This window comes from Pygocentrus nattereri, chromosome 12, assembly GCF_015220715.1.
Source record: "Pygocentrus nattereri isolate fPygNat1 chromosome 12, fPygNat1.pri, whole genome shotgun sequence".
Taxonomy (NCBI): Eukaryota; Metazoa; Chordata; class Actinopteri; order Characiformes; family Serrasalmidae; genus Pygocentrus; species Pygocentrus nattereri.
The window spans coordinates 9,595,635-9,667,723 of NC_051222.1; the positions used below are offsets into that span (position 1 = coordinate 9,595,635).

Here is a 72,089-nt window from a genome sequence, read left to right on the forward strand (position 1 = left end):
CACACACACACACACACACACACACACACACACACACACACACACACACACACACACTATCATGTTTGTGTGTTGGTCCTGGTAGAAAAACCACCATATATCCAATAAACATTCACCCAGAGAGCACCAGGTTTTCTAGCACTTCCGGCACTGCAGCATTTGTGCATTTCTGTAGTGCTGCCGCCTACATTTTCTAGAAAATTGGCACTGCTACAAAACTGATCACTAGGCAAACAGCTGGAGTGCAGATTTGTCCAGTCCAAGTTACAATAAAGGTTTCTTCTGAAGAAATTAACAAAAAAACCCACTGATTTGTTTAGAAATTAAAGTGCAAATCATTGAACAGATCCATCTACACCCTGGTACAACTGAGGTTTAGCATCAAGTCAGTAAGTACTCATTTAGAGAAAAGGGATCAAAAAGGCAGAGTCAGTCACCGAGTTTTACATGTGCACATTTTATTGGGTTTACATGTCAGTGTAGAGAGACTCCTTGGCCCAGACGCCAATGAACGGTCCCCTTACCCACAAACCCCCCAGGAAATTCACCTGCAAAAGAACTTCACTCAAATGGGTAAAGCTTTTCCCTTCCTTTGCATAACAAACAGAACTGGACTGAGTTTAAGGCTGAAGTACAAAAACAAAACCAGACATTGTACTTAATTTACATAAGCAACACTAACAAGGTCATGTATTCCCACTGCGGCATGGGTGAAATGGATGCTGAATTAAAACATGACACTATTTGGAATGACAGAAGAAATGTACATTGAGTCCTCTTGGGGAAAGCTCCTCCCCCGTAAGACACCACCCCCCATTCCAGTTTGCTCGTCCCGAGGCAGCGCGCCATACGGAGCAGAAGCCTTGCCCATGTTGTCTTGTCTGAGAGGGGAAGGTTGGTCGTTCTTTAGGTCAGCTGGCCACATGGCTGGCTGAAGTGGTTACAGTCCTGTTTAGAAGCACTTCCTGTGGACAATGGAAGGGCCAGACTCATCATACTCCTGCTTGCTGATCCACATCTGCTGGAAGGTGGAGAGGGAAGCCAGGATGGAGCCACCGATCCATACGGAGTACTTGCGCTCAGGAGGAGCAATGATCTATGAAAAGGAGAAATGACCAAGTTACTCAAACCAAGTGATCAGTATCAAGATCAATCTTAACTTTCTGGTGCTGAAGTATTACCTTGATCTTCATGGTGGAGGGAGCAAGGGAGGTGATTTCCTTCTGCATACGGTCAGCAATGCCAGGGTACATGGTGGTACCACCAGACAGCACTGTGTTGGCATACAGGTCCTTACGGATATCAACGTCACACTTCATGATTGAGTTGAAGGTGGTCTCATGGATACCACAGGATTCCATTCCTGAGGAAAACAATTCCAGTTAAAGGACTGAACTGATAACATGAGTTAGTCAGTCGACACAAATCAACACAATCAGTTCAAACAACTCACCCAGGAAGGAAGGCTGGAAGAGGGACTCGGGGGCACGGAAACGCTCGTTGCCAATGGTGATGACCTGACCGTCAGGCAGCTCATAACTCTTCTCCAGAGAGGAGGAGGAGGCAGCAGTGCCCATCTCCTGCTCAAAGTCCAGAGCCACATAGCACAGTTTCTCCTTGATGTCACGCACAATTTCCCTCTCGGCTGTGGTGGTGAAGCTGTAGCCACGCTCTGTCAGGATCTTCATCAGGTAGTCAGTCAGGTCACGTCCGGCAAGATCCAGACGGAGGATGGCATGGGGGAGAGCGTAACCCTCGTAGATGGGTACAGTGTGGGTGACCCCATCACCAGAATCCATCACAATACCTGTGGTACGACCAGAAGCATACAGGGACAGTACGGCCTGGATGGCAACGTACATTGCAGGTGTGTTGAAGGTCTCAAACATGATCTGTAGAGAAAAAGCAATTCATTTAGCAATGTGAGCCACTAAACAGGTTATCACACTTGACCTCTGAAAATATGGGTAGGCAAGCTTGCATGGCTCCCAGATTTTGGCTTGTTCAAACACTCAACTCACACTTAGTTGATGCAAACATCATGCTTGGTTTAAGGCACAGAATGGCATGACAGTGAGGAAACCACACCCCCTCCAAATGAACAGGTACTGTGTTCACTGCTGAGGTGCAGAGAACTCTACAGAATCAAGCCACAAAAAGCACGAGGATCTGACAGCATACCAGCAGAATGCTCAGAGAATGCACTGAACAGCTGGCTGATGTTCACAGACATTCAACATCTGAGCACTGCAGTCATTCCAACTTGCTTCAAGTCCACCATCATGCCTGTGCTGAAGAAGTCTCCAGTGTCCTGCCTAATGACTACCATCCCGTTGCACTCACTCCCATCATGTGCTTCAAGAGGCTTGTCATGAGGCACATTAAAGACTAGCTTCCTCCTTCACTGGACCCACTGCAATTTGCATATTACCCCAACCGCTCAGACACCATCCCCACAACACTCCACCTGGGCAATAAAGACACCCATGTCAGAATGCTGTTCATAGACTTCAGTTCAGCATTCGACACCATCACCCCTCAGCAGCTTATTGGAATACAGCCTGCTGGGCCTGAACACTTCCCTCTAACTGGATCCTGGATTTACCTTTGAGAGACCCCAGTTAGTCCAGATAAATAAGATTTCCAGCACCACCATACTGAGCACAGTCACCCCTCAGGGCTGTGTGCTCAGTTCACTGCTGTTTACTTTGCCGACTCATGATTGTACTGCAAAGTACAGCTCAAACCACATCAAGTTCACTGCTCATACAACTGTGGTGGGTCTGATCAGCAAGAATGAGTCAGCATACAGAGTGTAGGTGCAGCGGCTAATGGACTGGTGCAGAGCCAACAAACTGTCTCTGAATGTAGACAAAACTAAGGAGATGGTTGCGGACTTCTGAAGAGTGAGGGGTGACCACCCCCCACTGAACATCAACTGGCTCTGCTGCACAAATCAGGAGCACCGGTGTCCACATCACAGAACCTCACCTGGTCCTTCAACACCAGCTACATAACCAAAAGAGCCCAGCAGCACCTCTAACTCCTGCAGAAACTGAAGGCTCATCTACCCCCTCCCATCCTCATGTTCTACAGGGGAACTACAGAAAGCAGCCTGAGCAGCTGCGCCATTGCTTGGTTTGGGAATTGCACTACCTCAGACTGCAAGACCCAAAAGCGTATAGTGAGGACAGTTGAGATCACTGGGGTCTCTCTCCCCTCCATCATGACAGCAGTGAAAGGCGTAGATGTCCATCTGACAGAAGGTACCCAAGCATCCATGCCACCACTGCCAGACTACGCAACACTGCTTGAGGAATAAATCAGGTTTTTAAACTCACAAGGACTGGTCTAATTACCCCCTGTTTCTAGTTTAATTTGTTTGCACACGATGTCTGCACGTTCACACTTTTGCTGCACCATTATGTTCCTCCAGGAACAACATTTCACTTCACTGTGTACTTGTCAAGAGGCTTGTCATTCCATCCATGTACATCATGCATCTACAGTTTTAAGGCAAAGCAGTGTTTAGTAAACACACATGCATTAATGATATTCAAACAAATGGGCAGAAGTGAACCTTTGACCTCCAATTTGGAGGAAAAAGATCAGGTCACAGGTTGGAAAGCCTGAGAAGGAAGATAAAGAAATGAAAATATGAAGATGAACACAAGAGGGGAAGCCTGCCAAAAAAAGTAAAAGTTACTGAAGTGCTAAACACACACCTGTGTCATCTTCTCCCTGTTGGCTTTGGGGTTGAGGGGAGCCTCTGTGAGAAGGACTGGGTGCTCCTCTGGGGCAACACGCAGCTCGTTGTAGAAGGTGTGGTGCCAGATCTTCTCCATGTCATCCCAGTTAGTGACGATACCATGTTCAATGGGGTACTTCAGGGTAAGTATACCCCTCTTGCTCTGAGCCTCGTCACCTACGTAGGAATCCTTCTGTCCCATGCCAACCATCACTCCCTAAAAGCGAGACATTCATTTTCACATTAACTGCTGCTTTCAAGAAAGTATTCCTAACTGTGGCAACAATTCTTGGTATTGATAATTCCATACCACAATTATTTTGACTTAAGTAAAAACACTCGTTAAAATAAACAAGACATACCTGATGCCTGGGTCGGCCGACAATAGAAGGGAAGACGGCACGAGGAGCATCATCTCCAGCGAAACCAGCCTTGCACATTCCAGAGCCATTGTCAACAACCAGAGCAGCGATTTCCTCATCCATGGCTGTGTATGAGAGAAAAAAAATTAGAAAGCTGGAAAAAAAAAAAAGGAACAGATAAGCACACTTCCAGCAAGTTAAACCTCTGCTCCAATTAGAGCCCACAGCAAGCTGAAATCCTCTATGAAGGGATGTTTCTGGTTGCCCACTAGATGGCACAAAGGCACAAGCCTGAAAACCATTGATTTGAGACAAAGGAAGCGGCTGGGCAGACACCACTATTGCCTTATAAGGCAATAAGTTCGACTGGCTCACCATGGCTGATTCAGCTTGCAGAACGAGACCAGCACAACCAGGACCACTCCCCATTTCAATGGTCTGACAGGGGCTTGAGCAAACTCATTACATAATTGCCAATATGCAATCTGCATCTCTTTGCCTCAGATTTAACACCCTACCAAAAGGATAACGGATGCTTCCCCATCCTCTCCATCACTTCAGGCACCTTTAGCTAAAGACTTGACATTGAGATTGCATAAAATGCATGTGAAGCACAAAGCTGCCCGACCAATTCAGCAACCCCACTGGTTTAAAAAAAAAAAAAAAAAAAAAAAGCACTAAAGTTTCTGCTGGTGTCCAAGCTGTTGTATGTGTCCATCCTGATATATCAGTGTAAAGGACTGCAGTGGTTTAACTGGTGCTCTGATGCTGATTCCAGACAGATCGTTTCCTCCTGGGATCCAGAAGGTGCCCTACAAGAAATCAGCGTTCTCTAAAGGCTAGCATTAAACCAAGTCCCATAAAACCACAAATCAGATTTTAACCTGAAAGGTTCTAGCTAATGGCCTTTTCAGCAGGGCAGGCACTCAAGCCCACGCCGGAATACAAATGACCATCTCTTCTGATCGAGAAACTGAGCTACCAGTTAACGTCACACAAACCAGCCTTTAAGCCCACTAATCGGTCAAAACGAAAATTCAAACATCTAAATGCCTTTTCAGCTTTAACCAAGCCAATTCCTTATACGACTGAACAAGAGCAGAAGATGCCGGCAGCGCATTGAGGTGGCCACACCCACCACTGAAACACACTGGGATCACTGAGGAATGCGGTAACCTAGCCAACCTACAGAGATAACGGTACTCTACGGATGCTGAACGCAAAGACCAACAACATTCAGCGTATAAACAGAAAAATAAAGTCTTTTTAATGCGGACACTGAACGACATGCTAACTGCTAGCATAGCGAATCTGCAGAGCAGTTGGCTAACGTTAGCTTCTGCCTAACCCGGCTAAGTTAACGTTAACGGTCAGCCAACTCGAGACCACCTGCCAGAATAAACAGAAAAAATAAACCCCATTTTATTGATTTAAAGACGCTACAATAGACGTTCGTCTCACAAAGTGACCGTGCTAACCGTTAATCCATTCAGAAGGTAGGTTAACCAGGTTAACTCAGCCCGCGTAGGCGTGCAAACACAGCGAAAGCACCCACGAATTACGACTTAAAATGGGCCAAATTAGCATCAGGTAAGCATAAATACGATGTGCGCCCGAATAAAACCAGCGCTCACCTGTAAGGTAAAGGTTTTGCAGGGAACCGCTGAGTGATAACCGTTCCTCTCCGGGTGCACCGAAAACTCTGAGTAGCCTCCGTACAGCGGGCTGACGTCTTTATACCCGGCGCGGCGGCCGGCTCCTTCCATATAAGGTAATGTTTCGGCATCGAGCGCTCTGATTGGCCAGCCGTCACCCAGTTGGCGTCTTTCATGCTTATTGCTTGAAATTCAAGTTTCGAGATGAAGTAGGTTAACGTTGTGAGAGGCAGAGCCGAATGGAAGGTTAAAAAACCATAAAGGCACCATTTATGACAAGTTATTCGTCTAATACCGATGCGTTTCAGCGATATGGTTCAAGTGCATCTCGCAATAACGTGTCTGAACGGGATAAACAGCAGCGTTAGCGCCGTGGACGGCCTGACAGCATCTTAACGTTCATTCGTCGTGCTAGCAGTGATGCTAGGCATAAGTTTAGCTCGAAAAATAGGACAGATTCTTATAGAACTGAGGTAAACTGCGCATCTTTTGGTCTGTTATTGTGGCCTACAGGACACTGGCTTTACCCAGCTGGAGAGAAGAAGGGCTCTTTGTCGTTTGACCGTGGCCTGAAATCCGTTTTGTAGTTGGTCATTTGAGGGAATTAGCAAGTCAAACGACTCATCCCGTTCAAAACGGTCGCCCAGCCCCGTCCGGCTAACATGCAGCGAACCTCTTTCGCGTTATTTTGAGCCAAGCAGTGCTTTTCCAGGTCAATACAGGGTGACAATGGCATTCATACACAGGCTTGCAGCATTGTCTGTGATATGGGTCAGTTTGGGATTTGAAATGCGTGGGCGTGGCTGCCCACACACGTTTTGACGAGGATAGGACTGGTCGCCTAATGCATGGCTAATACATGTTTAATACGTGGCTTGCTTGTCTTCATAACACTCTTTGGTCCACACTAATATGTCAGGATGAAGGGAGATTGCTTTGACCTAATTGGGCTGTTTTGAACCAGTTGGGAACTGATGGTCTTTTTCTGCCGTGTCACCTGATCCACTGGGATGATGGACAAACAAAAACAGCTCTGCACTGGTTTGCTGAAAAAGCAACTCCAGTTCTTTAACATACTTCAGATCAGATTTTAATATGCGCTTATTAGGATAGAAGCCCATTTCCACCACTTAAAAAAAACATTATTGTTTTTTCCATTATTAATATTAGTATGTGAATATTTTTGGGATACTATTTCATTCTTTTGTTATGGTTCGTTATTTTGAAATTCCAAGTGATGTCCTTTTTTGTCTATCTTCTAGAAAGTTTCTCAAAATGAGAATGTTTCTCAAAGTAATGAGAAAGGATCTCTAAATGATGGCAGCATCTCAAAAAATGACCTAGTACTTCAAAATAACGACTTGGCTTCTCAATGTAATGAGGTAGTATGTCAAAATAATGACTTAGCGGGTGAAAATAGTGACTTAGCATCTCGAACTAATGAGACCGTATGTCAAAATATTCACTTACTATCTCAGATTAATGCCTTAACATCTCAAAGTAATGAGACAGTATCTCAAAATAATGACTTAGCATCTCAAACTAATGAGAAAGTATCTCAGAATGACTTAGTATCTAAATATAATGATGTAATATCTCAAATTATTGACTAAGCATCTCAAAATAATGACTTACCATCTCAAAGTAATGAGACAGTATCTCAAAATAATGACTAAGCATCTCAAAAAATTACTTAGTACTTCAAAATGTATGTCAGTATGTCAAAATAATGACATAGAGGGTTAAAATAGTAACTTAGCATCTCAACCTAATGAGACAGCATGTCAAAATATTCACTTACTATCTCAAAGTAATGAGACCGTATCTCAAAATAATGACTTAGCATCTCTAACCAGATAGTAACTCAAAATGACTCTAAGCATAATTACTTGGTATGTCAAAAATAATGACTTAACATCTCAAAGTAATGAGACAGTATCTCAAAATAATGACATCTCCGAATGACTTAGTATCTAAATATAATGATGTAATATCTCAAATTATTGACTAAGCATCTCAAAATAATGACTTAGTATCTCAGAATAATGACTTTGCATCTCAAACTAATGGGATAGTATCTCAAAATAGCCTAGTGTCTAAATATAATGACTTAGTATTTCAAAATAGTGACTTAGTATCTCAAAACTCATGACTTCGTATCTCAAAGTAATGGTATAGTATCTCAAAGCAATGACTTGGTGAACCACTTAATACTGAAGAAAAAAATATTACGTGCTGGATTTTTTATTTTAAGTATTGAGAATGGGCTTCCATACAGGAGATCAGTTCTCCCTGTCATAGGAATGGGCTGCATCCGTCTGTTTGATCATGTATGTTTTATACGCATTAGACAATCTCTTCTGAAATCAAATGTTCCTTGCGCTGCTCTTCCAATCCATCAGAAGTGTTTCATTGTGGTCGTAGGCATTCAGAATGGCAGACATCTTTGATTTAGTGCTTTTACAGCCAAAAATAAAGCAGCGTCAATACAAACACAAATCTGAAGAGCCTCTGTCATTCTCACGGTTTCTCCTTTGAATTCTCTGCCATGTAGCTCAGCGGAACATGCTTATTAGTAAAGTTAAAAAGTGCCCAGAAGAGTGGGGTGCTGAACAACATCTAAAGGATGTGATTTCCATGTAAAGTGGTTCATCTTCAGACTTTACGGCTGTCTCGAGTGTCATGAAATTCTAAGAAAGTGGAAGTATGTGTATCAAATAATTCAGACCTCTTTGAGCATCAGGACACTGGCCAAAGTATCACTGTGGAATTAGGAGAGAGGATATCTTCCAGACTCCATTTATTCATCTCAGCAAACCTACCCACAGATCGTCTGTGGATCAGCTTTCGTAATACCTGCCGTCTGAGTTAGTTCACAGTGTTTTTCAAGAAATAGATGCTAGGCAAGAAAATCCATGCCTTTAGGCTGGGGTACATGACACCCATAAAGCCAAACAGGTCTGCAGCCTCATTTTGACCTACAGTTGTTTTCATAAAAGTTCTTAAAACTCACAGAAAGAGTACGAATGTCCCAAAGAGGTCTATGAAACAACAAAAAGTATTTTTTGACCATTAACAAGCTTATACATGGGCTTAGGGGGTGGGCATTTTATAAAAACCCCTTTAGCCCTGGATAAGACCGCACAAGGTCTGATGGTAGTGCTATGTGTGGAATGTTTGAATGCAACAAACTGAAAAAGAGCTTCTAAGCATAACAAATTGTATAGATAAGTGACCATGCGCCAACATGACCAAAGTAATGGCCAGTAATTGACTGCAAGTGCTCCATAAATATGTTACAAACAGAAAAGTTAATGCATCCTTCTGTATAATTCAGGAGATCCTAGACTTTTAAACCTTTCTAAACTTTTCTATCAGCTTTCTGGCATCATAAATATTCTTCCATGACTATATGAACTATGTTTGATTGAACCACATGTGTGAAGTAAATGAAATGTCTCCGAAGGTTACCTGTATTTATGAATTTGCCGGGTACAGAAAACACTTTACACTAACAAATCCGACATATAAGCGTGAAAACCAAACATCCCTCAAGCTGCTTCTCTGTGGTCTGGAGGCCGTCTTGTGACTGGTAATTAACGCATACACCTGGGATATACTAGAACATTTGGTGTTTGCTTATTTCACCAAAGCATGTGCCTGAGAATGAAAGAACCCCATGGAAATATATTCCAGACAGAACAATTTTGGAATAAGCACAACCTTTTGTCTTACCAAGTGGAATCCTTTCAGACAAGGACCAAACAGAGCCTGGAATTATTTAAAGAACCTGTTCTCAACTTTTTTGGAAAAGGTCAAGAATATTCTTGTTAAACTGGAGGCTTTTTATATTGTATGTTTACATTCGTCTGCCAAAGAAGACATTCCATGGCCTCGACCAAAACACAGCCTGCGTGGTATGGTGACTCATACGCTTGAAAAGAGCACTTGAGATTCATACCTGGGAATGGTATATCAGTAGTAAGGATTAGACACAGAGTTTACTGAGTAAGTGACTCAGTAAGCAATCATGGCCTTGCAATGAAAACGCTCAGGATGACGAAGAGCCTGACTGCATCCTCCAGAGTTGTGGATCAGCCCTAGTCAGCCCCCTAGTCCACAATCTGGTTTTCCATGACCGTTTCATGGCCTTCGCTGTTATGACATGGATGTATTCGTATGAATGTGTGTGTTGGTGGGAGATCACTGTATTGTCAGCACATCCCATATCTGTGTCTCAGACAAATAAACGAAGGCTAATAAAATTCTGCATCTCATGATATTTTCCAGGGATATCACAGCGATGTATACGTTTGCATTAGTAAAGTTAATAAATCCACGGTACGTGCTAAATGAATACCTTACAAACCTGACATACCTCATTTTTACTTGTACTGCTTTGTTGTTTCCTTCTCTTTAACATCACGCTGTACTGTAAAGCCAGGTTTCTACTAAGACTATTGATTGGTGGTCAGTAGTTCATGTATTTTTGACCTGTACAGTCTGAACCACCAAACAAATGGCAGTCTTTTTTGTTACATATCAGTACCAGCATCAGTGTTGTTGCCCAGCTAACAAAGGCCTTATAAGGATTTCTCAGGGAGAGCCAGAGAGGCAGATGAAAAGACGAGTCCTAGGGTCATCATACAATGAGGCAAATCTGAAATAGGAAGCTGCGTCTGGAAATGAAAGGGGAAGTTGCAGTTCCACCCCCCCCAACCACCCACTGAGTCTACGGTGAATAGACATCATTGTTTCAACAGCTGAACCATATTCAGTCCTTTATAGAGTTCATCACAGCAGTCTTTTTATTAGCATATTATATGCTACTTCTTATTTTTATTCTTTTACTTTTGACCATCAGAAAGTGAGTGGGATTCTCTCTCTCTCTCTCTCTCTCTCTCTCTCTCTCTCTCTCTCTCTCTCTGTCTCTCGCTCCCTCTCTTTGCCTTAACCAAAGCTTTTTTCCTTATTTTTTACATATGCATGGCTGCAATGTTGTAGACAGCTGCAATGAAATCACACACTACACATCAAACCCTTCTTCCTGTCCTTTCTCTTTCCATTATATCCCAAGAAATAGTGCTTAAGGCACAGACTCAGCCCTCTCTTCTAGTGCTGGGAAAGGGGATTCTCCCTGAAATAGTGAAATAGTTCTAATCTAGAACAAGTCCATTTAGCGTCTGTAAACACTGCACAAATAGCCTTATTTGGCAATGGCAGGAATATCAAGGAGATAAAAAGGACCTTATTCACCTACTTGATGTAAGCACAACATGACTGCTGAGCCCTATAAGGCAGGGTAAGGTTTGGGCAGGTTCCGACGTGGCTGATTAAAGGCATTATAGCACATGAGAGCACTGCCCCCCCCCCCCCCCCCCCCCGCAAACATTTACATATTGACAGGTAAACTCATCGCATTTACTAAAAAAGGAGAAGAGGGTGTCCTCTAAGTTATTCTTGCCATTTTAAGAATGCAAATGTGTCACAGCATGACTATGCAAGGGCACACCCACAGACAGAGCTCTCTAAAAGAAAGGAGATAAAGAGAGAGTGTGCAAGAAGTTGTGTGTGGAGTGAATTAGCCAGAAAAATCAAGCCTGCCCTAAAGTGGAGAGGTCAGTTATATTCCTGTTGGACAGCCCTCACATTCAGCTTTGTGACAAGTAGATGGATTATGTAAAAAAGATGGGTATTGATCTAAATATGTTGAAATTGAATGTAAATGCGTTTGAATTACTCACTAATCAGTGCTCACTGTAAAATAAAGGGTCTTTTCCTTGAGGGGCTGCCGTCCAGACAATTTTTGTCTCTTCAGGCTTCATAAAAATGACCCTATACTCCTCCACACTGGGTGAGAAACAGAGCCCCCCCCCCCCCCCCCCCCCCAACCCAACCCTATTAAATAATTGGTCCGAACGTCATGCTACCAAATGAGTCAAGAGGAAGGGGCGTGCCCTGTTACCACAGCAGCAGTGATGCATTCAAAACTCAGTTTGCCTTCACTTTTACCTTCGGTTTCAGATTAACAACGGAAAGAAGCTCAATATTAAGTCGCAATGGGAATCTACAAATAAACGGGATCTGGAGAGACCAGCATTTAATCAACCAATAAACAACCCTACACAGAAAAAAAGGAAAGCCTTTCTGTTGAGGTGAACGTTACAGTGATTTTAGGAACAAACACATTCCATTGTGCTCCGCTGCTGCAAGCGCTCACACTTCTCTTTGTCAAGGATGTATAAAATGATGCAAATAAATGAGAAGATGGTTCAAATCATGCAAACCAGCAAAACATTTACCAATATTTTAAGAAATGTTCTAATTCTGGGCTTATTCTTCACCAACACAGATTCTCTGAATAAATTAACAGAGCGCAAACTCTGCAAAGTCAGATTGTTTGAGCTATTGTATTGAGCTATTAGATCAGTTGAATATTTGTGCATACCTAGTTGGGATTGTCTATGAAGTATGGCATGTAAATATAGGCAGAATTTGTAAGAAGAACAGCTTCTTATCTAGTTCTTCAAATTTAATAAATACATACAAATCCATTCAATACTGATTTCAAACTTGTCATTGGTTGGCGATTACTTGATGACTACCAACAAATTTGGAGTCACAGTTTCACATACAGATGTATTTTGTATCAGTATTTACATTAACCTCTGTAATGTCAAAGCAAAAACACATTTTTAGGTGCTTTTGCAATGAATTTAAAAATTAAAAGTGCCATCTTATAAACACAAGTGTTCATATCATTTGCTATAATGCTCTAAATGAAGTTCATTTACGCCCAGTTCCTTTACTTTGAAGTCATATCTCAAAGGCTGGAGCTGAGGTAGGAGGAACTGTATGAGAGCTGGTATTTGAAGGTCTCACCTCAGGGCTCGGTTATCTACAGTCAACATGGCCTTGACCGTAAAGTGTACAGCTGACACACATTTCAGTCTTACGTTTAACTTGTTATGCTCCAGGGTATATTTTGGTTTGTCCATCTGAATTTATACGACCAAATCGTGAGGCAAATTATTCAGTAACTGTTATTTTGTAAAAGCTCCGTTCAAATGAACAGAACATGTGTTTTATGATCTACACATATCGATATATGCTTACAATTTACTGGTGAAAGCTAGTTAAAAGCTAGAAAAGATAGTTTATAGCCCAGATGTGTGGAAAAATGGGTCGACTTTCAGTAGAAAAAAAAACTCAGTTCAGCTTCTTTTATTATAAGGGTTTAAATGACATCACCGTCTATTTGACTGGAGAGAAGAAAGTTACAGCCTCTTACGGCACCCAGCATCTGAATGTAGCTTGAAATATGAAATAATTTCATGAAATATGAAACATTTACAGCATTTAGCAGACGCTCTTATCCAGAGCGACTTACAAGAAGTGCTTTGTCAATCTAGAGAAAGTATCTTTGCTAGTTACCAAGTCATGACGAATATTATGAAGAACTCTTATGCTCCTTGGAATAACCGGTATAAGAGGCTACAAACATACAATCTAAAGTGGAGAGTGGATGACGAAGGTCATTAAGGAAAGCCCTTCAGATTCTCAAAAAATTATGGGCACATTTCTCTCCCACATTCAAAGGGTACTACAAAATGGGACACACCAGCCTCGGCTTTGAGGCATGTCTTGAGCTGTCTCGAGAACTTGGCTGCAGTCCACATGTGGCAAATTGGACAAGGACTCACATCTTATGCCACAAATAAATTGCATTAAAGCATATTTATGGGGAAGGGTCTAAATCAGGGGTCAGCAGCGTGTGGCTCTGGAGCTGCATGCGACTCTTTTACTGCCCTGTTGCGGCTCCACAGCAAAATTAGGTTTGTAGATAAAAATAAAATAGTCCTCCTTTGCAATAAAATAAAGCTCTGCTGATTGTTCAACACAGTCTAACAATAAATGGTTTTAAATGCTGGAGTCACCCTGAAGGTTCGCACACAGACTGCTGGTCACCATAGCAATGCAGTCAACGATCTCGTCTAGCTAGTGGCTAACGAAATGGCAATGAGAATGATTTAAGACGAACATCGATAATTTGGAGACATACGTTCCTCATGCGTTTAATCTGCAGCAAGAAACCGTCAATCACTAAAAATCAGTTTCTCATTTGAATTTTGCAGTTACACCTTGGTATAATAGTTAGCTAGCTGCATAGTTAGCTACCTCCTGGCACCTCAGGCACCATTTAAGGTGGAACTGGAAAATTTGAACAAAAAGCAGGCGAACGAGAAGCTGACTCCATCCATCCATCCATCCATCCATCCATCCATCCATCCATACATTTTTTTAAGCTGCTTCTCCCTCAGGGTTGCGGGGGGGTGCTGGTGCCTATCCGGTCATCGGGTGGAAGGCAGGATACATCCTGGACAGGTCGCCAGTCCATCACAGGGCAAGAGAAGCTGATTTCAACTTCGTAAACAGTCAAACGTTACAAGACACTATTTTGCTTTTTCGTAAAAGTTTCCTGCTGGAGATACGAGAAAAGCACCTATAGCTTAACTAAAACTTAATGCAGAGCAAAGTATGTCTGCCTTTTTAATTTGCATTATATTTTTTAGCCTGTACTAGGGCATTAACACATGCCAAGACATATTTACAGCAATGGTGATGGTAAAACATCACTTCAATAAAAAGAACATAAAATGCTGGGTCTCTGCCAATGTGGTTAGTTTTTTGTTGAAATTTGACAAAAAGGCTCTTCTTAACATTTTGGTTGCCTCTGATCTAAAGGATCTAACCATCTTGCCTTATTTGGAAACTGGGCAAGAGGTTCCGTGGTTACAAAATTAACCCGATGGCCGTCCTAGCAGAGCTTCATAGATCCTGCACAATGATGGTAAAGCTATTACTGCAGCGCTGCATCAATCACATCTTTACAACAGAGTGGTTAGATGGAAACTCCTGAGTAATAGCACTTAAAGGATTCTGAGAGCATGATGAAAAACGGCTGATCTGATTCCACAAAAATGTAACCCTTTGACCTGAATGTCAAGTATGTCTGGCAAAAACCAGGTACTGCTCTTCACCTGGCTATAATGAAGTATGACGTTAGCCACATCATGCTAAGGGGTTGGTTCTCGGAAAGCAGGGATTAGGAGACTTCACGATTGGGTGAAGATTAATAGAGTTCAAAAAACAGACTTTTAAAAGAGCGCACAAGACGTTGGAGTGGGGCGATGATTCACCTTTCAGCATAACGATGAAATGAAGCACAAAGGCACTGCTAGAGAGACTTTAGGACAAGGCAAGGCAACGCCTGGAACTGGACCTTATTGGAAATCTGTGCAGAAGTATGAAGATCATAGTTCACTAACATCACCCAACCATTCTGAGTAAGTTGATGTAAGCTAATTATACTGCAAGCCTAGAACAGACTCACATATAGAAGGGGTCTATCTATATTCCAAGGCCAAATCCCATTTCTTCTTTTTACCCCCAGGCCCACAGATATACGAGCATAGACGCCGCGTAGGCCGCTGGATCATGCGTCAATGTCGTCTCCATATTGGTCCAGGCAACTGGTCATAACTCTCAGAAGACTTGACTGCAAAGAAACAGCTCATGTGCAGCTTGAGGCCGTACAAACCATCGCACAGTCCAAACCAGATCTCTGGGAATTACCTTTCACAGTTCAGACTGAAGAGTTGGTTGTATTTGGCCATGATAACATTATACTGAGAGCTAGCTAACATTAGCGACACTTGCTGGCTATGAAAGCTGAGACTTTATAAGAAATCATACTGTATAAGCTGAATTGTCCATAATCGAGATTCACATTTATTTACTGGCAGTTCTCCAAGCCAGTTTTTATGACGAGCTGAGCATGTTGGCTGAGCGGCTGACATATTATGAATCTCAGTGTAGTTAGCTAGCTGGCTAGCTAGCTCTTCTCAAGCTTTAAAGGTTTCCCAAAGAGAACGAGCTGAGAAGTAGCTTTAAGAAGGGATTTCTTTCCCCTCAGTGAGTTAATTATTAGTACTTAATCTTTTCAACTCCTTGAGACCACCGGTGGTTCCAAAACGCACTGCATCATATTCTTCATAACTTTCATATTTCATAAGATACTTTCAGAAGCTGGGCGTCGTATGAGGCTGTAACTGTCGCCTTTCCAGTCAAACAGACGGTGATGTGGTTTTAAACCCTTATAATAAAAGAAGCTGATCTCACAGTTTGTTTTTCTACTGAAAGTCGACCCATTTTTCCCCAAATCTGGGCTAGAAACTATAAACAGATGACATCTCTTCAGAGATAAACTCTAAGCATCTAAAATTGTTGGCTTTCAGCAGTAAATTGTAAGCATATAGCGATATGTGTGATCATGAAACACATTTTCTGTTAATTTGAGTGGAGCTTTTCCAAAAAAAAATGAATTCACATTTATTTCATGAAATTATTTCATTACTGAATAATTTGCCTTGCGATTTGGTCACATAAATTCAGATGGACAAACTGGTGAAAAAGATGCTTTATTTTTTAGTATTTTAATCTAATCGAATCTAATCTGAAGGCCACATGAAGTTTGGAGGTCTGTAGCAATAGACTCTGCAGAAAGTTGGTGACCTCTGTGCACTTTGTGTCTCAGCATCCGCTGACCCCAGTCTGTCATATTACATGAGTTGCTGTTGTTCCCAGCCGCTTCCACTTTGTTATAATCCCACTGACAGTTGACTGGAATACTTAGTACTGAGGAAATTTCACAACTGGACTTGTTGCACAGGTGGCGTCCGATCACGGCACCACGCTGGAATTCACTGAGCTCCTGAGAGCGACTCATTCTTTCACTAATGTCTGTAGAAGCAGTCTGCAGGCCTAGGGGCTCGGCTTTATACACCTGTGGCCATGGAAGTGACTGGAACACCTGAATTCAATGATTTGAATGGGTGAGTGAAAACTTTTGGAAATATAATGTACAATATCAGGGCAACTAACTCACAAATCTTCCACCCAGGTTTTCACTTTGCCAGGTGACGGCTTTAGCTTCAATAAGACTGTGAAACCAGTAAATACCAGTAAAGGGAATAGTTCTGTTTAGAGCCATTTCATGCTTCATTGGTTATTCAGATTGGTGGAGAATGTATTGTATATGATTCTATACAAATTCTTTCTGAACATGGTTCTATATAGCACTGCTATTGTTACAAGCTTGTGTTGTAATGACAGCAGCGCCCTTTATGGTGCTTTATAGAACGCTTTTCGAAAAGGTTCTATATAAAACCATCTACTGTAGATCCTCCACCAGTCTGAAAAACCATTTCACCATGCAAACAGCCCTTTAATCACGGACAGGGTTCATTGAGTATTCACTTTCTTTACTAAAGAACCCCTGGAGAATATGTGCATATGGTTCTATATAAAAACCTTTTTAAATATGGCTCTATATTGCACCAAAGAGAGTTCTGCTACTGTTATGACACAAGCTTGTAACAATAGCAGGACTCTTCATGGTGCTATATAGAACCCTTTTCAAAAAGGTTCCATACAGAACCATCTACAGTACAATCTCTACCAATCTGAAGATCACTTCCATTCTGCAAGGTAACCTTTAATTATGCAAAGGTTTCTCTGAGTGTTCATGGTTCTACTTTCCCTACTAAAGAACACGTTTTTAAGTGTATATATGGTTCAGTGTATAACCTTTTGAAATATGATTCTATATAGCAGCAAAAAGGGTTTTGCCATTGTTACAAGCTTGTGATGTTGGCAGAACCCTTTTTGGTGCTGTATGTTTGGTGGGTACATGCCTGAAACCCCATCTCCTTACAGTGTAACCCCTATACATTCATATCCATGCCTTCCGTTTCCTGATAACACCACCCGTCTCCTCCCTGTTCCTCAGTCCTCTGTCAGTCCTACCACAGTTAAAAGCGGGGGTCCAGCCTTCTAGTTACAACCAGAAGCCGTGCAGAACTCCAGCCCAAGTTCTCAGAGTTCTCTCCCCTCCATCAGTCAGTGTTCCCCCATGCTACCACCATGTGTTGAAGGTACGGTCTAAACTGACATACTGCTGTTATCTCCAAAATGGTAACTTTCCAGGGGAAAGAAAAAAATGCTTTACTTTTAATGTAAGTCAATGGAACCAGAATTTTTTCCAAGTGTTTTTGGGCCGTTTGTTTTGGTCCATTCATCATGAAATTTACACACAATGTATAGAGCAAAAGGCATTTTTTCAGATTATGTCAAAAACTGAAAAAAATTACAAAAATCTTTCTTTGTAAAAGAAAATCTAGTTCTCATGACAACAGCCATATACTGTAGTCACCTTAGAATAAAAACTCTTTATTTGCTTGCAAACAACCCCACACACTAGATTTACATATGAAACTACACTTCAGTCCCCGCTTTACCTTTGTGAAGAACCGGGTCAGCCCCAACTTCCCAGCCTGTATCATCTTCCGACCTGTTCTCCCCCAGCTTTCAGTCCATCACACATCATGGCCAATTCACTGCGATACATGACTGCAGTGAAAGCACAATACAAAAGGTTTGGACATTAAGGGAGGGGCGAGAATATGAAAAAACATGAGAATGTATTCAGAATGAGCTCATTGTTGTGTGGTGATGGTAAGTTGAGGTGCTTTAATCTCGAAGACGGTCTCACTTATTTGAAGGGGCTTCTTCAATGATAGTAATTTGAAGTCTCCATCCACCACCACACGTACCTCCCCTCTTTCTCTCCATCCATCACGCACAACGATTGGCTTCTATTATAGGATCACTGCCTGTAACTCTCCACTTCAGGTTGCTACTGCATTTCTCAGCCTCCTTAAGGACAACCGGACAGAATCTCTGGAGTTGGCATCTTGACCACATGCCCTTCCTCTTCTCCCAAGCCTGGTGTCCCAATAAAATAATCCCCCCAACAGGGCGTAACCAGGGCGATTATGTCACCAACTGAAAAACGAAAATAGAGATACACTGTTTTTTTCTGGCCCTGCGATGGACTGGCGACCTGTCCCAGACCCGAAGACTGCTGGGATAGGCTCCAGCATCCCCCCGCGACCCTGTTGGAGAAGCGGCTTAGAAAATGGATGGATGGATGGATGTTTTTTTCTGACTGCAGCGATGTGTATGTTGATGATGGTAAAATCGCCACAAATCTGAAAATAGTAGGTTTTTTGTGGGGACTCATTTATCTAAGAACATCCTTCCAGTATGTATGGATTAAAATAAAAAGATTACAATACATTTTACACCAAAAACTTCATCACAGAACTAGCGTCATACAGTGAGTGCGTGTAAATGCACTTAATAATCCTATAACTGCAGAAAATCTGATTTACCTAGTGGCAATGGGCAAAACTCAGACTGTATCTCGAGCCCTTCGAGCTTCGAGTACAGCTCGGCTTGACCCGCCGTCCTTCAGGACGCATGGGAGACAAGCATCGAGACTTTTCCTCTGTCTTGGCCCCCAGGTGGTGGAATGAACTCCCCCTGGCTGTCCGAACAGCAGAGTCTCTCACAGCCTTCAAACGCAAGGTGTGAAGACACGTCTCTTTATACAGCACTTAAATGAGCACTGAGTTAAGTAAGTTGTATTGAATTGTATAGAACCGGCTGTGTTTATCTCTGTTCCTTTTTCTCTGGGTATCAACATCGGATCTTGTTTCTAGCAGTATCTGAGCTCAGGACAGGGTTCCTCTCTTGCCTATTTGGAACTAGTAAAGATACTTTCTCTACATAGTCAAAGCACTCTGGATATGAGCATCTGCTCAATGCTGTAAATGTACATTTAATCAATAATTTGATCAATGCATTTACATGCACTTGAGTTATCAGATAATTGGAAACTCCAGATCTGCATGAGCTTTGCAACCAGCCAATAAGCTCACAGAAGAAGACGTGAAGTAAACATAATGCAAAACAAACATGAGGAGCGCCTTTTTTTGAAAACATTGCGCCACTTTACCTGAAAATATGAACATACAGGTCACTAATAGGCAGACAACGCTATCCTATGCGGACCTGGACCCACAACCGATAAACTATGGAGAATTATTGAATTTTGATGGGATGGTCTTACTTTAATCACCGTAGCCAATAGCGTGCGGTGTAAATATCACACATGACTTTACTCAGCCAATCAGATCTGTGCATTACAATGAGCACCGAGACTCGAGTGAGTGTCGCACACACAGGGGAGGGACGAAGCGAGAAACAGCAGTCAGAGAAGAAAGTGAGTCAGAGGGAAGTTGTTTTACAGGACGTGCTCTAAAAAGAGAAAACTGACAATAAATGTTGAAATTTGGCTGAACTGGACTTTATTTGATCTGATATTCAGTTGTTGACTGTATAAGATGCTGATATTCCTACTAGGTCACTTCAGTAAACAGTATATGGCACTGAGTCATGATGTAAGTTAGACATTATGATGTTCCGAACCTTCGCTTGAGGAAATTTTCTCTAACCGGACCTTACTGAATTTTAATTAAAGACCCCTGATCTAGAAGATGACGAATATTTAGATCCTTCATCTCATCAAGCATCGTTGGTTTCAGCTCCAAAAGTGTTTTGCTGCATCTCGTGATGCAAAGCTGCTTTTTTCCAGTACAGCCGTCTGTTTCCGTACATGCTCAGACTGAGAAATCCGAAAGAAATCAGAGTAAGAGCTCACGTGCACTGAGAAATCTGATTACTGAGTTAAAACCCAGTCTCTGTTTCTTAATCTGATTTATCTTCCGATCTAAGAAATCAGACTGTGCTGTTCACACGACCATCTGAATAATCAGATAACTGCAGAAATTATGATCAGTTTAGATTATCAGATCAGATTATGACTAGTAAGTGGCTATTCACATTGTCATAGGCATCAGGCCACATATCAGTTCCATGTAATGACCGTCTGCGAGGGAGTTTTCAGAGGTGAACGTAGATTCCCTGGAACTGAACCACTCTGAATGGCTTTATTCACACCTTTAATTGTGCAGAAATTTTGAAAAGTCAGTGGAGTTCCCCTTCAACACTGGCAAAGCTGTGGGGGAAACTGGGTGCTGATAGGAGCCGATCTCAGAGTTGAGATGAGTCTTGTTCACTACATACTGAGGTTGGGCTCGATTTGAGGTGCAGCCAGGATCTCCATGGTTACCCTCTAAACCGAACACCTCTCTTCCCTTAGCAACCGCTGACGTGTGAGGGTACCGGTATCGCGGTGCTTCATGGTGAGGGTCGCCAGTTCGCCACGATACATCAAGGTGGGTTTATTACTGTGAGATAATGGTCAATTGTAGAGGGTCTCGCTTATTCGAGGGGCTTCATCAGTGATGGTAAAATGAAGCCCCCCTTCAACACCATCACCACACATACCGCCCCCCGCCCTCCTCTCTCTCTCTCTCTCTCATACACACACACACACACACACCGGTCCCACCCTTAAGCCCCCCCCCCCCCCCCGTCTCTCCCACACACTCACACTAACGCTCTCACTCCCCTCTGCAGCAGCCGCGCTCCTCTCCTCCTCCTCCGGTCATGGCCGCTCCGGACGCCCCCGGCGAGCCCCTGGTGATCCGCCTGGGCCTCATCAACGCCGAGAACAAGTACCTGACAGCCGAGGCGTTCGGCTTCAGCATCAACGCGTCCGCCGCCTCCATGAAGAAGAAGCAGGTGTGGACGCTGGAGCACGCGGGCGACGCGGACTGCAGCTGCGTGCTGCTGCGCAGCCACCTGGGCCGCTACCTGGCGTGCAACGCGGACGGCGTGGTGACCGCGGAGCGCGAGCGGCCCGAAGCGGACTGCCGCTTCGCGGTGCTCGCGCATGACGACGGCCGCTGGTCGCTGCGCTCCGATGTCCACACGCGATTCTACCTGGGCGGCGCCGAGGACCGCGTGGCGGGCGTGGCGGACCCTGCGGCCAAGTGGAGCGTGCACCTGGCCGTGCACCCGCAGGTCAGCGTGTACAGCACCTCGCGCAAGCGCTACGCGGGCGTGCGCGCGGGCCAGCTGGCCACGGACCGCGACGCGCCGTGGGGCGTGGACGCGCTGCTCACGCTCGTCTACGCCGAGCGCCGCTACCACCTGCAGACGCACGACGGCCGCTTCCTGAGCGCGAGCGGGAAGCTGCTGGACGGACCGCCCGCCGCAGCCAGCACCGGGTTCACGCTGGAGTTCCGCGCGGGCGCCGTGGCCTTTAGAGACGCCGCCGGGGCGTACCTCGCGCCCTCCGGGCCCGCGGGAGCGCTCAAGGCGGGCAAGAGCGCGCGCGCCGGCAAGGACGAGCTATTCGTGATGGAGCGGAGCCGCGCGCAGGTCGCGCTCACCGCCAGCAACGGCAGGAACGTGTCCACGCGCCAAGGTAGCGACACAGTCCACTCATGCACCTGACAGAAAATCAGTGAATTCATTATAAACACACAAAAACACGATAAACATATAAAAACAAAGCGCGCTCATCATACTCTGTATATACATTATACTCCATATACTCATCATACTCAGTATATACATTATACTCCATATACTCATCATACTCAGTATATACATTATACTCCATATACTCATTATACATTATACTCTGTATACTCATTATACTTAGTTTATACATTATACTCCATATACTCATCATACTCGGTATATACATTATACTCCATATACTCATCATACTCAGTATATACATTATACTCCATATACTCATCATACTCAGTATATACATTATACTCCATATACTCATTATACATTATACTCTGTATACTCATTATACTTAGTTTATACATTATACTCCATATACTCATCATACTCGGTATATACATTATACTCCATATACTCAATCATACTCAGTATATACATTATACTTCATATACTCATCATACTCAGTATATACATTATACTCCATATACTCATCATACTCGGTATATACATTATACTCCATATACTCATTATACATTATACTCCATATACTCATCATACTCAGTATATACATTATACTCCATATACTCATCATACTCAGTATATACATTATACTCCATATACTCATTATACATTATACTCTGTATACTCATTATACTTAGTTTATACATTATACTCCATATACTCATCATACTCGGTATATACATTATACTCCATATACTCATCATACTCAGTATATACATTATACTCCATATACTCATTATACATTATACTCTGTATACTCATTATACTTAGTTTATACATTATACTCCATATACTCATCATACTCGGTATATACATTATACTTCATATACTCATCATACTCAGTATATACATTATACTCCATATACTCATCATACTCGGTATATACATTATACTCCATATACTCATCATACTCAGTATATACATTATACTCCATATACTCATCATACTCAGTATATACATTATACTCCATATACTCATTATACATTATACTCTGTATACTCATTATACTTAGTTTATACATTATACTCCATATACTCATCATACTCGGTATATACATTATACTCCATATACTCATCATACTCAGTATATACATTATACTCCATATACTCATTATACATTATACTCTGTATACTTATTATACTTAGTTTATACATTATACTCCATATACTCATCATACTCGGTATATACATTATACTCCATATACTCATCATACTCAGTATATACATTATACTTCATATACTCATCATACTCAGTATATACATTATACTCCATATACTCATCATACTCGGTATATACATTATACTCCATATACTCATCATACTCGGTATATACATTATACTCCATATACTCATCATACTCATTATATACATTATACTCCATATACTCATCATACTCAGTATATACATTATACTTCATATACTCATCATACTCAGTATATACATTATACTCCATATACTCATCATACTCGGTATATACATTATACTCCATATACTCATCATACTCAGTATATACATTATACTCCATATACTCATTATACCTTATACTCTGTATACTCATTATACTCAGTTTATACATTATACTCCATGTACTCATTATACTCGGTACATACATGATACTCCGTATATTCATTATACTTGGTATATACATTATATTCCATATACTCATTATACTCGGTATATACATTATACTGCGTATACTCATCATACTCAGTATATACATTATACTCCAGATACTCATCATACTCTGTATATACATTATACTCTGTATACTCATCGTACTCGGTATATACATTATACTCCATGTACTCATATACTATTCATAGTATACTCTTCATAATCCATAGTTATTACACTCCACATAATAATACATGGAATATTCTTGTTATACTAAATATGCTCAATATACTCATCATACTCAGTATATACATTTCAATCCATAAATGTATCATAATCTATATACTCATCATACTCAGTATACTCCTTGTAGTTAATATGTTCAATATACTGATTATGTATATATTTATTATATTCAATATTATTAATATTCATGCTTAGTCCTCTCAATGTACACTTTTTACTTATCATTTTTAATATGCCTAATATGCTCAAAGTATACAAATTATACTCATAGTCAGTGTACTCATTATGTAATGGTGGGGAGTGATAAGGCGGATGCATGAGCGGAGATGAGCATGTTTTATTGAGGGCAAATTCAGGGAAATGGTCAGAACGGTCCAGGTTCAAATAGCCAAGACGAATAGATTGGGGAACAGACATAATGAGAAAGACAGGATAAACACAACAGAGAAACACACCAAAAAAATCAAAAGCACGAGCATACAACCAAACAAAGACCAACAACTGCAAGGGGCAAACACAGGGCTTAAATAACAAGGATGACGAGGGACAGGTGGAAACAGGTGGAAACAATCAGGGGCAGAGTCACAAAACAAGGGGCTGGACTGGGAATCAAAACAAAAAGCACATGGACTAGACCAGAAAGTAAACAGTAAAAGCACATTGAAGAGTGGGATTGCACTCAAAATAGTTAGTCAATGTACATATTACATTCAATTATACTCATTCAGTATACTCATATAATCATTATATTCAATAAACTTCAGTATACTCAATACACTGATTATAATCACTAAACTCAGTGAGTATACTCAAGAAGCTTATTCAATAAAATGAGTATACTCAGTATACTCATTATATTCAATAAACTCAAGGATTCTCAATATACTCATTATCCTCAATAAACTCAGTCAGTATACTCAAAATACCCATTATACACAATAAACTCAGTCAGTATATTCATTATACTCATTATATCCAATAAACACCAGTCAGTATACTCAATATACTCATTATACTCGATAAACGTAGTCAGTATACTTATTATATTTAATAAACTCATTCATTATACTTAAAATACTCGTTATATCCAATAAACTCTGTCAGTATACTCAGTATACCCATTATACTCAATAAAGTCAGTGAGTATATTCATTATACTCAGTATATCCAATAAACTCATTCAATATACTAAACATACTCACTATATTAAATAAAATCACTTAGTATATTCAATATACTCAATACTTAATATACCTATTATACTCAATAAACTCAGGCAGTGTCATTATATTCAATACACTAACTCTGTTAAATACACTCATTGTACCTACAGTAGAGAGTGGAGAGTGGGTATCTGTGTCTGTAGATAGTCACAAGCGTATATGTGTGCATGTGCTGCAGGAGAATTTTATCCTCCATGCGGGACTGATTTGAAACGCCCTTCTTTTGTCCCTGACTCTCTCTCTCCCTCTCTCCTTGCGTCTCTCTGCTGCTCTTTATCTCTTTCTCTCTCTCTCTCTCTCTCTCTCTCTCTCTCTCTCTCTCTCTCGGCCCCTCTCTGTTTCTCCCGGTCTCTCTCTCCATCTGTTTTTCATTCATTCCATCTCCACCTCCTTTCTCCGGAGCATATACACACAGACTCATGCTTCATGTACCTGAACATTCTGCAAAAGAAAGCGTGTGCCGTCTGCCTCGGCTTAGACCCTCCCATCTGATTGGCCTGTGCTATTTCAGGGGTGGATCTGTCAGCCAATCAGGATGAAGAGTCGGATCAGGAGGTGTTCCAGATGGAGATGGATCGGGAGACAAAGCGCTGTGCGCTTAGGTGCTACAGCGGCAAGTACTGGAGCCTTGCGCCCAATGGAGCCATCCAGTGCACTGCGTCTGCCAAGTAAGACTGAAGAATGCAGATGTATGGAACTGCAGTCTGAAAGCAACGATTTGGCTGAAATTCCTTTACCCCAAATGCAGTCGATCAGCCAACGAGGCTAGTGTAGAAGCTTATAGCACCTCTGTGTGATTTCCAATAGTATGTTAACACTTAAAATTTGTAGTGGGTCTTAATTAAACATAGACTTTTGGCACTTGTAACATAAATGAACATATATTTTATTATGGCGCAGCGCTACCAAAGCTATTTTCCATTTCTAACAACTCACTGAAACTTGGTTAGATGGCTCAAATTCATAGTTAATGATGTATCTAGAATTTCAAGAAGGCCTAGAGTGACATTTTCTCTCATGAAATTGGTCCCACCCGTCGTAAATCAAGACCCGATTGTGTCTAATTATAGTATCTAATTATACTGGTCATTAATCCATATAAGGCCTTCAGTTCAGCTCCAAAAGTCCTGGACTGGGTTACAACTTTTTGCGTAAATTTATACCTAAGTTTGGCTGTAAAGTCTTCACTGAGTCCTTAGTTACTCTAGTAAGTCTCAGACTATCCTTTTATTAAATTAATCGCACCACAAATCCATAAGTGGTATCTTAACTAGTAACAGCTAACTAATGTGTAACATCGCTTTAACATGACGATGACTTGTATAGAATCGATACATCTGCTGTCATGGAATAGAAGGGAATAATGTGTAGAGCCGAATAAAACTAATTATTTATATCTGTTTATCTTGTAATACTTTCCTGAAGCAACCAAACACGCAGCCTTTTTAAACGGAGCTGTGGGTGTTTAGCTTTATGCTCGGAGTTTAAACCAGGGTGATGATCAAATCAAATCAAATTTATTTCTGTAGTGCTTTTTACAACGGATGTTGTCACAAAGCAGCTTCACAGAATTCCAGAAAAGACAGAATTTTAACAGGAATTAAAAAAAAAAAAAAAAAAGATTAAAGCTGTAAGGAAAATCACAGCATATAGTGTTTAGCGATTTTAGCTTGGTTAACCAAAAAGTCATTTTTTGGTCTATTTTGTGCTTTCAAGATGGTTTCTGATGGTTTCCCCAAAATGTACACCTGCTCAGGGGGGTGTAAATATTTAGTAAATACTAAGCTCAACGTTAAAACTAGTTTGTGTGGTGCAACTTTTTTTTATTTAATTATGCATAAACCTGAGCTTAGTAAACACTTACGCTACAACTAGCCTAGGTTTGAACTTACGTATGGCTGTTGCAACCAGCCGCATGTCTATGTAGGTTCCACTGGGGACTATTTTCAGTTGGCTGTTGGTGTTTTGAGATTGAAACCCTTCTTTCAACTAAATGTTAACAGTGCAGTGAAGAGCATGAGTACAACAGAACAAAACAAAGTTTAAATACAAAAAAAAATTCTATTAAATAAAAATGACCATGTATTTTTGGTTCTCAGAAATGATTAGGCCTTGTCTAAAGGCCTGGGGGTTCCCCACTGGTACAATATCAGAAACTGCATACGCGAGTCTGTTTGAGATTGCTTAGAAATGTGCATGTGTGATGATTAATGCATGCACTTTGCACAGTGACTTGCTGCTGGTAAGCTTCCATTACTTGTAAGCTACATTAGCCTTGCAGCTCCAGCACTGTACCCCAAACCTGATCACCTGATTAACCAAATCTGGGGTAACGGGGAAAACACTTCAATGATTTGGGCCAAATCATTGCTTTCAGTGTGACGGTATGAACCAAATGAACATGTTGAAACAGAACAAATGGTGCCCTGTTTGGTAGATGGTGCTAAACATGGATGACCTTATTAACACATTACATGTGTGAAAAAGTCTGAAAGTGTTTTGGTTGCTATCTGCAGATCAGCCAGCTGCTTCTTTGACCTGGAGTGGAAAGACTCGAAGGTCAGTCTCAAGGCCAGTAACGGCAAATACCTGACAGCCAAGAAGAACGGTCAGCTGACAGCATCGGTGGACTCTGCAGGTGTGTGTGTGTGTGTGTATGTGTGTGTGTGTGTGCGAACCAGCCCAGCTTGCAGTGGACGAATTCATTGCATTTTCTAGCAAGAGAAAATCAGCACATATACAGTACAAGGGTCAGCGACCATCCATTAGACCACATGTGGCTTGGAATTTACACAGAAGAAGGCAGTCAGTCATTTAGCATGACAGACGCTAAAGGTGCCTCAGCTAACTTTGCTAGCGTAGCCATTTTCAGCTACTATCTTTCAACTCAAAAAAAGCCAATCTCTGGAAAGATAGCATGATAAGCATGATAAATGATGTTGAACACTTATTTCGTTCAAATTATATCAGTAGAGTGTGCAAATGAACCCAAGCCTGCTGTTTTTGGACTCTGCCTGCCGGCATTCCATAGTAGCGCTCTGCTACGTGGCGCTACGGCTTGACGTGGCGCGTCATGTGTGCGACGGCCTTCACACGTTCAGTTTTTAAAAGAAATATAGGGACATACATATTCTTCCACAGCTTCAAAGCTCAGGCTTAGAAGTTGGTTGCATTTTCTGACTCTCACGATCCAAGTAATCCAACACATTCAGTGATGTTGAGGTCTGGGCTAAGATGGCCAGTCTGCTGTGTTTGGATAGCAAGTTTTTTGGCTGTTGTCTTTTCTCAGCAAAAACTTCTTGACAGCTACAGATCATTTCAGACCCATATCGCTGAGTCGTCTTCTTGTAGTGGAAGGATGGACAGAAACACCTGTGGATTTTTCAGATCTGAAGCAACTCGACTGAAGCAGACTCTCTCCAAGATGAAAGCTTTAAGTGCTGTTTAGGTGGTGGGGGCAGTTTTGGTGGTCTGCCAGGTTCTGCACAGATTTGAAGAGTCTTTTAATTATTCACCTGGTTATATTTTGGTTTGTCCATCTGAATTTACGTGACCAAATCGTAAGGCAAGTTATTCAGTGACTGCATGAAATAAATGTAAATTTTCATTTTATTTATTTTTGGGAAAAGCTCCCCTCAGATGAACAGAAAATGACATCACCGTCTATTTGACTGGAAAGCAGGCGGTTACAGCCTCATACGACGCCCAGCTTCTGAATGTAGCTTATGAAATATGAAAGTTATGAAGAATATAACACAGTGTGTTTTGGAACCACCGGTGGTCCCAAAGAGTTGAAAAGGTTAATGATTTTCATTCGCTTGGTGGCTTGTTTAGTCTTTCTGAGGTTAGCGCACAATACTGTGCTCTGCAAAGTCAGATGTTCTGCTCTATCAAAGGTGCTACCATGAAGCCAAGAGAGGAGCTATAAACTTTGATTGTGATTAAATACGTGTAAACTGACCAATGATTCAACCTCGCCTTTGTCTTTGCTGCTATTGCTGGTCGTAGGTGATCAGGAGCAGTTTGTTCTGAAGCTCATCAACAGGCCTTTGATCGTGCTGCTTGGGGAGCATGGCTTCATCGGCTGCCGTAAGCAAGGCACCGGAACTCTGGACTGCAACCGCTCGTCCTACGACGTCTTCCAGTTAGAGTATAACAACAATGCCTACAGCCTGCGGGGTAAGGCTTCTTCTGGCTGACACATTATCTAAAGTGGTTATTGACTCTGATGCCAAACTATGAAATGTGTTATGTTTTGGCAGGGTAGCAGTACCAGCTACAATAATTCTAATTTCCTTTAATGTTTTGCTCGAAACATTTTAACTGAAACTGATGAAAGTGAGAGTTAATTGAGCAATAAGCCACAAGAGGCTATACATTACAGTGATTTTACCACAATTAAAGGGTGTTGTTCATTTAATCTACTATTAATTATAATAATAATAATAATAATAATCACATTCTTCTGTAGTTTGTTAGCAGTACACTACAGTTGCCAGGCAATAGCATATTCAGATATTACTGAACGGTGCTGTGTTTTTTAATAACATTGTGCATTAATACAGAAAGTTGATGTGAGGGGTCAAACAAGTATACGCTTTGAAACAGCTTTGAAAGTGCCAATCAACCGTCTCGCTCTCTCTTTTTCCTCACTCGTTCAGACTCGACGGGGAAGTACTGGACAGTGGAGGCGGACGGAACAGTCGTGAGCAGCAGTGGCACTCCAGTCTATTTCCACTTTGAGTTCTGCGATTACAACAAAGTGGCCATTAAGACCCAGGAGGGCTTTTATCTGAAGGGAGACCATGCTGGGGTGCTCAAGGCCAATGCACAGGGCATCGAAAAAGCCTCTCTGTGGGAGTATTGATAGACACGCACAAAGAATCTCAACATAAACATCTCTACACTCATCCATTACTATAAAATACCGCTTACACACCTTTCAGTATCTCATTACGTGAACCATTTTAGAACGTAAGCCATTGAAACTACAACGGCAGACACAGTACAAGCACACAATGGCAGTTTTTAATGTGAATACAAAGCACAAGCAGTTTAGAGACACAAGATAGATTCTCAGAAAAAGCACATAACATGATTATACTGCATATATAACATGCTCTATAGATATTTATATATGGACAACTGGAAGTGCTTATAAGGCAAGGATAGACGCATCCATGCTCCGCCCACAAATGAGCGCTCACGTAGCTACAGTCGCTAGGTTGGACAAGCTTTACAGGATGTAAATGTGGCTTTTTCGATTTTCATTAAGATCTAAAGATTTCGCCTCTATTTATCTCTATTCATTGTTCTCAGCAAACAAACTTTATTGCTTAACTCGCTTGTGAAAATATTGTCTGTAAATCTCTTGGTAACTGAGTAGCTTCGGCCATGGCACAGTATCTAGTCCTACAGGTTACAATGTTAACCTAGCTTGCTAGCATGTTTAACAGCTAAAGCCTGTCAACTTTCTGCTTAATATATCAATCACACGTTTATCTTTAAAGCTGCACTATGTAAGATTTGGAGATTTGGAGACATCTCTGGTGGAAATGTGTAACTGCATGCAACATGTAGCTTAAGACCCCATCTCTGAGAGGATGAATCTGACATTTGCACATGCATTAAAAGAGAATTCAGTCGAAACTTGGTGAAGGATGCGTCTTCCGAGGATGTGAGTGAATTGTCCATTATTGTCATCATATCTTTATTAGTATAATGTTGAGTTTAAACTTGAGTCCTTAGTTGTTACTAGTTAAGACATGGCTCAATGATTTGTGGTGCAACAAAATGTAATAAAATGATAGTTTAAAACGAGCTAGTGTTACCTAAAGATTACTAAAGATTTTCCGCACAAACTGGTCCAATCCAGTCCAGGTCCTCAACGGATCAATCCACGTATGTTTCACATTGAAATCAAGTTAAATACACCAGTAATTAAATGTGAATTTTCATGGTCATTTTAAAATGACATCCATGCAGTCTTTTAGAAATGAGGCCTGGATCTTTCAGAACAGTGTGAACTTGCACACGTATAGAAAATAAAAATAATTATAGGTGTTTAACGGAATCTCTGGAGCCCGAATTTCTCATTGAGGCCACCCAAGTGCACCCACCAGGCAAACATGAACAAACACAGATTGTTTTGTTGTGCTATAACATTATACGCCATTGTCCGGTTGGTGTGCTGCCTTTATCTTGAATGAAATGAATGGAATTTTTGCTCGTCCAAACTTAGTAACAGTAGCTATGAAAGAGCGCTCATGTTCATCTAACATCAGTTGTCCATTAGCCACCACCTAGATTTGCCAAACCAGTGAACGGACTGAGTTTACATTGCTTAGATCTCACTGCCGTCAGTTATTTTCAAGACCACATGTGGTGACCTCTACAGACCCAAAGCTGGGCTCTCATTCATCTGGAGAAACCTGGAGAAATGCTTCAAAGAATACTTGATAATCCCATTTGCTGCTCACTTCCATGCAGGCTGTCTGTCTGCGGCGAGATTACAGCTGCCTCAGATTAAAAGTAGTGTAATTCTTGTAGATTAACATAAGCCCTCTGAGCTACCCTACCAAAGGGTTCTGAGCCATTTGACCTATATGTATACTGTGCGTACAGTATCTATGATGTACTTTACGGAATACGCTGTACGCCTGGTGCTAACAGCATGATACGCTTGCTGTTCTTAAACATAAACGCTAGTTAATGACCTGATGTGATCGGCTGCCTTATCAGTAATCATGACATCATAACGGCATTATGACGTGCTGCGCTATCGCTCTATAACCGACATAAGCTAGTCTGTAAGTATTAAACAAGTGTTAAAGGAGCCATTTGTGTTCCATTGTGAGGAACAAGCAATATTTATATGCAACATTCAAAAGCTTTGCGAATACTGATGGGTTCATTACAACATCCTAACTGGAAAGTCAGCAGTGTGCTAACGCTATAAAGACTGGCGGTGAACTCCTTCTCGTCCGCCCTTCCGAGATAAGGACTGTGTCCTGAACCAAAAACATATTTAGTTGTGAACGGCTGCTCATCTGCTAATGAGGTCATGTTTTAAATAGCAGCGCAGCAGCAGCTCGGAAAGTTCTGGGAGAACATGGCAGTTCACCTGAGAGAGCTCCTCCAGCCGAACGATACGCCCACACACATACAAATGCACGCAAATCATGCACTTCATTTGTTTATCAGACATTTGTGCCGTCTGCGAGCTTCGGTTGCTGCCCCTACTAAACCAACATGTATCGCAATGAAGGAACCAGAGTGTACTCTAGTGTTTGCTTAATGGCCGTATTTTCATCTGCACAGTTGTGTCTAAAGCTTTACCCCTTCCTGAATGTATACGAGGAAAGGAAGTGACTGGAAAGTGTTTGTGCCTTTTTCCAAGTAGCACAAAAAAAAATGCTGTTTCTCAAAAGGCCTCTTGGTGTTTTTCTCTCTCCATGTACCATGTGTGAAGTCAAAGACCAATAAAGTTAAAGAGTCAAACTCTTCCAAACAGCTGGTCTGATTTGTTTGATTGGTTTGGGCCACTTCAGATTAATTTCTGTTTTCAGTGCTTACGCCAGGGGTGGCTCCACACCTTCGAAAGTGGTGGAGTGAAAGTTCTTGGTTCAAAAAAAGCCCCTAAGAAACTCCAAAGCATGCTAGTGGGAAAAAAACCCAAAATGAGGAAATACAGGCTAACCCACTGGCAAATCAGAGCTAGGCCACTGACTAACTGACTAACTTTCAGTGCTATATCACTGTTGTCAGAAGGAAACTTCATATCTCCGAAATGGGAACTTTACAGGAGAAGGAAAAAACTTATTTTACTTTTAATGTAAGTCAATGGAACCAGACCTTTTTCCAAGTCATTCTGGTTAATTTCTTTAAGTCCATTCGTCATGAAATTTGCACACAATATAAAGGTCCACAGGCATTTTCAAATCATGTCAAAAACCGGAAAACGTCAAAAACGGAGATACGAGGTCGATATAGGATATGTAATGGCTATAATATATAATGTCCAAATAAACCTGTCCATAAATAATACTGCTTTTTGCTTCACTAGGCTCGTTTGCTAGCTAACATAGAACAACACATCTTAGCAGTTTAGCAATGAGAAATATTTAAACTGACACTAGCACATTTCACTATTGTGTTATGGTAACATAAACTGTGGCTATACGCATTAATTGTATTGATTTATTAGTGTATTGCAGTAAAAATCGTCTACCAGATTATTGAGCTCTCACTGAAACATGAAACCAGGTTTCGGTGTTTAGTAAATGTCCCGCCCCCAATGGAAATTTTGAGTGGTTCTCCTGCTAAGGCTGTTCGTGCCTATAGATTGGTGGTCCATTCAGTTTAAGAACAGTGGAGATGTACTGTTTCATGAATGCAATCAAAAAGTGGTGGGATGTCGCCCCAGTACTTTGAAAAGCGATGGGTCAAATGCCTGCTCACATCTGTGGTTTCAGAAGTCATGGCTTACTCCTGCAATTAAAGTATTTCAGATAGGCATAAAACACATGCTAAAGCTTATCATACAGTGTTTGCTGCCTTTCAGTTTATCCCAATTAACATACATACTATGGGATTAGGGACCAAGGGACACTGTTGGAATGATTAAGCTAAATGGACATGTATACTCACTGTCCATGTACAGTTAGTGTTAGCCACCCTCTAACCCTTCATCAATACTCAGTTTCTGACCACATTACCTTGCTTCGCTGGATGCTTTGGGGTGGTGGACCACTCTCAACCTAGCATTGCCACTGATATGTGTAAAACCCCATACCAGCACAACACACACTACCATGTCAGTGTCACAGTTATGGACAAAGGGGTCAAAGGACCACCACCAAAATAAAGACTAATTACACCACCCTGCGGTCATACACTGATGATGAATGGAGGCAGAGGGGGTCAGATAAGCTAAGCATCAATAGACAAACTACAGTCTGTGCTTGTACACCTATACAGTGAAGCCATAATATGGGCGGAACACATGAAGCGGCCAGTGAGCGGAAGTAGAAGGTAGGTGTTTCTAATAAAGTGGCCAATGAGTGGAAGTACAAGGAGGGTGTTTCTAATAAAGTGGCCAATGAGTGGAAATACAAGGTAGGTGTTTCTAATAAAGTGGCCAGTGAGTGGAAGTACAAGGTAGGTGTTTCTAATAAAGTGGCCAGTGAGTGGACATAGGTAGATTGCTTGTGTTTTAAACTTCATTCTCCTTCATGGTTTGTCCTTTGTCCTCATTTTCTCTTGAATACACACAAACACATACACACAGATTCCTTCTTGTCGATTCACGACTTACAGTGTAATGATCTTGGCTATCAGTGATGAGTTGCCATGGAGACAGAAAGCGCAAATTCACCAAAGCAGTGGGTGTGAAGTCAGAAGTGTTTTACATAACAAAGTCACACACACACACACACACACACACACACACACACACACACACACACACACACACGTCTCTCCAGCATTTCCTCATCACTTTAACTTTTTGAAAACAATCCAAGAGTTTGGAATCGATAATGTAGGTCACGATGTAACTGAAGAACCATGCAGAACCAATGACAATTTGAGGTCATGCATATCTCTGCAGTGAGCACACACAGATGTTTGTGTATGTACCTTTTCAGAAGGAACACATATTCTATATGCATTATTTCTATGTAAGCAAACATGTACTAATCAAAATGTGTGCCATATGTGTTCTATATATGTCATTATATTTCTGTGTCCCTAGCATTTACATATATATTCCAATTGAAAAACATGTTAACCACAGAAGTACGGTCATATGTAAAAGGAGAGTTTTTCTGCAGTTTTAACTGCAATAATCTATACATGACTATGAAATATATGGTTTAAATGAAAAAAGAAAACAAATAAATATTATAATATATGCAATGAAAGTTCCCCAGGAGTCATGTCACTGGTGTTACTGCATAACAAAAAAATCTCTTATTTTAAAATAAAACACTGATGACATCACTTGACTTCCTTTTACCTGTTTTCTGAGGATCCATAAAGAAAAGTTCATGGTGAGTCCACTGTGTCTTTCAGTTATCAGAGATTTCCTCGTTTAGCTCACGATTTCACACAAAGATTTTAGTTGAAGTCACTGGTGTGACCGACTTTATTGTGAGGTAACTGTGAAAAGATAGAACACAAATGAATTAAATGACATATTTTAGTGGATACTCCATGACTGACAACATGTGGCTTGATGCTTTTCATTAAAAATTGATTTTTTGTTAAAAATGTCTCCGGTGTTGTCTTTCTTATGTTCAATGGATCCCTATGTGCAATGCCAAGTGTTGGCGGGAGTGGTGTAAAGCATGTTGCCACAGAACTCTGGAGCAGTGGAAATGTGTTCTTTGTCGTGATGCGTCACGCTGGGTTTGACAGTAGAACAGTAGAACAGTACATGTCAGAAAGTACAGTGCTAACAGTAAAGTTTGGAGGAGGAGGGATAATGAGCTGGGGCTATTTTTCAGGGTATAAGCCACTTAGTTCCAGTGAAGGGTGATTTTAATGCTACAGCCTAAAAATACATTTTAAACCATTAAATGCTTCCAACTTTGTGAGCACCATTGGGATGACCTGGAACCTCAGCTGTGAGCCAGGATCTCTCATCCAACATCAACGTCTGACCTTGCAAATGTTCTTTTGACTGAATGGGCACAAATCTAAACAGACTCACTCCAGAATCCTGTGGATAGCCTCAGATAAGAGTGGAGGCGGCTTTAGCCACAAAAAGGGAGTGACTCCATATTAAAGCACATGGTTTTGGAATAGGATGTCCAACAAGCTCATGTAGGTGTAATAGTGAGACGTTCCCATATTTTTGGTGATACATTCTATGTAAGTATCTCTGTGTCCCATATTAACACATCATTACTGTCCAAAAAACATTTTGTTCAGTTGCAGTTTCAATTGCAACACAACAGTCGGACCAACATTTTGCAGATTCTTGTTTTAGCTACATATAAGTACATACCCCATATTCTAAAACTAGTCTTAAATCTAACCTTAGCCTCAGTAACCAAAAAGCAGTGCCCTTTTGATCTTCATAAACTGAGGACTACTTTTTTGGTTCTGACCTTTTAGGTCTCTGGTTTTCATACAGTCCCAATAATTTTGTCCTGAAAATGTATGAAAACAAGTGCAAACACACACACAGCAGGCTTGGCAGGAGATACTAATGCCTAACAGATGTGAATATTTTTTTTCTGTGTAAGGAGTGAAGACTAATGGCATCTGTTGATCGGTCTGTGTGTTGGGGGCATCATGCCAACACCACAAGGAGATAAAACTGGCCATAACGGTCTGCTGGTCGCTTTATCCAATCACACAGAATAGTCTGTTTTAGGGAGAGGCAGAGAGATACATAACTAGGCCAATATGTCACTGAGGGCCTGTGAAACTCCCGATGGGCTGCACAGTGACATCATTATAGGCCGTGTGAGCTGTGTGTGCATGTTCAGTGGGTCTATAGATGAAAATAACCCACCTTCACGATTTAAATGAGTCAGCTTGAGAGCACAAGAGAAGAATCTATGGGTGCTATTGCTTCACGCCAAAACGGAGAGGACGTTCGCAGAGTCACTTCTGATGATCACAGGAATATGAACATGAGATGTGATGGAGGGATTTGAAAGTAGGTCACTGTTGGATGGGCAGTGGTCAGCTTTGGGGCAGCAGGCAAGTGCTGCCACCTAGTGGTGAAATCAACACACCTTCACACAGGAATTTCTGACTTCATGTGATGCATTGGCAAAATTGAATTGACACCATTTCCACTGGTTTTTCAAAATTGAATGCATAATTCATTCGTTGAGATGTAAACAGAGTGATTCTTATTGAAAATGATTCACTGCAGTGAAACTTGCCAACTCTGGTTTCTTTACAGTGGTGGTGATAGGAACCAGGCGTCGACGCAAATATAGCCGTTTTACTTGCTACACAAAAATGATTTTTTTCATGAGTTTTTACATGAAATATTGATGATGCTAAAATAGTGCTAAATCTTCAAACTTCAAAAATATCTCATTCATCATGTAGTAACTTTCTGTGAGGAAGCTTTTAGAGGTAGACTTCTGGTTCCTATCACCATCACTGTGAACAAGTCTTTCTCGGTAAGTTCCTCAAAATTGGCACATTTCATGTCAAACCATCCTGAATGACTACGTTCAAACATAAATCACTTAATTATTCCAAAAAAAATGGACAAACCAATGGAATTCCCCAAATCTAAATGTTAGCATATTAGCATAGTCAAGCTGCCCTGCTAAAAACATACAGAACAACATGAATTTATGCTGATCTAAGCTGGTCACCCAGCATGGTCATGCCGGTTGACCAGCATACCCACATCCAAAACACAACATATGCTAGTTTTGGTAGTTTTTCTAGCAGAGTACATGCCTGAAACATCACACATTGGCCTCAAACCACAGCAGACAATGTTGAAGCCTCAGTTTTGTCCATAGTTTCCTTGAAAACTGACCAAACGCTGATTGATAGGCTTCTTTCATAGCTGTCTTATATGGTTCATTGATTCTCAACCTCATCTCGGCTCATAGAACCCATTGAATGTTTCTGTTGGTTCCTGGTGGTTTTGTAATGCGTTCTTTTGTAATTGGTTAATATTACAATGTAAAGGAGTCTAATGGTTTAACGGGTGACCATTGGCTGATTCTGAATGTCTTTGGTGGTTTCCTAACGGGATCTAAAGGTGTTCTACTGGAAACTTAAGCCAATTCTCATTAAAAAGCAAAAACGGTTTCTAATGGTCCTTTTTTCCAGCAGGGATGTGGCATTACCTGTTTGCCGCTTTTCCAATTGTGACTTAAAATGAAACTCATTTTCATGTGATGTTTCCATTATTTTGTCATGGCTTCAGATTCAGCTCACTTCTGGAAGAACGAACTCCAGCATTCAGTCTTCACCAATCATATAGTAGATAATCTGGTTTTCTAGACGAAGTTATCTCTAGTTGAAAAAGACGTAGAACATATGCAGCCAATAACGAAGCCTGAAAATCAAGGTTATAAATAATCCAACCGCACAAATTCAATTTAATTAGAAAAGTTTAATTGAAAAAATATGGGCACTGTTCCATTAAACCATTGTCAACAATTATAAAGCAAAAACAAAACCACAGACTGTTTGATTAGACACTTAAATAAAAATATAATCACAATTAAAAACCCCACATTTGAAACTGTTCCAACAAACACGACATTCCATCAATAATTGAATCTCTTAATCTCTAAAGAGACAACAAACAACCAGTGTCCAATAGATGGTGCTGCAATGCTGAGTAAATGAGTCTCAAAAGAGATGCTAAAGGAGGAATAAGACGCCATTTTCCAGTCAGTTAATACGTGACTGCTTGCTAGTAATGACTTTTAGAATTTAATGTGTGATTTTAAGGGGTTGAACTCTTTAATAGCTTTTAAATGACAAAAATTCACTGTCAAATACGCACTAGATTGATTCCAATTGGTCCAAATGACAAAGTCCTGTAAGAAGCATCTGACACAAATCTTCAGGTGTAATAAATGGTGTACTTTTAATTTAAAAACAAAACAGTGGAGTTTGAAGGAACTTTGTAGAAAAACAGAAAAAAAATCACAAATTTCCCATTTCAAATGTAGTCAGTCAGCCAAGACATGTTTGGTGTCTAAACCTGCTTTAGCATTGCACTGGAGCTACAAGGCTAATGCTAACTTCTTAACTTGCTTGCTAACAAGTAATGGAATAACCTACCAACGGGCACTCTGCTAACTACATGCCTAATTTATCACAAGCTTGGCTCAAACTGTGTCGAGATGAATTTTCCATAGGAATGCAGCTAGGCTAGCCTCAGGGAGCTAATTAGCTAGCTAAGCAAACATAGCATGGCATAGATTCTTATGAATGCTGGTCTATGCTGGTCTAGAGCTGGTCTGGTGCTGGTTTGGCAAGTCACCCATCATGGTCATGCTGGTTGAAAAGCTTACCAGCATTTTTGATTGATTGCTCAGATCCAGTCTGTCTGTTTTGATGGTTTGTAAATGACCCATATCTGACATTATTGTGATTGACCTGCCCTCTGAGATGATGCACATCCTCATGAATAAAGCCATGTGAATGAGTCAAATGAATCATAACAGCAACATCGAGAAAACTAACTGGCAGAACAAGCCTTCGTTTCAGAGATAATTTGTTCTCAGCTGTTAATTTGTGAGATAAAGGTAAAAATTCAGATGCATCGCTAATGGAATGTGTACTGGAATAACTTTAGCTTAAGCCTGGTTGCCATGTTTACGCTGAAAGATGGTGCATGTACACTGGACAAGTCAGGTCTTAAAAGCAAAGTCGACATTATACTGATAAAGATGTGACAACGATAGTAATTAATTCATTCACATCCTCAGAAAACACATTCATCACCAAGTTTTGACTGAGGTCGCTTTGAATTGTGTTTCAATGCACTCAGGAGAGTCACCCACTTACATCCAATTACAAAATGTTGTTCCGCATGTTGCGTGCAATTACACATTTCCACCAGAGAGGTTTCCAAATCCCAAAATCTTAGATAGTGTGGCTTTAAAGCAAAAAAAATGGACTTGCCGTATAGCTGTAAGGGCCCTGGGAACATAGCACTGGCTATGCGTTTTTAGCCATGTAACAAGGCCACTAACAGGATATATGCAAAGTCCTTACAGGAAAGTCTGTCCAATGGCCAGGCACCTTGGCAAATTCTCTGGATAATTATTTCTGGTCATACCAGTCAAGACCAGATGCCTATCTGTTTGAATGGGGAGAGACCTATAATCCCCAAACTGAGAGCCACATTAATGTTTCCAGACATTGAAATCACTGGTAAAATCTGAATACATGAATATTTTGTAGCATTTGACTCAAACAACACACAAAAACTTTTTTTTTTCCCGTTTGTTTTGGCTGAACAAATGCCATATTGGATGTTACCAGCTTTCTATTCATCTTTCAACTGGTGAACTCATCCTCATGCCCTGTATCTGGTACAAACACTTCAATTACTTGTTAGCTGCATTAGCTTTGGACTATGTTTGGGGTTAAGGGGGAATTTGACTGCTTTAAATATCCCAGTCTTCTGGTGTTTGGGCTTGCGTCCATCACTTCCAGCGATTAATCCTGCGTAGCTGTATGTAAGACAGTGTCATACACACCAGTATGATGCCCAACAGAGCTACGTGATTCTGCCAGAATCCCCACGCACTGTAGTCCATTCCCTGAGCTTTCAGATACATCTCTCCTGTTAATCTGCAAGAAGAAGAGATCATTTTTGACTGTCCACACAATTGATTTAATTCATTCGTGGGACACATGTGGCATGGCATTCTTAATTTACTGTTTACCACTTAATTAGAAACACCAACTTTAGGGCTTCCTAATTATTGAGTTACCCACTGCTAACAGTTATAAAATCAAGCACACAGCCTTGCGGTCTCCATAGACAAACACTGGTAGTAAGATGAATCACACAGAAGAGCACAGTGACATAAAACATACCACTTTCACCATTTTCACTTGTCATTGCATGCCACCTTTACCACGAGCCATTTTCTGAAATTTCTGCCCTGCTAGATCTGCCCCAGACAACTGTAAGTGCTTTAATTGTGCGATAGAAGAAGGTTGCTGAGTGCTGAAGCATGTACTGCGTAAAAATGCCCATTACTCACTAATGCACATTACACCAAACTGCCTCTGGAAGGGACATCAGCACAAGAATTGTGTGAACTCAGAAGCTTCATGAAATGGGTTTCCATGGTCGAGTACCAGCAGGCAAGCCTAAGATCACTATGTGCAATGCCAAGCGTCAGATGGAGTAGTATAAAGCACCACCACTGGACTCTGGAGCAGTGGAAATGTGTTCTCTGGAATAATGAAACACGCTTTACTACCTGACAGTCTGATGACAGTCTCTAGGTTTGGCAGATGGCAGGAAAATGATACCTACTGGAATTCATAATGCCAACAGGAAAGTTTGGTTGAGGAGGGATAATGGGCTGAGGCTGTTAATAATGGTAATGCTATGGTATTCAACAAGCTGATTCAGGCAACTCAAGCAAATGAGAGCCTTTATGATGTTTCTAATGACTGATGTGCCAAATAAACTGCTAGTTCGTAGTAAAATAGCCCTCACTGTGATTTCTGCATTTCCCACCACAAATTCATCCCCAGTTGCACCGTCACCTCTTGTAGGGGAATAAAATCACGGTCAGGGTTTCCAGTAAAATGGCTCATGAGTATATATTGCAATATAATCAATGTTGCGATGGTCTGATGAAGCATCATCTCTGTCAACTCACTTAACAACATATCTGTTGGTTATTTATGATGAGTAAGAAATAATACGTACACAGTACGGTTATCATAGAACACTTGGCCTGTCATTTCATTGATGGTCACAGCCTGGAAATTGAAAAGGAAAATTATAATGCAATTTATTACAGTAGCACACAGAAAAATACACTGAATTTAAGTCATTCTTTTCCACATGACAAGAAAACATGAAAGGAAATTAAAGTAGAAGTGCTGCTGAACAAAGTCAGGAGCCAGCCTGTGTTCTTCTAAGGCCCGATCCCATTTCACCCCTCGCCCCCACCACATAGCCCTCCGCTTTGCGTGTTCTCGTCTAGGGGTTAGGGTGTCCTGAGATAGAGGGGTAGGGCGAAGTGTTAGGGCTACGTGGCCCTTTTTTTCAGAGGTTTTTCAGAGACTCACTTCAAAGAATGTTATGGCAAAAGAAGATGGCTGTGAATGCGACCAAAGAAATTCCCAAATATGAGAATTTTCTGTTAAAAAATGACCATAACCACTATTTTATCTTAGTTTAATGTCGTTTCAACACATTATGGTCGTTTTCTTCATAACAAGCGTAAAAATCGCTAATAGCATGCTTATGTCTCGGTAGCCAGCTAGCTAACTTTCCCATTCCACCTTAAATAGTCTAGTAGTTCTGACGCCTGAAACACCAGAATGTAGCTGCTGCACCATTTAAGGTGGAACGGGAAAATTCAAAGAAGAAGCTGGTGAACATCTGACTTCAGCTTCGTAACACCAAAGAATTAGTGGTGGGTGATAATAAATAACTGCCCCCCCCTCTTTGAAAGCAAAGATGCCCTAAATGTAACTAAAGCCCAGCAGTGAGGAGCTGAACTTTCCCCTCCTCTGCTGTCACTGCAGACAGGCAGGGTCACCTACAGAGCAGCACTGTTAGCTGTTAATGTAGTAGTGTAAGTAGGGTCCCATTTCAACCACTACCCCTTTGTAACTCAGTTCCAAGGGGTTAGGGTGACACTTGAAAACAAGGCGTAGGGGTAAAAAGAAGAAATGGGGTTGGGCCTTAGTGTAGACATTAAAACTGAGACATTAATAACTTTTTAAAATAAACACTCAGGCCCAGATTATCCTGTGGGTTTTAAGCGCTCCAGTCACCTTTGTGAGGAGTTCTAAGAAAATCTAAACAGCTCTTTCAACTCACGTTGGGAACTTTGCTAGTGGGACACTTAAAAAATGAACTAATTAGTCACTATGTTATGGCCACTTAATGGCCATATGCCTTCGAATCACATCCATGCTTACTAGATGCAATGGAAGTCATCAAACTCTCTCCAGTGACTGGTTCACCCTTCAGGTGAGAGTTTATACTGGAAATTAAAGTCAAATCAAAGCATGATTCATTTAAAAGACAAGATTCTGGTTATTACCCACGATCTTCTATTAAAATGGAATGACTTTTGCCTGCCTACAGCATTACATCCCTGCGCACCAGTGGTTGGTGAAAACAATATGAACCGAATGAAAATGCTCAGCCAGCTCTGAGACCCTCTCTGATACCTGCAGTTCACTTAGAAATACATTCATATTGAATGGTTTAATATTTCTTTAAACATAATTGTGCCTAATTCCCTTTTTTTCTGAAATCCTCCCATCACTATCTAAATAGCCCCGCCAGTGTCACTTAGCAGAACCTCTCTTCTTTAAAATTCACTCCTTTTTTTCATCGATATTTCCTTACATCAAGTCCGTATTTGAAGATGCTGATCCACTTGAACCAGGACAACCAGTTGAGCATGGAGTTCAGATTCACCAGGAAGCCACCAAACACCTGAGAATGACAAAGTGTGTGTGTGTGTGTGTGTATATATATATATATGAGGTATAAAATAGAAGCCAGACAAGTCAGAATCAAATTCACTCTATATCTGAAAACTATTCCCTTCTAATTCTTACTTAATGCTACTTTAAAGCTGCACTATGTAAGATTTTTTTGTTAAAATTGAAAGAAGAAGGAAAAAATGATGGTGTCCGTATAATATATATGTATAACTTAAAAGTCAGAGGCATCAAGTCTTTCTGACCACGTCATCGTTGTTACGTATTAACGTCAAGCGCACAGGCTCAAAAAGAAATTGTTTATGCAAATGCAAAACCTACATTATACTGATGAAGACATAATAGCAGTCCATTCACTCACATCCCCAGAAAACACGCCCTTCACCACGTTTTGACTGCGTTCTCTTTGAACACTCAAAGCACTCACAAATATCAGATTTATCCACTCAGGTATGTGGTCCGAAGCCCAACTCACAAGGTAAAGTGTTCTTCTACACGTGGCATGTAATTACACCTTTCCATCAGAGGGGTCTCCACAGCTTTAAAGTGCCTCTATTACTAACACAGGTGTTTATGCAGCCGGGATAATCTCCATGGAAAAGTGTTGTCAGAAGAATTGGACTCCAAGGGGCAGCTGTACATGAGCCTAAGGTCATCATGCCCAATGTCAAGTGTCAGTAATACGGGGTAAAATCCAATGTTGGGGATACGGAGGCATTAATTAACACATTACAGTAATGTTATCATTTTCAAATAGCATTCGCTTTTCATTTTTATCTTTCTTATTGGAGCAAAAGCAGGGATGACTGGCCTTTTTTCTTCTAGATAAATGCCCTCAAAAATGACCTCACTACTGCCCTTGTGCCTGAATGCAATCAGATTCTCACAGCAATGTTTGAACATCTCATGTAAAGCCTTTCCAGAATAGAAGAGGCGGTTACTGCAACAAGTAATACCTTCGTTTTTATAGGAAACATTATATGAGCAGGTGTCTATGAACATTTGGACACATACACTGATCAGACCTAACATTACGACCACCTCCTTGTTTCTATGCTCATTGTCCATTTTATCAGCTCCAGCGTCCTGTGACCACTGATGAAGGACCAACACAAACTGTGCAGCAGCAGATGAGCTATCGTTGGAGTGTCTAATAGAGTGGACAGTGAGTGGACACAGTGTTTAAAAACCCCAGCAGCACTGCTGTGTCTGATCCATCTTCCCAGCACAACACAGTGTCAGTGTTATTGCAGTGCTGAGAATGATCCACTACGCAAATAGTATCTGCTCTGTGAGGGTCCATGGGGGGTCCTGACCACTGAAGAACAGGGTAAAAGGGGGCTAATAAAGTATCAGAGAAACAGATGGACTACAGTCTGTAACTGTAGAACTACAAAGTGCAGCTATACAGTAAGTGGAGCTGATAAAGTGGACAGTGAGTGTAGAAACAAGGAGGTGGTCATGATGTTCTGCCTGATGTATGATGAATATAAGGTTGCCCAGCTCTGATGAATGACTCAGTTCAAAATAATGAAGCTAAAAGACAAAAAGTTGTTGAATCCAAAACCATGCTGACCATCATGAAGACGAAGGGCACGGCAATGAGGACGTTGGCCATGGCGAAAGAGCTCACGGTAGCGCTGACCAGGAAGGCCAAACTCACCGCCGCCAGACTGGCCAGAGATAAGGTCAGCGAGAAACACAGAAACGCAGTGAAGGCCGGCTTCAGCCCTGAACATACATACAGAGTTTACACAGTTAGTTTATGGCTCCCTGTTGCACAATTCCACCTGTAATTCACTGATAAAAAACACATGACCACAAGTTAAAAGGCAAGACGCTGTTATCAGTAGCAAGCTGTGTTAGTATTTTGGCCTAATTGCTTCTTGTGTAGCTCACTGAAATGAGTCTGTGCTCAGGTTTAATACCTCATTGGTGGAGAACATGTTTTTATTATGGTTTGAGGCACTATGTGTTCAGTGAAGTTCTGAAAAAGCTTTGCATGATAAAGCAACATGTCAGAAGTGCAGGTATCAATAAAGAACTGAATGTAATTTTAAATCATCATGTAAATAATTCTGAATTTTGCAGGCTTACAAAATTATTTGAAAGTGAATCCTAAATAAGCAGGCATTTAATCAGATTAATCATATTGTGTAAAACGTAGGGTGCGCATGAAAATATGGTGAACACATTTTCCTGTTTTAAACTCCTCTGGGAGCCTTCGCTCTCATATTGGATCTGAACACATTGTGTTAAAATTTCATGAGGATTAAGAGAAATGGTCCAAAAATGCTTAAATAGGCCGACAACGAAGTAACAGCATCTCACCCTCATTTAAATGCTAATAAAAGCGAGAAACGTTGATTAAAAAAATGTTTATTTATCTCGTCTCCTGCTCCACTCAATGCAGGGTTCAAACAGTTGGAGCGGCAGCAGATCAACAGTGAAAATGTTGGTTATGTTGCATCATTTCATGGTTTCTATGAGGGACGTTAGACAAACGACTGATGTGAAATATAATCCCCATTGATGACAATATCAGGTACAACATGCAGAGCCTTCTTCAATACAGGTTTGAACCACAACATCTGACAAGCTACAAAGAAAACAGCAAAGAAAAAGCAGAGGCAGAAAGAAAAGCCTCCACTAACACATCAAGACTATCATCCAACAGCACCACTATCATCAGCATCAGTTTTTGAAATGACAAACAACGGAACAAAAGCACAAATCGTAGGTAAAAAACATGGAACAATGGATGACCAGCTTTTCTCTGTTGATGAGGCCATTGGATTTTCTAGTATATACTATACACAGTGTAATGAGTGAAAACTATTTTTCCATATTATCAGCCTTTTTTGGCCTAGAATTTTTCATTTTGGTGCATCACCACTATGAGCTGTAGGTAAATAACACTGGAGTTATTAGATATTTATGATGTACTCACCCATCATATAATACGCGATAGCAGAGAAAATAAGGATTGGGATGATGCGGTTTGGGATCAAATCTACAAACACTTTGGACAGGAAATACACAGAGGTGCGGTAATACCCCCCAGAGTTCTCATGCCTGTGAAACACACATGGGAGCCTCTTACAATAGATGAACTTACTATAGTGTAACTTGCAATCATGTAATTTAGTTCAAATTCTTGCACTAATCAAAACGTCATACTCACACAAACAGGGCTCTCTCGTTGATGAAGAGCTCCACTGCTGATAAGTTGCCAAACACCATGTTGATGACAAGGAAGAAGAACGCTCCAGTTCTGCATGTAAACACACATTTTTATTGTACCTTTGTGGGGTATTTCTATTGTTGCTCCTCTGCTGAACCCAACTCAACCTTAACTGTAGCAAGATCCCAGGATGTTTGGTCTTAACAAAATACTAGAGTTACATACAACAGTTTGAATATCTCTGGTCAAATTACACTTTTTATCACAAAGAAAACATTAAAATATGATACACTATATTGCCAAAAGTGTTCGCTCGTCTGCCTTCACATGCATACGAATGGCATCACATTCTTAATCTATACGGTTTAATATGATGCCGGCCCAAACTGCTCCCACAAAGTTGGGAACATGAAATTGTCCAAAATCTCTTGGAGCTGAAGCTTTAAGAGTTCCTTTCACTGGAACTAAGGGACTGAGCCCAAGTCCTGAAAAACAACCCCACACCATGATCCCCCCTCCTCCAAACTTTACACTTGGCACAATGCAGCCAGACAAGTACCGTTCTCCTGGCAACCACCAAACACAGACTCGTCCATCCGATTCCCAGATGGAGAAGCGTGATTCATCACTCCACATAACACGTCTCCACTGCTCTAGAGTCCAGTGTCGGCGCTTTACACCGCTGCATTCCACACTTTGTATTGCGCTTGGTGACGTAAGGCATGCATGCAGCTGCTCGGCCTTGGACACCCATTCCATGAAGCTCTTTATGCTGTTCTTGAGCTAATCTGAAGGCCACATGAAGTTTGGAGATCTGTAGTGATTGACTTTGAAAGTTGGCAACATTCCCAATCACTTCCACTTTGTTGTAATACCGCTTGACTGTGGAATATTTAGTAATGAGGAAATTTCATGACTGGACTTGTTGCACAGGTGGTGTTCTGTCATGGTACCACGCTGAAATTCACTGAGCCCCTAAAAACAAGCCGTTCTTTCACTAATGTCTGTAGAAGCAGTCTGCAGGCCTGGGTGCTTGGATTTATACACCTTTGGCCATGGAAACGATTGGATCGCCTGAATTCAATGACTTGGATGGGTGAGTGAATACTTTTGGCAATATAGGCAATTTATTTCTATAAAATTCTATTTATTTGCTGAGCTTAACACGTTGAAAAGAATAGGAAAAGGGTGCCATAACTTTTGCACAGGCCGCATTTTATGTTTTGCTTTTTCCCAATATGTTAAATCCAGCAAACAGTAAATGCAACTTTTGCATATGACTCTATCTGTTTTGTACTGGAAAAGAGGAGGGACTGCCGAGTGTTTTCACAATGTCTCTAAAACTGAAACTATATGCAACAAACAAACGAGTCAAAAAAGTTTAACCAAGCTTTTAAAATTAATTTTATCATGAAAATACTTTTTGTTGGCATGAAAACTAAATGTTCTTGCAACTCAATGTAAATGCTAATTAACATTTTCCCATCTCTATGTAAAAACATTACATTCTAAAAGGCAAACTTAGTGATTGCATTTTGCTGGATATGGTTGGCTGTGGCACTACTGGGGGTTGACCTCATAATTAACAGTCAATACTTTGTCCTTCTTTTGTTAAGATTCCTCAGAACTTCTCCAAAAAGTATGTTAAGTGGCTGATGTACCAGGATTTAAATAACATGCTAAGAAAAAAGCTACATGCCTTTAAAATTTTACAAAGTTTGGAGAGATATGATTGGACGTGGACAGGTAGACTAGGTGGATGGAAGGATGGATGGATGGATGTATGGATGAATGGACGGATACCTGTTCTGCAGGGCTTCAGGTAGGTTGTGAGGCATCTGAAAGTAGATAAGGCCCACCAGCACCGCAAAGAACATATTGAGGACTATCTGAGCATAGGAGGTTTGTGGATTCCTCACCAAGTTCAACACCATCCTCCAACACACTATCTTCAACTGAACATGCACACGCATACAGATAGACACAAGATGATTAGTTTATGGTCTGTAGTATCTTCATTTCAACTCAGGTTCACCTCAGCTGCAGCTCGGGGCTTGATAACCACAGTTCACCCCCAGGTCAACAACGGGTAACTTCATAACAAGTTAATCATTAATTCTCACTCATGATTCACCTTGACAGACCTGAGGGAGTCTCCATGAGTACACACGTGTACCCAGAACATACCTGGTAGAAGAAAGATGTAACATAGGACAGCGATGCTCCCTTTTTTGAGATTGGAGAATCTGCTGGGCCAGCAATTTGTGTCAACTCCTCTGTCACCTCAGCACAATACTGAGAGTCCCTGTAGAGCTCAACTAAAGATTTGTCTGCAGGAAAGACAGATGGAGAATCTTAATTCACAAAGTACATAAACATTTAAAATATCTACTAGATAGAAAGATGAATTTGGTTCAGATGGCTTCATGAAAATGTAACTGATCCCGTGCCTACGCAGTCCAAATTTCCAATGGTGAACTGTTACTACTATAGTCTACCATAATGCTTGTTTATACTTGCACCCCTATGAGATTTCTAGTATTATGTTAGTGCCACACTGACACTCACACATTAACCTTTTATATGGGGTCTAAATTAAATATATATATTGGAAGTTTGCAAAACACATTTCATATGTTTTATTTGAAACACACATAATTTACTTTTTACAGTGTTATGGTGACTGTACAACATCAGCATAGACCAACATGGCTGGTCATCAGTAAAACCAGCATATCGCTCCTGTCAGAACAAAACCTTGTATCTCCATTTTTCAGTTTTTGACATAATTTGAAAATGCCTGTTGTCCTTTACGTTGTGTGCAAATTTCATGATGAATGGACCAAAAGAAAAGGCCCAAACTTGCTTTGAATAAAGTCTGGTTCTATTGACTTACATTAAAAGTAAAGTATTTTTTTTCCTTCTCCTGTAAAGTTACCATTTTTGAGATGTGAGGTTTTCTTCCGACATCAGCAATATGTTATGTTTTGCATGCTGATATGCTGGTCAGCTGCAATGGAAGCTGTTATGCTGATCACCACAAAAAAACCAGCATTGCTTGTTCTTTAGATGCTGGTATTCTGTTCAACCGCCATGACTGTGCTGGGGGACCAGTTAAACCAGATTTAACCAGTGCTGTTTTACATTTATACCAACTGACTGAAACTGACTATCTAGGACTTCCAAAAAGTCTAGAGTGATGTTTTAACTCATGAAATTCGTCCCATCCATTGCAAACCAAAATGTGATTAGTTTACTCCTAGTTATGTAATGTATAAGTCCTTCAGTCCAGCTCCAAAAGGCCTAGACATGAGGGGACAGATGTGACCTTGTAAAAGGACATTTGAAGGAAACCATGTGAAATTCTGTGCTATACGTTGGAGGAAATGTAAAATTAGTAGGGTATATATAAACAAGTATGAAATTTATAAACTAATCCAATTGCTAGTGAAAATGAAGCTCAAATTAGGGGGCAATGGCGCACTCATCAACATTTTCTAACAGACAATAAGCTGTCTTTAGCCCGTGTAACGATTTGTGTACTTGTTCATGTATTACAGCAACATTTGGGCCCTTTTAAAATGTATTTTTTAAATTGTGGATCTAAATAATGAATTTGGCGTGCTTATATAAATTTACCAGTCGGCACTGAAGTCGAGGTTTCTCCATTTATGATGTCCAGAAAGAAATCTGCTGGGTTGTTGAATGCCTCACATTCATAGCCTAGTCAAAAGGAAATTGAATACAAATCTCATCTTCTCTCATTATTAGCATTACGGTATGAGTGAGGTAACTGTGCATGTATGTTTTACCTAGATCATGAAAGTACTGAATTGCCTTGTTGGCTGGACCAGCATAAACCATCTCTCCTTTATGCAGCAGAGTCAGGTGGTCAAAGAGTCTGAAGATGGAGTAACGTGGTTGATGAATGGAGAAAATGATGGTCTTACCACTACGAGACAACCTGGGAAAGAATGAGAAAAGGTCAGACAGAGAGAGGATGTGCCGGTATGAGTGAATACAGCAATACAACAGTTATAATTGTTGTGAACCTTTAACCAGAATTGGTTGTTCCAAATGTATGTGATTAATTATATGTAGCATGTGTTGCATAGTTTGATTCTATTTACTTCCTTGGTGGAAGTACATGGTGGCCAGAACAATTTGATGTTCTCAGCTATGAAAGAGTGGAGCATTTAAAAAATAGGATCTGCAAAGGTACTTTCCCACTTCCTACTTTTTGCTTAAAAAAGACTAATTGCCTTGTTCCAACCCTGTGTTTTCTGTCTTTTACAGTAGGTATTTACAGAAGGCCAGTATCTACAGATCAAAGATGACGTGCTGGAACATAAACGGATAGACACACTGTGATGAAAGTGGTGACTTAAGGTCACTTAGAGCCTCAAAAACTAATAGCAGAACTTTAAAATTTATCCTGAAACAAACATTTTGTGCGGTTTCTAAAAAGGGGGTAATATGATCTCTTTTGTCTTTGTTAGGATCTGTGCTGCTGTATTTTTGTATGAGTTGTAGAGGATGGATTGTTTTCTCCAGTAAGAAGAGCAACTCTGCTTATAACAAATGAATGAACAAGTTTCTCTGTGTAACTCTCAGATAGGAAAAGCTAAACTTGTAGTGCATCTCAAATGATAAAAAAAGTACTTAAGTGTGTTTACATGCAAATGAAACAGCTCAGGGTCTAAGATCACACCCAGGTGCTTCGAATTTTGTATATGAAGCTAAAGAACCAAGTTTCTCATAAAGCAGCTTTTTTTCTATTTAGTTTTAGTACTAACAATCACTATTTCAGCTTTTATTTTGTGATTTATTTTGCGACATCCACTGAGAAATATCTGACACACAACTGCTCCGTCTGTCTACAGAGCCTTGATCATCAGAAGGAATGGAAATGTATACCTGAGTGTCCTCAGCATAAGCGTGACAATTGATATCATGTTTTCTAATGACATCACGTACACATAACATATGCATAGGGAAAAACAAAGGCCCTAAATATGAACCTTGAGGGTCTCCACAAGAAATGTTTTTTTAAAGAATGATTTCCCATTGAAACCATGAACTATCTATTCATTAAACATGATTTAAACCATCCTAAAACTGTGCCTATGAGGCCAGTATTCAAGATAATAGATGATTCAGATCTGTGATCAACAGTATCAAAAGCTGCACTAAGAACTAAAAAGACCAGAATAGAAGGATTTTGTGCATCAGCGCTGTTCCTGAGGTCATTCACAATGCGGACCAATGTTGTCTCAGTTCTCTGATTAGAATGAAAACCTGACTGAAACTTAGATATGCATTTAATTGTTTGAAAACAACTTTTTCTAGGACTAAACTTAAAAAGGGAAAGTTTGAACTTGGTCTAAACTGATTTAGCATGGAATTCTTCTTTTTTTTAGCTGAGCCTTCACCAAGGGAGTTTTAAAAGAATTTGAAAAAGCAACCTGTTGACAGAGAACAATTTGCAATAGTTAAAAATCACTTTGAAGATAATTAAAAACATCATAAGGAGAGAAGTAGGGACAGGGTCAAGGTCACATGTGGACAAATGTAATTTGTCTATAACAACTGAAAATTCCTCATAATTGATAGCAGAAAATAACATTACTGATGTAGGTTACATATCAGGAACATTACAGAAGCTTGTTTCAGATACGCTCTGTATCAGCAAGTCTATTTTATTTTAAAAAGGGAATTGCAAACTCTTTGCAAATTTTAGAAGATAAATCAGCATGAGACTAACTAGCAGACCAGATCATTACAGGAAGGAGTCTGTATTCGCTTAACTATTATAAATGCTTTTCAACTGTTTCTGAGAGAATGTAACGCTTTTTAAAGTAACTTCCAGGTGTTTTCTTCCTTACTTCTAAATTGATTTAAAAGGAAATGCAGAAATGATTTGATATGAAAACATCAGAGATGAAGGACAAATTTGTATTTAATCCTTTAGTGATTACCAGATCTAGGATGTGACCCACGTGCTGCTTCAAATCAAATGTCTCTAGACATTGGTATAATAAGCAAAATTAGACACTGAGCGAATTGGCTGCTGAAATTGGTGTGATCTTTTGGGGTTGTGTACTTGTGTAGAAGTCCCATTATGCTGTTGGCTGTGTTGGAGTCCAAGCCAGTTGTTGGCTCATCCAGGAAGAGAAGGGATGGAGATGTGATGAGCTCCATGCCGATGCTACAGCGCTTCCTCTCTCCACCAGACACACCTCTCAGAAACTCTGTACCTATCTGTCAGACATACAAGAAGAAGGTCACTAAATCAGCTAAGACAAAAGAAGAATAACAAGTGGTCATCTGGGCCTTCTACCTTGGTGTTAGCACAGTCCTCAAGTCCGAGATCCTGGATGATGTTCATCACTTTCTTTTCTTTGTCTGCAGCAGAATACTGTTGCCGCGGCAACCTCAAATTTGCAGAGAACAAGAGATTTTCTCGGACACTCAGGGTGCCCATAAGAATGTCATCCTGAATGAACAAGAGAGATAAGAAAAGAGAGAGAGAACGATTTTACTAATCATTGCGGTGTACTCCAAGAGTCTATTCATGGGCCATTTTTATTGTCTTTATAAATGGCTATCCAGCTGTATAATGATTGAATATGGTGTCAGATCCTGTAGCTATATGACAAAGAAAGAGATTGTTTCACTCACCTGAACAACATAGGCGGACATCAGGTGTAGTTCATGGGTCACAAACTTGTTATCAACCAAAACCTGACCTGATCGCATACCACGAGGGTCTTTTCTTCCAGCAATGACATCCAACAGTCTGTACAAACATAAGTAAAAAGCTACAGTTAAAAGAAAAGGTTTGTAAACGTTTTTAATCAAAATTTCCGTGACTGTGACTCATGAAATGTGATCTCATCATCTTAAATACCTTTATTTACTTTATTGAGTGATAGAGAAAATAAGAATCATGTAACAAAAACTAAAGAGTCAGCGGTGAGATACAGCAGGGTTACCAGTTGTTTGAATTTAAGGTGATCATTGTTTACTGGCAATTTGTCATTTGTAAACAATGTGTATAATTAAATGCCAGATTGATCTACTGTAATAACAGGAAATGTGCTGGCTAGTTATGTGTTACAAATCATAAACGCAGGTAACATGTATCTTGCGTATGACTACTGGGGTTCAGCACTCTTTGTGGTAAACTCAGAGATACGCCACCTTACAAGGACTGACATAACATTTTATAGAGCTTTCACGAATGTGTTGTTTGGAAAACTATATTTATTCTTAAGATTATTCTTAAGATTTATATTATATATAATATAATATATATTATATTATATATAATTTAGGAGCTGTTCTTGCTCAAATCAACATCATTCCAAAGTGTTTGCAAACATAGGTGTTTGACAGCATGTTTGAGAGCATTATGTCTGAGTGTGATCTTACGATGTTTTGCCACTTCCCGTTGCACCCATGATCGCATTCAGACCCGTTTTCATGATGCCACTGAAACAAACAACATGCATAACACCTAAGTTAACAGGACACAAAATTCTTACAAATTCCATAAATGTCTACTACAAGGCAGTACAGTCTGAAAGATAGTAATCTAAGCAGCCTACTTATCATACAGTGTTACTGACAACAGAAATACTGTAAATCCAGCATACTGTTCTCTTTCATCAATTATCTCTTAAATCTCTGCGTTTCAAATTCTGTCATATAGTATAAAACGACAAAAATTCCAACTTCCAACAGCAGCTATATGATAAATAGAACTCAAATAGTTCAATGACTTTCTCTTTAAAAATAAAATCTGTAAAACTTTTCAGTCAGAGTACAGACTCAATGTTATCAATGATCTCAGATTGAACACAGTATCAGTTCTAGTTTTTTTCTTAGTGTTACATTTGACACGGCAGATTACAGTATACTGTTAGACAACCTTTAATCCTGGACTGGACTGTCTGGAAATATTCTAAAGCAGTTTTCATGTGTTTAAGTGATAGACAATACTTGCAAATTTGCATCTAAAAAAAAAAAACATTTAATTGGATGTACTCCAAGGGTCTATTCTTAGGCCACTGTCATTTTCATTATGCATGCTCCCATTCCTTTTTCATTACCATTGAAAAAGTTAAATTCCACAGACATGAAGATGACATGAATCTTTACATCTGTGGTAATCAACTGCCAATCTACTGTCACAAATTGATGAAAAACAGTTTCTGAAAATTAATGAGAAAAAAGTTGATATTCCTCTAGATGGTTCCATAGGTTTGTCTGGTATCTTTAAATATGTTTTCACTTGATCATGTCCAGGAAGGCACTTTGAGAAGCACTTATATGAAAGCTATAGGGCTATATAAATCTAAACAAAGTATTAATATATAAACAAAGTATTGTTATTATCTTGTTGTATAGGAGCGCAATTTGAATTAGTAACCGCAATGAACAAAGTCTAAATTTATCACATGTCATATGGAACAGGGAACATCTGTTTATGGAGCCTATTATGCTCTTACAGTCTAAGTTTAATATGAAATGTTTGAAAGAAGCAAAAAAAATTAATTGATCAATTGATTGATATAAAATCTTGCCTTTGATCATCTAAACAAAAATTTTTCATTGTTTCATTCAAAGCATACATTTGAGTAGAATAAAATGAATTTCTAATGACTACACGAAGCAATTTTTTTAACATTGAACAGATAAACCTTTTCACTGTACCTTATTTGATGAGAAAAATACCTTTGGGTGCATTTTTACGTGTCTTTGTTGTTTATTTAAAGCTTCTCAAATTAGGAGAAAAAATATACCAAAATATGGTGAGCATGCGCTGCTGTGATTCACCCTGTACAGCCTGAAATAGTCATTTAAAAGTGGGAGGCATTAGGTTGGGAGTCTTTTTGGACCACAATATACTTCTTTACATATTAACCTCATATGCCCAGGCTCAAAAAGAATGTGTTTAGGCCTCAAATGCAAAATCAACATTATACTGATGAAGATATAATAACAGTAGTAGATCATACACTCTCTTCCTCTGAAGACACGTCAATTCTCTTTCAATGCTCTCGTTACCATTAGATTCATCCACTCTGGCAAAGGGTCTGAAGCACATCCCTTTGTGTGCAATTACAACGGAAACCAGAGGGCACGCCAAATCCTTAAATCTTACATAGTGTAGCTTCAAACTCAATTGTCTAATGGACATTTATTGAGGATATTCCCACCATGCTCACTTGGACCTGTATGTATGTCTCCAACAAAGCTCCTAGACAAGACAAGGTTAGGTGATACATAGAAGATTATACACTGTGAGTCCAAAATGTCAAGGTCGAGGTCAACAGAGAGTCTCTGCTGGCCTTCAAAATTTTGCTATCTTATTTTAAAGTATTATAACTTTATAGTTTACATCAAAACCTTTTGTGTCAGACTTTACATCTCTGTGCTTTGCAGTGGTCAACCTTAAAGGGGACTAATGAAGTATGTAGAGAAACAGATGAACCTCAATGTATAACTATAGAACTACAAAGTGCACCTATATGGCCAGTAGAGCTGATAAAATGGACACTGATTGTGGAAACAAGGAGGTGGACTTAAGGAAGTGTTGTATTCAACTTCAGCACTCCTCTTCACGCTCATAAATGCTGCATCACGCCTGTGAAAATTTAGTTAACACATCTTCTACAGAGAACACACTCACATATTTAAGTGCACAATTTCTGTTTATTTGCTGGACATATTGGAGAAAAATAAAATATAAAATATAAAATGTGCCATAACTTGCTATCTTTTGTACAGGCCTAATATGTTAAAGTCTGCAAATGAACAGTAATTCTAACCTCAAATCAACAAAAGTAATTTTTTTATTTTTAAATGAAATTTTAAAATAAATTCTTTTTTTTTATTCTATTTAAATGATTTTTAAAAAGTAAAACAAAAAGTCTGTAAGGTGGAAATCAGTTTCTCTACAGTTCTACAGGAACCTCAGTGCTTAAGATGGTTTTGTACCTGCTGTGTCTACTAATTTTAACTGATTTGTCCATCCATCCATCCATCCATCCATCCATCCATCCATCCATTATCTTCCGCTTCTCCGGGGTTCAGGTCACGGGGGCAGCATCCTAAGCAATGAGGCCCAGACCTCCCTTTCCCCAGCCACTTCCACTAGCTCTCCAAGGGGGATTCCAAGGCGCTCCCAGGCCAGCTGGGCAATATAGTCACGCCAGCGTGTCCTGGGTCTTCCCCGGGGTCTCCTCCCAGGTGGACTTGTCACACCACAACAGACTGGTAAAGAGCCCGGTGACTGCACTGCTGACCCAGCACCAATCCGCCTATCAATCTCCCGCTCCCTTGTACCATCACTCGTGAACCCCGAGATACTTGAACTCCTCCACTTGAGGCAAGAGCCTATCCCCGACCCAGAGAGGGCTCTCCAACATTTTCTGCCAGAGAACCATGGTCTCGGATTTAGAGGTACTGATTCTCATCCCGGCCGCTTCACACTCGGCTGCAAACCGATCCAGCGAAAGCTGAAGTTTGCGGCCTGATGTCCCCAGTAGGACCACATCATCTGCAAACAGCAGCGATGTGACCCTGAGGTCACCAAACCGGACACCCTCCATCCCCTGACTGTGCCTAGAAATTCCATCCATCCATCCATCCATCCATCATCTTCCGCTTCTCCGGGGTTCGGGTCGCGGGGGCAGCATCCTGAGCAATGAGGCCCAGACCTCCCTTTCCCCAGCCACTTCCACTAGCTCCCTGGGAGGGATTCCGAGGCGCTCCCAGGCCAGCTGGGTGATATAGTCACGCCAGTGTGTCCTGGGTCTTCCCTGGGGTCTCCTCCCCGGTGGACTTGCCTGTGACACCTCCCAGGGGAGGCGTCCAGGAGGCATCCTAACAAGATGCCCAAACCACCTCAACTGGCTCCTCTTGACGTGGAGAAGCAGCGGCTCTGCTTTGAGTCCCTCCCGGATGACCGAACTTCTCACCCTATCTCTAAGGGAGAGTCCAGACACCCTGCGGAGGAAACTCATTTCGGCCGCTTGTATTTGCGATCTCGTTCTTTCGGTCATTACCCAAAGCTCATGACCATAGGTGAGGGTGGGAACGTAGATCGACCAGTAAATCGAGAGCCTTGCCTTATGGCTCAGCTCTTTCTTTACCACAACAGACTGGTAAAGAGCCCGCATCACTGCTGACCCAGCACCAAACCTCATCCCAGCCGCTTCACACTCGGCTGCAAACCGATCCAGTGAAAGCTGAAGTTCACGGCCTGATGTCCCCAATAGGACCACATCATCTGCAAACAGCAGCGATGTGACCCTGAGATCACCAAACCGGACACCCTCCATCCCCTGACTGCGCCTAGAAATTCTATCCATAAAAATTATGAATAGAATCGGTGACAAAGGGCAGCCCTGACGGAGTCCAACTCTCACTGGGAACAAGTCTGACTTATTGCCGGCCATGCGAACCAAACTCCGGCTTTGTTTGCACAGGGCCTGAATGGCTCGGAGCAAAGAGACATGTACCCCATACTCCCAAAGCACCTCCCACAGAATACCCCGGGGAACACAGTCGAATGCCTTCTCCAGATCCACAAAGCACATGTGTACTGGTTGGGCATTCTCCCATGAACCCTCCAGAATCCTGGAGAGGGTGAAGAGTTGGTCCAGTGTTCCACGACCAGGGTCACAGGGGCAGCCAGACTATAAGCTGCACTCTCTTCTCCAGTACCCCTGCATAGACCTTACCAGGGAGGCTGAGGAGTGTGATTCCCCTGTAGTTGGAACACACCCTCCGGTCCCCTTTTTTAAAAAGAGGCACCACCACCCCCTGCCAATCCAGTGGCACTGCCCCCGATGTCCACGCAATGTTTTAAAGGTGTGTCAGCAAAGACAGCCCCACAACATCCAGAGCCTTGAGGAACTCAGGGCGGATCTCATCCACCCCTGGAGCCTTGCCACCAAGGAGCTTCTTAACTACCTTAGCGACTTCGGCCTCAGTAATGGACAAGCCTATTCCCATGTCCCCAGACTCTGCCTCCTCACTGGAGAACATGTCAGTGGGATTGAGAAGGTCCTCAAAGTAATCCTTCCACCGCTGAATGACGTCTTCAGTTGAAGGCAGCAGCACACCATCTCCCCTTCTGAGTCGCCTGAGGGTTTGCCAGAATCTTTTCGGAACTGACTTAAAGTCACTTTCCAACGCCTCACCAAACTCCTCCCATACACAGGTTTTTGCCTTGGCGATGACTGAAGCCACAGATTGCTTGGCCTGGCGATACCTGCCAGCTGCCTCTGGTGTCCCACAGGCCAACCATGCCTGGTAGGACTCCTTCTTCAGCTTGACGGCATCTCTCACCTGGGGTGTTCACCACCGGGGTTCGAAGATTACCGCCCTGACAGGCACCAACTACCTTACGGCCACAGCTACAGTCAGCCGCTTCAACAATGGAGGAACGGAACATGGCCCATTCTGAGTCAATGTCCTCCACCTCCCCCGATATCTGGTCAAAGTTCTGACGGAGGTGTGAGTTGAAGATCAATCTGACAGGTTCTTCTTCCAGACGTTCCCAGCAAACCCTCACTATACGTTTAGGCTTGCCTGGTCTGACCGGCATCTTCCTCCACCACCTGATCCAACTCACCACCAGGTGGTGATCAGTTGACAGCTCAGCTCCTCTCTTAACCCGAGTGTCCAAAACACATGGCCGCAAGTCCGATGACACGACTACAAAGTCAATCATTGAACTGCGGCCTAGGGTGTCCTGGTGCCATGTGCACTTATGGACATCCTTGTGTTCAAATGTGGTGTTCGTGATGGATAAACTGTGGTTTGCACAAGTCCAAAAAGTGAACACCACTCAGGTTCAGATCGGAGAGGCCATTCCTCCCAATCACACCCCTCCAGGTCTCACTGTCATTGCCCACGTGAGTGTTAAAGTCCCTCAGTAGGCCAATAGAGTCTCCAGGAGGAGCACTTTCAAGCACCCTTGCCAAGGACTCTAAGAAGGCTGGGTACTCTCAACTGCTGTTCAGTGCATAAGCACAGACAGGGGGAAACCCCAACATACAGGCACCGAGTTGAGGGGCTATAAGAAAGTCCAGCCCCTCTCAAGGAGATTGAACCCAGAGCCCAAGCTGTGTGTTGAGCTGAGCCCGACTATATCTAGCCGGTATCTCTCAACCTCACTCACCAACTCAGGCTCTTTCCCCGCCAGTGAGGTAACGTTCCAAGTTCCAAAAGCCAGTTTCAGCAACCGAGGATCAGAACGCCAAGGCCCATGCCTTCGGACACTACCTGATCCACAAAGCACCAAACCCCTACTACTGCCCCTCCCATTGGTGGTGGGTCGATGGGAGGGGGGAATCATGTAACTCCTTCGGGCTGGGCCAGGCCGGGCACCATGAGCAAATGCCCGGCCACCAGATGCTCGCTGGCGAGCCCCTCCCCCAGGCCTGGCTCCAGGGTGGGGCCCCGGTAACCCTGCTCCGGGCAGGGTACACAAGTCCTGTTTTTGTCTTTTCATAGGGGTTATTATGGATCACACTTTGTCTGGCCTGTCACCTAGGACCAGTTTGCCATGGGAGACCCTACCAGGAGCTTTTGCTCCAGACAACATAGCTCCTAGGATCATTCAAGCACGCAAACACCTCCACCATGATAATGTGGTGTTCCATGGAACGGTTAACTGATTTGTGATTAAAAAAAACAGTTCTTTTACTTGACTGTAGTTTTAGAAACCCATATGAAGGCATAGTACAGTCAAAAAAGCAAATACTGCAAACAACAATGGAAACAGTCATAAATTTGCATTATAAAAATGAGATGATAATCTGAGTTTTGACATTTTGAATCGTGGTTTGATTTGAAATGACGCCGTAGATAAGACGCATATTGCTTTGCAATGGTGGTGGTAGAAACCAGGGATTACAAGTCCACAATGCAAATTCATTTCATTCACTATTCAAAAAGACCGGTGAACCACCTGTTTTTGTCATCTTAATAATGGTATTATAGTCATAAATCTGAAAAAGTAAGTTTTGTTTGGGGACTATTTTGTTTCATAGCACCCTGCATGTACCCATCCAGAACTAAACCTTCTCTCAAAACAGTTTCTCAGGCAGCAGATTTATGATATTCAAATTATAAATATGAATTAATAATAACCACTTTGTGTAATAACTTTCTGTGAGCTTTCAAGTCTTCAAACAAATGCTTCCCATCACCACCACTGTGAACAACTTTCTAAAGCTTCTCTAACATTGTGATTTTCACTTTGAACCACAAAGAATGATTTTGTTTACATTTTAATGTAAAAAAGTGGAATGTTTAAAAAATTGGTGGAATTCCATTCTGTTTGTTTTCATACTGCAAACAAACCAAGACAACATGCTCATTTATTAAAACATTTTGAAAAGTTCTAAAGATATAAATTTACTGACCTGACATTTTTCAGGATGTCTCTTTCGGGTGCTTTTTTGCGACAGGGTCCCCGGTTCTCTCTCACAACATACCGGATGTTCTGAAACATTAAGGTTGGTCCTGGCACAGTCACACTCACTCTGTCGTCTCTGCGTTCTTTAGGAAGCCTCGGATCCATTTTGCACATGTCCATAGTGCTGGATGGAGCGAATAGGGTTAGTGAGGCAGTGGAAACGGAGAGAAAAAGAGACAGGTTATTTTTGATGATGCCTCCACCCCTTTTGCTTCCCTTATGCAAGCAATCAGGTGGCAGGCAAACCCATGACCGCTGGGTGAACTCTTGTCAAAGTCCTAAAAGTGTAAATGAGGGCGTGATGCTGCTACATAACCTGCTGCCTCCAGGGGGATATTTGCAGAGGGTTCTGTGTTGATAAGATCTGAACTTTGTAATGTGCAATTACTTTCAGGTTGCTTTGGGCCACGTTGCACTTCAGGCCATTCACTGTGAAGACAGTCACCTTGGAGATGTATCTGCAGACAAATGTGATGGCATCGAAGGATGTGAAAAGCCTTCCATTCCTAAGTGCACTTGATCTGTCCACGCTCTGCCCACAAACATCCAAACCTCATTTGCAAAAAGGTTGGGAAATTTTGTAAAGTGCAATAAAAACAACGACATGTAATTTATTATGTATTATTTAACTGACAAAAGTACAAAGAAAAGATGTCCAGTTTTTTTACCTTAACTGTATTTTGTAAATATAAAATCTGAGGCCCGCAGTGGCCCCAAAATTTGGCACAAGGACATGTTTACCACTGTGTTTCATCACCTTTACTTTTAGTTAAACTTTTAAATCATTTGAGAACTGAGGATACTAATTGTGCCAGTTTTGCAAGTGGAATCATCCATTCTTGCTTGAAACAAGACCTCAAATGTTGGCTGATAAAAGTCTAGATGATCCTTTTTGTCTTTGACATGGAGAACTTGATGTCCGTTTTTCCCAAAAGCAAGCTGAAATGTGAACTCATCTGACCACTTTTCACTGTCTCTTGGATCATCTGAGATAAACCCAGGTCCAGAGTACTCGATGGTGTTTCTGCATAGGATTGATGTACAGTTATCTCCCTGTTTATTGGTTTCAAGTTGCATTCAACTTGATCTATTAAGTGACAACTGTATTCTAAAGTACTCCTGAGCCATGTATATATAACAATCTCTCCCTGGCCCAAGCCATCATCCCGCCCTGCCTGAAGTCAGCCACAGTCATACCAGTGCCGAAAAAGTCTACCATACCAACCTTAATGATTATCGCCCTGTGGCCCTCACACCGGTAATCATGAAGTGCTTCGAGAGACTGATACTTCAGCACATCAAAGACTCTCTGCCCCCAGACTTCGACCCCCACCAGTTCGCATACCGTGCAAACAGGTCAACAGAGGACGCCATAGCAGCAGCTCTCCACTTTGCACTGAGCCACCTGGAGCAGCAGCACAGCTACGTCCGGATGCTCTTTGTGGACTACAGCTCTGCTTTCAACACAATCATCCCGGACATTCTTATCACCAAACTGGGCACCCTTGGACCCCCCCCCCCTCACATGTGCCTGGATCAAGAACTTTCTCACCGACCGGCCCCAAACTGTGAGACTTGGCCCCCACCTCTCCTCCACTCGTATGCTTAGCACCGGCTCACCACAAGGCTGTGTGCTGAGCCCCCTCCTGTACTGCCTCTACACCCATAACTGCCTATGACAGCAACCACATTGTCAAGTTTGCTGACGATACCACAGTGGTTGGACTCATCTCAGAAGGAGACGAGACAGCCTACAGGAAGGAGGTCCTGAAGTTGGCAGCTTGGTGTTCAGAGAATAACCTGGCTCTGAACACCAAGAAAACAAAAGAGATCATCGTTGACTTCAGGAAGCACAGCACTGACCCAGACCCCCTGTCCATCAACGGCGAGTGTGTGGAGAGGGTCCGCACCTTCCTGTTCCTTGGAGTCCAAATCTCAACCGACATCACCTGGACAGACAACATCACAGCTGTCATCAAGAAGGCTCAGCAGCGACTACACTTCCTGAGAGTCCTCAGGAAGCACAACCTGGATTCCGACCTTCTACCGCTCTTCCATCGAGAGCCTGCTGACGTACTGTATCACAGTGTGGTACGGCAGCTGCACCATGGCAGACAGGGAGAGGCTTCAGAGGGTAGTAAAGACAGCACAGAAGATTATTGGCTGCCCTCTCCCATCCCTGATGGACATCTACACCTCCCGCTGCGTCAGCAGAGCGAAACGCATCACAATGGACAGCTCGCACCCCGGATCTGTACTGTTTGACCGGTTGCCCTCAGGAAGGCGGTACAGATGCATCAGATCAAGGACAAACAGACTTAAGTACAGTTTTTTCCCAAAAGCAATAACACTTCTCAACTCACAGATGCACTGATAGTCTATCCCCAGACTTCCATTACCCACCTACATACCAGTCTATTCCCAGACTCCATTACCAGCTACTGTGCAATACTCTGCTTACGGAAATGTGCAATCATACTGTACATGTGCGATTATACTGGAATATGTGCAATATTTAGCAATGTGCAATATTTAGTGACACACAATACAGCTGCAAATATCTCCATATTTATATCTTGTAAATACATAGTTTTTTATTTTGTTTCTATATTTATTTCATATACATATATACACATATATACAAAACGCATAGAACTGTGCACAACCCCTCCCCATTCTATTCCGTGTCATTTGTTTACATTGTGTGTTTGCACTGAGATGGAGTTGCTTTTAATCTCATTGTACTGTGTATAGTGACAATAAAGGCATTCTATTCTATTAAAACAGTAGCATGATGGCTTCTCATGCAGGCTTATACTGAAAGGTGAATTTCATCATGATACAAGTCTTTTAGAAACACTCAGTTAACCATGTGAGATATCAGAACAACCAACAAACACCTACTAACCCCTGAGCAACCACTTGGGATACCATGGCAACCACCTAACAACAACCCAGTAACCAATTGCAATATCATAGCAACAACATAGCAACACCATAAACAATTGTGATACCATAGCAAATCACCTAGCAACTCCTTAGCAACCACTTGAGATACCTAAGCAACCATCTAGCAATACCACCCAAGCAACCATCTGGGATACTATAGGAAACACCTAAAACACTCTAGCAACCACCTGGGATACCATAGCAGCATAACACCCTAGCATCCATTTCAGGTACTATAACAACTAACTAGCAACAAAGTAAGCTTCAGATGCACAGTCACTTTGCATTTTCTTCAGGAAATGAAATTTTCTAGTTTCCTGTCCTGTTTAACTATCAATCTGGCTTTATAAAAAAACAGCTTAATTTCTTTTACCACACTTGTTTTAAATTATCTTTTAAAGGCTATAGACAGAAAAAAGCACTGCGCTGCCCTTTTTATTGACCAAAGCTTTTGATACTGACGATCACTTGCTTCTATTTATTTCCAAACAACTGACTTTGATAAAAATGCAATATCCTTGGCCCAAAACTAGATAACCATATGAGGCACTGGGTAACTACAAATCAGATTTAATGCCTGTAATAAAAGGGGTCCCACAAGGTTTAGTCCTCGGTCCAGTCTTATTTCATTTCTATATTAATAATCTTGCTGCCTCTGACTGCAAAGTGCACTTGTATGAGGATGACACTGTTCTGTATTAATCAGCCAATTCTGTTCATGTAGAAGTGTTACTTCAGTGCCTTACAGACTGCTTTGCATAAGCATAAGCTAGTTTTAAATGCAAAGAAATCTAAATGCTTTTAAAAAATACACATTAAAAAATAGTCAGTAAATGTAGGGATAAGGATTGTGGAGACAACTTTAATATCCATTCTAGTCAACAGTGATGCAACTTGTCAGGATTCCTAGAGCTTTTACTGAATTGGGAAAATCTGCTTTTAGCAACAGTGCACCAGCTGATGGAATTCAACTCGGAATCTGCTCGCTGGTGTCACTTTACCATTTTAAACTAGTCATCTCTGACCACCTCAACTCAGCCTGTAACTATTTTATTTGATGTTAGTTTTATTAGTGTTCTAGTTTATTTGACTATTTTCTCCACTCTTTCATTGCCATTTAGCGATACATGATTCTGTACTAACTTGATTGTGGTGTCCCACCACCAGCCGTGTTGCCGCTGGAGTGTGGGAGGCATGGTCATGTGAAGTTGACGTGCGGTAGAGACTCTCGGGAGGTGCCATGCTCCCAGTAAGAATGGGACTTGTTACTGTTGCCAGTTGTTGGTTGGAGATGTGTTTGTGTATTGTTTATGCTTTATTATACTGGGCTGTGGGACAGTCAGAGTGGGTGCTAATGTCTACCAGAGAATTAAGTAATGTAGCCAGAAGTGACCTGCCTGCTGTACCCAATTGCACTGGGTGTGCTGCCCATTCAAAAAAGAGCATTTTCCCACAAGCACAGTGTTTCTCTTGGGTTCTTCATAGCCTAGACACTACAATTTGATGTGAAAATGAATGAAGCTATGTAAATGGCTCCTGAGTGGCACCACCGTCTGGTGTGGCACAATTGTCCGTTCCAGGTGGCCTCGCTCGCTCTGGGCGAGTAGGATGCCCCCCCCTTCTTCTACAGACGTTTTGATTGGTTGTTTCATGAAACCTGCTTCATGAAGTTGAGATACTTGCGACTGTTGCAGATGAGTTTCAACGGAGCTACGGGACGCTTTTGTGCAATTTAGTTTTATGTAGCAATTTAGATTCACGTAAGTATATTTTTTGTCACAATACGCAAATGCAGAGCTTTGTTTTGGGCCTCTGCCGAAAGCTGATATATAATAATGTGTAGATGCACAAGGGTACTCCAACAAACTATAGCGAGATGCTTGCGACTGTTGCAGCTGAGTTGCAGGACACTTTTGTGCAATTTAGTTTCATGTAGGTTTCAAGCAACTAAAGTTGAATGAAAGTTTCACTATGCAAAGCCGACCTTAGAAAAACAACAACACATATAATTTGACTTTTATACGTGACTGTAAGTGTTTTTTTGTCAAAAAGGCAGAGTTTTGCTTTGGGACGTTACTGTAAGCTAATGTATAATAATTCATATATGCACAAGAGCACTCAGACATCCTATAACTGTTACATCCAAATGTATATCCACAGTAACTTAGAGGTTAAACCAGCAGACCCCACCTCAAGTGGTCCAGTCACAGTTTGCTAATTCTAACTCACACACTGAATAGAGATTAAATGAAGCTAAAGGGTGTAGAATTACATAATTAGGAATAAAAGTGGGTAAAGTAAGGACAACAAGGGACCCCACCTGCACTGCTGGTGGCTTCGCCACTAAATGCTTGGCATCAGCTAAATAGTCCCAGGACCAGGAGAAGCTGGGTATTTAGCTCCCTCTGCTGGTGGGCAAAACGACCATTCAGGTCTTTTTTGCCTGTGAGCGGAAAGAACCGCTTGCCATTTCCTCATTCTCGCTTTCTTTCTGAGAATCTCACTCATTAGCTCTGCCTTGGACTGCTCTTTAAGCAACATGAAGATTTCAGTCCTGAAAGATCTTCTTTTTTGAAGTTGTAAACCTTCTCCTGGATATATCTGGCAGCACTTGGTCACTTCACCTTTTTGAGTCTTGGTTCCTCTCACTGGTTGTTCCTCACTCTTAGGGAACTTGTCCTTTTGAATCTTGGTTACTCTCAGTTCTCAGTTCACTTCTGGAAAGCTGCTTGGACAATGTCCACTGCAAGAAGTTATATACATAGTATTCATCTAAATTTCAATAAAGTAGTACATAAATAATCAGTAAGTCAAGCAATTGTCTTTATAGGTGTAACCATGTGCCCTTATTGAATATGAGCACTGAGTAAATCTAAATCTATTACCTCTAGTGTAGGTTCTTTAAGGAGACTGGCTGACATGAAAAGTATCCTTTCCACCCCAAAGGCAACAGTTATTAATTATTTGATCATTTGATGTATGTATTTGAAAGTGCATGTATTATCCTCCTATGTCGACAAAACTGATTATCTCTATAAAATCTCAAAAAAAAGTTTATGATGTTTTTTGCTGAGTGTTTAAACATTCAATCACTGTCCATTCTATTAGACTGTTTGCACAGTTTGTGTTGGTCATCCTCTAGTCCTTCATCAGTGATCACCGGACGCTGCCCACAGGACGCTGTTGGCTGGATGTTTTTGGTTGGTGGACTATTCTCAGTCCAGCAGAGACACTGAGGTGTTCCAGCAGCACTGCTGTGTCTGATCCACTCAGACCAGCGCAACACACACTAACACACCACCACCACATCAGTGTTACTGCAGTGCTGAGAATGACCCACCATGCAAATAATACCTGCTCTGTGGTGGTCCTGACCACTGAAGAACAGGGTAACAAAGTATGCAGAGAAACAGATGGACTACAGTCTGTAACTCTGGAACTACAAAGAGCTCCTACATGGTCAGTGGAGCTGATAAAATGGACAACGAGCGTATGTGTACATGCACATTAAATAATGCAACATTTCACCTTCAAAATGACCCTGAATGTTTTTTGCTTGAAAGACTGTCACTAAAAATGTGTATATCAAATGCTGCGCTAACCGATCCTACTCACCAGTCCATGTTTCATGTACAAAGTGTCGATCAAAGTACATGCATGTGCGTATGTACATAGTCTTCTTTAAAAATCATGGCCTGTTTTGAAGAATTTATTGGATAAAAGGAAAAAAAATGACTAGGAGATTTGCTCTGTTATCTGCTCTGCTGGTGACGAAGCTCCAAATTTAAAGAAAAAACACCACTTACTTTTTTTGCCAACAGTCTAATGTTTGCATTAAAAGGGGCAGTTCAACAGTGAGCTTGTGCTGTTAGAGCAACATTCCATGTTTGTTTAAAGGGACATTGGGGCAACATACTCTTGCTGTCATATGTTACAAACAACAGTGACGTGGGTGGCACAGGGTAAACTGAGTGCAGATGTGACAGTGGTAAAGCTAAGTTTCAGGTGCTACATTAGTATTGCACATGTGTGAGTTTCAGTTATGCATACATCTCTGCTATGAAATTACTATCAAAACATTCTAAAGGTGGTGAATTTTTCACTTTATTACCTTATTCTCAGTTTAGGTTTGTCTGCAGTGATTAAAAGAACCTTGAAATAAATGGTATATTGCTTTGATCATTGAACTGTCCACCAAAATTAAGTATTATGTAACATGTCAGGCAGGATATTAGATTTTTTTGAAATACAAACAAATGCTTAAGGTGGTCTGCAGGCCATTTGCACTTATGGTAAATTACAAACCTACTTAAATCAGCATATCCATGAAAAAGACGTCGTCTAGAAGGTGGCATATGTTGCTCCAGAATGTGTATATATCTTACGTATATATCAGTGTTAATAGGCTTGTTTACACCTTTTGTCAACATGCATTTTTAATGATTGGATCATGTTTGGATGTCACTTGACCGCCTAAATAGCCAGATGTACCCCAGGATACATTGTGATCAAATAACATTCAGATCACACAAACTTCATTCAGAAGTGACGGATCCTGACCACATTCCTGAACTGGATCCTGAACAGCAGTGTAAAAAGAATGTGTTTTTAATATCTTTTTACAAGTACGTAAGTGGAAATGTGTCTGCAGAGTGCAATAAACAAGGAACAGACAATGAAGAATATGTGAGGCTACAGTTCCTCAAAGAAACTTCTTGCACACTGGGTCAATGAAAGTGTCCAGGCCAAGCTTGTCAACTCATATCACAATGGAGGGGAAGAATTCAACAAAAGTAAAATGGAAACAACACATGTGCTGTAGTGCTTTTTATGCAGTGAATATACAATTGGATCTCATGTGGCCAAAGAGGGGATGCATTATTTGAAAGTATCTTCTAAGCCACTTCTCCTTCTGGGTCATGAGGGGAGCTGGAGCCTATCCCAGCAGTCATTGGGTGGAAGGCAGGATGCACCCTGGACAGGTCACCAGTCCATCGCAGAGCATCCAGTCAAAGCATATGATCCAGACACTGAATACATGTTAATGCATGGTGTAAACATACTCCATCATTGATGAGATGTGTGAGTTACCCATATCATAGTCACTACAACACCCCCATAGCATGACAGGTTCTGACTTTTGAGCTTTATGCTGGTAACAATCTGGATAGTCTTTTTTCCTTCTTTGGCCCAGAGAACACAACATCGATTACTATCATAAACAATCTGAAAGGTGGACTCAATCACGTTTCTGCTGTGCATCAGGCCCTTTCAGATGAGCTCAAGCCCAGAGAAGTTGGTGGTATTTATGTACTGTATCTGCTGTGTATAGCACAGTCTTAATCGCATTATAAGGCCACAGCAACAAACTGTGTTTACTGACAATTGTTTGTACTCAAGCCCATGTGGTGATATCTTTCACAGAATCATGTTGGTTTGTAATGCAGACCTGTCCAAGTGGTTGAAGCTCATTGGCATTCAGTGGTTTTCCGCCTTTTCTTTTACTAACAGAGATTTCTCTGAATCTTTTATGATATTATGCACCATAGAGGGTGAAACAGCTAAAAATCATTGGAATTGTTCATTGAAGACTGTTAATTTTTAAACTGTTATATTGTTACTGTTGCTTCATCCCTTCACTGGACTAGGCCTTTCCTGGATGCACCTTTTAAGCCCAAGCATAATTACAAATTGCCCCATCCCACTTTTTTAAATGTATCACAGGCATATATTTCAGAATGAAAGAAATATAAATTAATGAAGGTGATAAACTAAAACCTCAACACTGTTGAACATGGTAAAAGGGGCTAACAAAGTATGCAGAGATACAGATGGACTGCAATTGTAGAAGTACAAAGTGCACCTATATAGTAAGTGGAGCTGATAAAATGGACAATGAGCGTAGAAACAAGGAGGTGGTTTTGGCTGATCCACCCTTAATCACCTGCTAAGTGCTCAAATATCAGAAGTCTTTCTGCAGGATGTTTATACATTGTATGCAAAACAGTTTCAAAGCCATGTATGTGCAGGAAGCGCAGCTTGTTTTGATCCTTTTCCTCATTTCCTTTAGGTTGCTTTCAGCTAGGTAACACAAAGGCACTTTGAACACTGTGTTTCTTATTGTCCTAACATCAGACCATTTAGATGCTTATTGTGGCACAGCTTTGATGCCTTTAGCTGGAGTTTACATTGGCGGCTGCTTTATCAGAGTTATCCTATATATGTTTCTCTATCCGTCAGTCCAACTCTGGGTTTGGCAGTTGCCAGGAGAACCTTACTTGCCTGAGTGCACTGTGCTGACTGTAAAGTTTGGTGGAGGAGGGATAATGATATGGGGGTATGGGGGTTGTTTTACAGGGGTTGGCCTAGAACCCTTAGCTCCAGTGAAGGGAAGTCTTAATGTTTCAGCTGAACAAGGCATTTTGGACAATTGTACGCTTCCAACTTTGTGGGAGAACAGTTTCTGTTCCAGCATGACTGAGCTCCAGTGTACAAAGCAAGGTCTATAAAGGCCTGGCTGGGCGAGTTTGTTGTGGAAGAACTTGACTGTCCCTCACAGAGTCCTGACGTTAACCCTATGAAACACCTTTGGGGATGGACTAGAACGGAGATTGTGAGCCAGACCCTCTCGTCCAACATCAGGGTCTTGACCGCACAAATGCTCTGATCTCCTAGCTGTCTTTACAGGAGAAGACGGCAATGTCCTTAACTTTTAATGTAACTTAATGTAAGGAGATTTTATTTCAAACAAGTTTGCATCATTTCCAGAAGCGTAAGTGAAGATCACAACACAACAGTGACTCCTAGCGGAGCCGTTTTTCTCACTGAACTTAGATTTCCAGTTAAATTTCGTCTCTGAAGCTCAAACACAGAACCCTGTGTGTCTTAATGTGGTTGTGCTGAGGTCGAGGTTTTTTGTCTAGGCTCTTTAACATGGGCGGTGTCAACATTGTTTTTCTATGACGGCATGATGTACTGGAAGCACCGTCCAATCAGCAGCGCGGGGTCTAGTCATTAGCCACACCCATCCGATACGGCAGCCAATGAGCACGGTCGGCGGGCGGGGTTCCCCCCCTCAGCGGCGGCAGCAGCAGGAGGATCCGAGTTGTTTTCTGCGTCGTCCTTTTATTATTTTCTCCTCCTCCTCTCCAGTTTTGTTTGTGAGCCGGCGGAGAGGTGGAGAGAAGACCGACGGACGGACGGACTATGGCAGTCGAAGCCTGAAGCTCGGACAGCTGTCGGATGAGGCCGCGGCGGCTCTAAAGAAAGGAAGACTGGGGGATTTACACACTGTAGATATTTACATATAAAACACTAACGGTAATCTCAGCGTTAGAGCCGAGAGAGCTGGTGTGAGCGTCGGCGGCCGCAACAGCAGCAGCAGCGATGGAGGAGAAGAAGGAGGAGAGCGAAGCGGAGATCCAGGAGCACGGGCCGGAGCACTGGTTCTCCAAATGGGAGCGGCAGTGCCTGGCCGAGGCCGAACAGGACGAGCCGAGCGAGGAGGACGTCGAGCAGAGCCGGCAGAAGCTCTGGCATCTCTTCCAGAACTCCGCCACGGCGGTCGCGCAGCTCTATAAAGGTCCGCACCGGGACACAAAGCGAGAACAAAACACCCCCCAAAAAACGGCGAGCCTCTCCGTTAATTAACGCTAGACCAGCGGGTTCGCCTAGCCAGCGCTAACGCTAGCGCTAGCATTAGCTCCCCGGCAGCTCCCACTAACGTTATACGTAAACGGCAAACAAAGGGCAGCAGCTAACATTAACTCACCGGATAGCTGCGAAAACTAACACCGACGGCCTCCAGGCACGCGTGGCTGTCCGTTAAAGACCCCGACGGAGCGCTTGAGCGTCCCGAGACGAAATAAAGTGGTTATTTTTTCCGTTACGCGCTGCCAGTGAAGGTCGCTAAGCTAGCGTTCACCTCCGTATCTCCGGCTAGCTTTTCATGCTAACCTAGCTAGCGCTGCGAAGGGTGAGGCTAATCAACTGCGAGATATTTTCACCCCGTTTTTTCGTAACGAGAAGCCGATTCAAGACGCCGTTTCGCCCGGCCACACGCCGCAGGGA

At 41.5% G+C, this 72,089-nt stretch overlaps 4 protein-coding genes and 1 long non-coding RNA gene across 5 annotated transcripts in view; 2 read left to right on the forward strand and 3 right to left on the reverse strand.

The window, feature by feature from the left end:
* Positions 1-436: 436 nt before the first annotated feature.
* On the reverse strand, positions 437-5,884 carry actb1 (actin, beta 1). The gene is made up of 6 exons (XM_017717274.2): positions 5,745-5,884; positions 4,111-4,235; positions 3,726-3,965; positions 1,454-1,892; positions 1,182-1,363; positions 437-1,096 (listed from the first exon to the last, which is right to left on the reverse strand). The coding sequence occupies exons 2-6, from the start codon at positions 4,231-4,233 to the stop codon at positions 953-955; spliced, it is 1,128 nt and encodes a 375-aa protein (XP_017572763.1). The 5' UTR covers positions 4,234-4,235; positions 5,745-5,884; the 3' UTR covers positions 437-952.
* A 12,252-nt stretch (positions 5,885-18,136) lies between these two features.
* On the reverse strand, positions 18,137-21,345 carry LOC119264793. The gene is made up of 3 exons (XR_005131226.1): positions 21,187-21,345; positions 18,440-18,671; positions 18,137-18,236 (listed from the first exon to the last, which is right to left on the reverse strand). It is a non-coding gene; the product is annotated as an uncharacterized LOC119264793 (long non-coding RNA).
* On the forward strand, positions 20,918-32,733 carry fscn1b (fascin actin-bundling protein 1b). The gene is made up of 6 exons (XM_017717275.2): positions 20,918-20,968; positions 21,213-22,065; positions 25,733-25,889; positions 27,738-27,859; positions 29,230-29,400; positions 29,883-32,733. The coding sequence occupies exons 1-6, from the start codon at positions 20,933-20,935 to the stop codon at positions 30,086-30,088; spliced, it is 1,545 nt and encodes a 514-aa protein (XP_017572764.2). The 5' UTR covers positions 20,918-20,932; the 3' UTR covers positions 30,089-32,733.
* A 7,444-nt stretch (positions 32,734-40,177) lies between these two features.
* Positions 40,178-61,190, reverse strand: abcg2b (ATP-binding cassette, sub-family G (WHITE), member 2b). Its single transcript, XM_017717295.2, has 15 exons — positions 61,018-61,190; positions 54,005-54,064; positions 53,252-53,369; positions 52,911-53,066; positions 52,674-52,831; positions 50,383-50,534; positions 50,210-50,293; positions 48,758-48,900; positions 48,374-48,525; positions 46,571-46,660; positions 46,337-46,461; positions 44,963-45,117; positions 43,289-43,378; positions 41,627-41,679; positions 40,178-40,527 (listed from the first exon to the last, which is right to left on the reverse strand). The coding sequence occupies exons 1-15, from the start codon at positions 61,188-61,190 to the stop codon at positions 40,380-40,382; spliced, it is 1,857 nt and encodes a 618-aa protein (XP_017572784.2). The 3' UTR covers positions 40,178-40,379.
* A 9,925-nt stretch (positions 61,191-71,115) lies between these two features.
* Positions 71,116-72,089, forward strand: part of zgc:77849 (UPF0472 protein C16orf72 homolog) — a 7,999-nt gene continuing 7,025 nt past the window's right edge. The window contains exon 1 of the mRNA XM_017717276.2: positions 71,116-71,601. Within this exon, the coding sequence (XP_017572765.1) occupies positions 71,406-71,601 (196 nt within the window). The 5' untranslated portion in view covers positions 71,116-71,405. The remainder of the gene's footprint in view (positions 71,602-72,089) is intronic.

What these genes read in the sequence shown, in the direction of transcription:
- actb1 (XM_017717274.2), bottom strand. Translation starts at nt 4,233, where the DNA reads ATGGATGAGGAAATCGCTGCTCTGGTTGTTGACAATGGCTCTGGAATG. An exon ending in TCGGCCGACCCAGGCATCAG is followed by an intron (nt 3,966 to 4,110) that starts GTATGTCTTGTT and finishes TCTCGCTTTTAG; the next exon opens with GGAGTGATGGTTGGCATGGG. An exon ending in CCTCCACCATGAAGATCAAG is followed by an intron (nt 1,097 to 1,181) that starts GTAATACTTCAG and finishes TCCTTTTCATAG; the next exon opens with ATCATTGCTCCTCCTGAGCG.
- fscn1b (XM_017717275.2), top strand. Translation starts at nt 20,933, where the DNA reads ATGGTGAGGGTCGCCAGTTCGCCACGATACATCAAG. An exon ending in GTTCGCCACGATACATCAAG is followed by an intron (nt 20,969 to 21,212) that starts GTGGGTTTATTA and finishes TCCCCTCTGCAG; the next exon opens with CAGCCGCGCTCCTCTCCTCC. An exon ending in CAGTGCACTGCGTCTGCCAA is followed by an intron (nt 25,890 to 27,737) that starts GTAAGACTGAAG and finishes TGCTATCTGCAG; the next exon opens with ATCAGCCAGCTGCTTCTTTG.
- abcg2b (XM_017717295.2), bottom strand. Translation starts at nt 61,190, where the DNA reads ATGGACATGTGCAAAATGGATCCGAGGCTTCCTAAAGAACGCAGAGAC. An exon ending in TATCGCGTATTATATGATGG is followed by an intron (nt 45,118 to 46,336) that starts GTGAGTACATCA and finishes ATGTATGTTCAG; the next exon opens with GGCTGAAGCCGGCCTTCACT. An exon ending in TCTTCAAATACGGACTTGAT is followed by an intron (nt 41,680 to 43,288) that starts GTAAGGAAATAT and finishes TTCAATTTCCAG; the next exon opens with GCTGTGACCATCAATGAAAT.